This window comes from Crinia signifera, chromosome 2 (assembly GCF_055691185.1).
Source record: "Crinia signifera chromosome 2, ASM5569118v1, whole genome shotgun sequence".
NCBI lineage: Eukaryota > Metazoa > Chordata > Amphibia > Anura > Myobatrachidae > Crinia > Crinia signifera.
Window position 1 is genome coordinate 258,470,186 of NC_139218.1, and position 60,887 is coordinate 258,531,072.

General features: G+C 44.9%; 2 protein-coding genes across 3 annotated transcripts; both read left to right on the forward strand.

Annotated features, from left to right (window-relative positions):
- The first annotated feature begins 850 nt into the window (after positions 1 to 850).
- Positions 851 to 25,942, forward strand: LANCL3 (LanC like family member 3). The gene is made up of 5 exons (XM_083174358.1): positions 851 to 1,615; positions 15,707 to 15,830; positions 17,566 to 17,763; positions 18,451 to 18,658; positions 22,900 to 25,942. Exons 1-5 carry the CDS (start codon positions 902 to 904, stop codon positions 23,057 to 23,059), a joined length of 1,404 nt encoding a protein of 467 aa, XP_083030484.1. The 5' UTR covers positions 851 to 901; the 3' UTR covers positions 23,060 to 25,942.
- An 8,909-nt stretch (positions 25,943 to 34,851) lies between these two features.
- Positions 34,852 to 45,383, forward strand: XK (X-linked Kx blood group antigen, Kell and VPS13A binding protein). Of its 2 annotated transcripts, none has more exons than XM_083174359.1 (3): positions 34,852 to 35,219; positions 41,559 to 41,821; positions 43,447 to 45,383. In XM_083174359.1, exons 1-3 carry the CDS (start codon positions 34,975 to 34,977, stop codon positions 44,274 to 44,276), a joined length of 1,338 nt encoding a protein of 445 aa, XP_083030485.1. In that variant the 5' UTR covers positions 34,852 to 34,974; the 3' UTR covers positions 44,277 to 45,383. The 2 variants fall into 2 exon arrangements, with proteins under 2 accessions (XP_083030485.1, XP_083030486.1); XM_083174360.1 differs by lacking the exon at positions 34,852 to 35,219 and adding an exon at positions 37,151 to 39,109.
- Positions 45,384 to 60,887: the final 15,504 nt, after the last annotated feature.

Here is a 60,887-nt window from a genome sequence, read left to right on the forward strand (position 1 = left end):
CTGGGGAAATGGGGACCCCCCAATAAAGGGGTCCCCCGTCCAGGTTACCCCCTGTCCTAAAGTTTAACATGGCCGTCTATGGGTGGTTCCCATCATAGATGACCATGTTAAATTTTTTAAATGGTGGTCTATGATGGGAACTGCCCATAGACACCCATGTTAAACTTTAAAATGGGTTTGTATGGAGCTGTGAAGAGCCAATTAGCTGTGGAGCTCCCCCTGAGCCCGCTGCTAATTGGCTGAGGGAGAAACCAGTGTCTGACGTCACTGGCAAATCCCCCAGTTCGGGGGGAGGAGCCCCAAGTCTAAACACACTTAGGCCTCCTCCAGTTCATTATGGTATGAGGCTGTCGGTTTGTTTTTTTAACCCTTGGATGCCTACATAGACCGAAGAGGACGCGATCTACGCTGGGTTGGATGGGGAGTATAATTTATTTCCACAGCTAAGCAGGCTGTCCCCGGCGCCTCCTCCTCCTCCCCCCTGCAGCTGGAAGGACTTCCGGCTTCGTCGATAGGTGGAGGAGAGGTTTACCTTCCAGGGTCCAGGAGGACCCTTCAGGAAGGTAAGCCAGAGGGGGGGTCGGCGAGGCGGCGGGTTTGCGTCGGCGGCGAAAAGAAGCCCATAGGCTTCAATAGGGTATCGCCACCCAAAGGTGGCAATACCTGCGGTATCATTTTACCGGGGGTTTACCGCATTTTCCATTTGATACATCTCACCCCTGGTTTGTGAGCAGTATCCCTTGGTAGAGGCTGCATACATTCGCTTGGTTGCGCTCTGCATGTGGTTAGTACATAAGGCATGTGATCAAAATGCTAATAACGCCTGATTGCAATGTGGATGATGATTATTCCTAAGCGTCCCTGAAACCTGCTGGATCCCCCTCCCCGCCGCTTCCCCCATATGTTACATGCTGTGCTAGGCAGCAGCGCTCCTCCCCGCGGTAACACGCAGCCAGCAGCAGCCGCACTGACAGCAGCAGCAGCAGCGCTTAGCGCTCCCCGGCCGGCACCCGGTACCCGCGGTCACCGCTACACACCACCAGCCGCTCTCCTCCTCCGGAGCTCAGGCGCCGCGGAGACCATGGAGAACAAGCGCTGCTTCCCGAACCGCTTCTCCGACTACCGGGGCTGCCTGGTGTCCGGCCAGAGCAGCGGCGAGCTCGGGGCTCCGCTCATCCTCAGCACCCTGGACAGCATCATGCAGCAGCTGCCGGCTCAGGGCGGCCAGGAGGGCGGGCTGTACGGAGGTCTGGCTGGGGTGGCGTACATGCTCTACCACGTCTCCCAGTGCCCAGCGCTCGGCTCCGGACGGGACACCCACCTGCGCCGGGCCGCCGCGCTCATCGACTCCTGCGTGCGCTACTACGACCAGGAGCAGGACCGGGAGACCCGGGCGTCCTTCCTGCTGGGCGGCGCAGGAGTCTACGCCGTGGCCGCTCTGATTTACGCGGCGCTGGGACGGGCGGACAGCGCCGGGATGCTGGAGCGGTTCCGGGAGCTGGCTGACATCTGCGTGCCGCTGGGCTTCCTGGAGTGCGGCTCGGACGAGCTGTTTGTGGGCAGGAGCGGTTACCTGTGCGCCGCGCTGGTGCTGAAGCAGAGGCTGGGCAAGGAGGTAAGAGCCGGGCGCTGAGCGCAGGGGGCAGCACATTGCTCCAGGTCATTTACACTCATGGATGGGGAAGCCCAGCACACCTGCCCCATGTCTAACACACTGCTTGCATGATGTTATGTCCATTCTCCTGTCATCTGTAATGCTCTCCATACATAACACAGACAGCACATATACTCCTTGCACCTGTAACACGTACACACTCCTGCTGCTGCCATACATAGGAAGCTTGTCCATGGAGGTCTGCCATTATTTTATGTAGTATAATGTTGGTTGACAACAGATTCAGGTAAAATGCAGTGGGCAATGTCAGTGTATGGTAGATTATTTGAAATTAAGCAAATCTAGTGCAAAGCTACCATAGCTACATGCAGTTATTACACTCCCTGTAACTCCCTTATTATGTGCTTGTTGAATTCTCGTTCCAAAACCATGGGCATCAATAGAGAGTTGATTCAGCTTTTTATTATATAACAGCCTGCAGCAAAGACTTTCCACTAGATTTAAGGACATGGCTGTGGGCATTAACATCCATTCAGCATTAAGAATTAGTAGGTCATTAATGTTCAAGCACTAGTAAGGCCGGTCACTGATGTTAGTCATTAGAGGCTCTTCTTTCCCAATATCATAGCATGCTCCTTATGAGTCACTAAACCCAATCACTCTTACATACTGTATACCTCTTTGGTTGAAATGATTCTAAATCACAGAAATTTTACATCATAGCAATTGTACATTTTATGGTATGTGCTATTGCTTAGATCAGTGATGGCCGAACCAGTCTTTGAGATCTGCTGTACCAACAGTTCATGTTTTCCAGACTACCTGTGGATCTGTAGAATGTGTCAGTTAGGAATGAACACTCCACATATTTGAAAATGTTTGTAATGTCTACACCTGTGCACCAGCTTGGTGGTCTGTTAAACATGAGCTGTTAGTAGATCTCGATAATTGGTTTGGACACCCCTGGCTTAGAATATACTGTACACTCCCAAAATACAAAATACACTTTGGCCCAGTAATAATTCCTTATATCATTATATAAATACATAAAAATTGTATAATATACCATATATTATACAATATTTTTCTCTTTTTTTCTATTTTCCTTAAATCTCATATTGCAACATATGTGATCCCTCAGTCTTTCAATGCATTTATGTGTGGGTCCCAGCAGTCCCAATTATAGTTCACAGCTGTCCCATTGGTCCCAATTAGAGTTCCTTGCATGCTACAGTACACAGGTGAACTCGCAGTTTGGCCGTGTTTACTATTCCTAAGTATCACACCTTTATACAATCTGTCACATAACCTTATTACCTTACCTATAGTGTATTTTACATAGTAAACACTCCACCTTTCTTACTTACCACAAATGGTACGCAATGCCATACATATAGAGCACATTAGAACAGTACAGGGTACACAGAACTAGACATAACACAATTAAAGCACAATTCCTAGCTGAGATATAGGGAAGTGAGAAGAGATGCAGGTTTAGATTGTTTTTTTTTTTTATTTTGTTTTTATTTTACTTTTTCAGTACCAAAAACATACATGACAATACACCAATAAAAAAAGTCACAAAAAAACACAAAAAGTCACAGCAACAAAGCAGATGTATGTACATATATTTACAATCCTCAACCTATTTATTTTATCATAGTCTTTTATATCCAAACATGATTACATTAACCAGCTTGTTGAACGGCTCGCTGTTCCCTGGCCCTCTAGCCCCCGAAATATCCCCCTTTCTCCCACTCTGTTCCACTGTTTTTCTCCTGGCCCCATCCCTTTCTTTTTCCCTAACCGAACATACTGTCTCTTGCTTGCCCAACACTCTATTGACTTAGAATATACTGAAGTGTTGTTGCCCTTATTCCTCACTTCTCTAGCTCCTTTTTCCTCGTTCACTTTCCCTCCTTCTCCCTTCGCCTCCCTCTCCTTCTTTCCTTGCCATCCGTAGGTTGCCCCGGCGGATCTATCACATGCATTTACCCCCTTAGCCCCCCCTTTTTTTTTTGGTGATCCCACCTCTCTGGAAATATACGCCCACTTTGTAAGGCAGGAGGCATGAAGGAGCGGGGGGAGAGAAGGAGAGAGAGAGAGGACAAAACAAAACAAAAACAAAAAATTCCCATTTGAGCCACATGTGCTCTCTATATAGAGGGTGTCTTGTGTGTCCCCATTACTGATACCTCTCCATCGAGTATGGGAAATAGTGTCCATTGACCATAAAGTTTAAATTAAGTGACGCCCTCCCCCTTTCTATGTAAACCCCCCCCCCCCTATCTACCAGGATTAATCCTATTACTAACCCTTTACATTGGCATACTCTGTGCCCCCCTTTTCAGTGTCTCCATACTGTGCCTACAAACTAGTCCTACGAGTCTTATTGCCATCAGGCCAAGCGTTCTATCTCATCCTTCTAGGGCTCGTTTCCCAGCTGCGATACCACTTATGTACCCGTGCACCCTATGTGTAAACGTGCTTGTCTATGCAATTAATTTATATTGGGGCAGGACCTCAGAACTCTATACTGATCTGGAGGTCCCCCCGTGCCCTCTACCTACCCACTGCGGAACTGGCCGCCTAACCAGAAAAGAAAAAAAAAAAACCCCGAAGTATTTTCCTCCCTTCCCCCCCCCCCTACAGATTAGCCCCCTCCGTGTTACAGGCTTTGTAGAATCCTGACCTATTCCAGGGACCCCAATTTCCCTGATACTTAGCGAGCGTACCTCTCGAGGCATGTAGGTATTTTTCATGTTCGCTAGTCTGATTTACCAGGTTAACCCATTCTCCGTAGTGCGGAGCCAGTGGGGACATCCATCGTCGGGCTATTATCACCTTGGCAAGGGCCACTAGGCTTCTAACCAATTGCCTCATCTCACCGTTAATTGCGGCTTCCTTCCATATCCCTAAAACCATATTTATTTTACTTAACGCAGCTCTCGGAACCCCTATTTGAACAAGGGTTTCCGTTATCTCCCCCCAGAACCTACTGATATCCCTACAACTCCATAGTAAATGATCAAACGTAGCCGGCCTACCCCTACATTTGGGACATCCATCTGATGCAGACCCCGAGAATTTTTTCATTTTGACCGGGGTAATATAGATCCTGTGAAGAATATTGAATTGGACCTGTTGTGTTCGCATTAAGTTAGTCGAGTGCCGGGGACTTGCCAGGGCCACCCTCCACCCATTCTCATCCAGCTGGGGAATATCCTCAATCCATTTAGCCCGGAGGGCCCCCAATTCCTCGGATTGAGAAAAGGACTGGAGGTACCGGTACATCTTGGACATTCGCTTCCCTTTAGTAAGTTGTTTTATAAAGACTTTACAAGGGGCCTCCTCCACCACCCAGGTATCAGGCCTACCCCCCTGTGTCAACGCACTTCTTATTTGCAGGTATCTAAAGAATACTTCCTTAGGTATGCTAAACTCTGATTGCAACTGGGAAAAGGACTTTACTGTCCCATCTTGACACCATTGTCCCACATTCGTAATTCCATATAACCTCCAAACTGTCCCACCTTGTTGTTCTTTAAGTTCCCTCATTCCTGGCAGGTAAAAGATTGGGGTGTCCGGGTCAATACCCACAGTTTTCGTTAATTTACCGGTCCATCTCCATACCTTAACCGACTGGCTGATTAATGGAGGGAGATCCCGGCGAAGCCCTCTCACAAACAATCTTTGTAGAGGCGAAAAGTCTGGATCCACCCGCTCCACCAGACTACGTAATTCATCAGGGACTTCCTCTGACTTGACCCATGCACAAATTTGTACCATCTGTGCGGCCATATAATATAGTTTAAAATCTGGGAGGGCCAAACCACCCCTTTCCGTATCTCGGCACATGATTTCCATTCTAACTCTTGGGAGTTTGTCCCTCCATATAAATGAGGAGACAATACTCTTTATCTTCCTAAAATGTTCATCCTTAAAAAAGACGGGGGAGTGTTGGGCAATATACAAGAACTTGGGCAATATGGCCATCTTGACCAGGTTAACCCGGCCAATTTGTGAAATCTGGAGCCTTGCCCAGCTTCTACACTTCGACCTGAGATCATTGATAAACGGGATGAGATTATCGGGGATATATTCAGCTGAGTTTCTCGCAACCCAAATACCGAAATTTCTCCACAAGTTTTAGCTGTACTTCTAACACTGGAATTATCCCTTCTTTTTTCCCTAACCGTATGTAATTAGATTTACCCCAATTCATTGAGAGCCCAGAGTATCCCCCATAGTCCTGAATCAATTTTATCACCCCTGGCAGGTCTCCAGGTACCGCAAGACCAACCAGGAGGTCATCCGCGTACAGCGAGACTAGATTTCTACAGGGCCCCCCTCCCCCGTACGCACGCCAGAGGCTCCACCACCACTGCAAACAGCAGGGGGGATAGAGGTCACCCCTGGCGCGTACCTCTGGAGAGAGAGAAGGGGGGAGACGTATACCCATTAATGGTCACTCTAGCTTTAGGGTCCCGATAGAGCAAAGATATCCGTTTAATAAACCTTTCCCCAAACCCAAGTGCCCGCAACACCCTCCACAGAAATGGCCATTCGACCGAGTCAAACGCCTTGTTCGCATCAAAGGATGCGAGCAAGGCGTCCGACCCCCCCAGCTCTATGCCCTGAAGGTAAGTATATGCCCTTCTAAGATTGATCATAGTGGATTTCCCCACCATAAACCCAGTCTGATCAGGGTGAACCACTTGATGTATTACTGTCTGGAGTCTGGTTGCCAAAATTTTGGCATATATCTTTGCATCTGCCGTTATTAAAGATATAGGCCTGTATGAGTCTACTCGGTTAGGGTTTTTTCCACTTTTGGGAATCATTATTATAGCAGCCTCAGTCATTGACTGAGGAATACTTTCCTCGGCCTCCATATGCTGGAAAACTTTCAGCAGCCGCGGGCCTAGATTGTTTATAAATTTCTGATACACCTCCCCGGGAAGACCATCCAGGCCGGGGGCTTTACCCCCTGGAAAGTAGTTAACCGCCACCTTCACTTCCTCTACTGACAAGGGGGCCTCCAAAATATCTCTTGATGTGGGCAGCAAGCTGGGAAGATCTATCCGTGCCAGGTATTCGTCAATTTCTCCATTACTCCGATAAAGTTTAGATCTATAAACTTCTTCCAAATGTGTGGAAAAAAGCTCTGTGATCTCAGGGGTCTTTGTCACCACTTCGCCATTTTCTAACTTAATCATAGGGATAATATTAGGGGGGTTCTCCTGCTTCATTAAATGGGCCAAGAATTTCCCAGTACGATCAGAGTTTGCATACCACTTATGTGCCCCAAAACCCAACCTGCGACACGTCACCTCTTGAAGGTACTCTACCCACTCTTTCTGGGCAGTCAGCCAAGCAGACCTAGCTAGATCTGTCTTATTCAACAGAAAAACATTCTCCAAGTTAGTCATTTTTATTTCTAATTCCTTTGCCTTTTTACGATTTGAAGTCTTCAAAAAAGCTATCCTTTTAATAAGCACCCCTCTCAGATAGGCCTTAAAGGCATCCCAGACGCTGTTATTTGGGGCGGACCCTTCATTGCCCTCAAAGTACTCCTCGATCATAGCCTCCATCCCCACCTGATCTCCCATTTGCTCAAGCCAATAGGCCTGTAGTTTCCAATATCTAAACCCTATCGGGGTCTCTAAATCCATTTCCATTATAACCGGGGAGTGGTCGGAGATCCCTCGAGCTTTATAATCTACATGTCTAATCTTAGTAAGGGTTTTATCTGAAACAAGAATCAAATCGATCCTGGAGAACGTTTTATGGGAGGGGGAGTAGCAGGAAAACTGATGTACCTCGGGATTCCTCAATCGCCAAGGATCCTTCCACCCTATTTCCTCGATGAACTCAAAAAACCTATTACCTTCCCTACAAATTTCCCTCTCTGACCTGTTCCATCTATCCAGCCGCGGCTGGAGGACCTTGTTAAAATCCCCCAGACAAATTACCAAATTATCCGGAAAGGAAGCTGAAAATTCCACCGCCAATCTTACCACATCATAGGAGAATGGGGGTGGAATGTACACTGTAAGAATACAAAACCGCACATGATCAATAGCACATTCCAGAAATATAAATCTTCCCCCCTGGTCAATCTTTACACATCCTACTTCAAATACCACAGTTTTTTTTATGAGGATCGCAACCCCACGGGAAGAGGAGGAGAAGGGGGCTTGGAAGATATGTCCAATCCACGGACGTTTTAAGGAGCCCACCCGATCCTTCGTCAAATGGGTCTCTTGTAAGCAGATAATATCGGAGTCTTGGCTCCTACACTGCTTCAGGACAAGAGCTCTTTTGACCCTACAATTCAGGCCTCTAACGTTCCAGGTCATGAATCTAACCATCTATGAGGCAAAACAAAAAAAAATCAAACCACAATTTACATTTATCACGTCCTTTCCGACTGGTGCCCGATACCCCTCTTGACCCAGCCCGGACTTCCTGGCCCCTTAGGACCAAACTAAAGGAGGATTTTATCTTAAAGTTGCTGTGACCAAAAACAAACACATACATGAACACAAGAACAACCCCCCCAACCCCCCACCCCCTCCCTGTATACCCAACCCCCCTGGTATACCTGAGTCCCTACCCCCCATCCACACAATATCCCACACCTAACACTAATGCATACAACCCAGGAGCAATTTACTAATGACCACCAAAGAAACCCCCCCCCAATCCCCCCCCCCGCCCGTACACCCCACACCACACCTCTCAGGATCTATATATGGTGGTGAGAGAGAGCTAAAAGGGAAAAAAAAAAAACAACAAACCAACAGTAATAATGATAGCTCTCTTCCCCACACCAAATTCCCTGTTTTTATATCACAGGAGCCGCCCCCCCAACAGTTAGTAGGAGCAAAATTTTATGCAGACATACGACCTGTACTCAGGACCTTATATTCTCTAACATAGAACCGCATCCGCAAACTGCAAAACCTGGTCAAATGACATTCACTCAGTAAGCAGATAAAAATAAAAAAAATAAAAAGAGAAAGAAGAAAAAGAAAACAGAAGACACATTATCATTTTGCCAGGACCTGTTTCCTTCCGGGATAGGTGGCATCAAGCCACCTTGCCGCCTCCGCGGGAGTGAAAAAAAATTTCGTAGCCCCATCCGCCACTACTCTCAGTTTGGACGGGTAGAGCATAGAATATTTCAATTCCAACTCCCTCAGGCGGATTTTTATTTCCCTAAATTTAGCACGGTCCTTCTGGATCTCTAAGGGAAAATCCGGGAAGGCAGCAATCCTACTGCCATTATAGACAAAGTCCACCTTGTCCCTGGCCAGTCTTAGGACCGTGTCCCGATCTTTAAAGTTTAAAAACTTCGCAATCAAAGTCTGATGTGGACCTCCCGGAGGGGGAGCCCGCCCAGGAACCCGATGGGCTCTCTCTATTGCAAACTGGGCTGAGAAGACCTTGTCGCCAAATATCTGAGTCAACCAGTCTGTCAGGAATTTTTCCGGGGCATCTCCCTCTATCCTCTCTTCGAAACCTATGAAACGGATATTATTCCGTCTAAGACGACCTTCCATGTCCGACATTTTATAACGTATTTCGGTTATTTGGCCGCTCATGGTTTTGACCTGGGACTGCAATGGGCCAACCAGGTCCTCTACAGCTGAGATTCTGGTCTCGGCCTCAGTTACTCTCTCACGCAGTACTTGAGCATCGTTCCTGAGCAGGGAAATATCAGACTGCACCTTGCTAATCTGCTCACACAGGCGGGTCTCGCATGTGTTAATTGCCTCAAGCACTTGTTGCAACGTGACTTCAGGAGACACCGGATTTTTGCTCTCTTTAGTAGGGGTAGATAGTGGAGTACTAGACTGTGAACTATTTCCCGCCTGTGATCGAGCGTATTTCTCCAACCTCGCTGCTGCGGCTGTCTGGCCGGTTTTTCCCATGGTTGCAATCAAATCAGCCACCTGACGTTATCTCACTCAGGCCGTGGACCCCCCCTGGTTCAGACTGAACAGATTTTTATACACTTTAGTACTGGCACAAAGTAGAGTCCCAGGCTATGGAGTGAGTGTGCCCCCTGTTTGCGCAAGCTGATAAAGTGGGTTTGGACTGGATGCAGCGCTTCACTTTTTCCCCTTTCTCACAAAGTATTTGCATCTGAGGGTAGTCTAAAACGAGCGGCCCCTCTGTATGGTCCGGCCGTGAACCTTTTCAGGGCCTCCGGCCAAGGCCACCAACAAACAGTTCCACCCACAGACCACAATATGCTCCAACCCGGCTCCCTGCCTCACACCCAGGGGCCGGGTGGGGGTCCACGTGTGGGAAAGCCTATTCAGAACCGGCCTTGCCAGTTTTCTCAGCTGGCAGTGTAAGGCCTTGTACAAGTCTGTATGCCAGAGTACCTCAATATAATGCTGGTCCGGTCACCGCTGCTCCTTATCTCTGAGAGAGCTCTCCTCACCGCCAATACTCTCCTCCGGTCCTCCTGGATTGATGCGGCCAAACGGAGGTCACTTGCCGTTGTATGTAGACCCAGGTATCTGCGGCTCTCACCCGCAGTCTCCCGGCATCTAAAGGCAGTCAGAGCAGGCTGTCCTCGGTCGCTGCGTCTCACACCCGCAGGCAGCCGACGGGCAGCACTCACTCGCAGCGCTGTCTCCGGCCTCCGCAGTTCTCCCAGACGGGCAGAGCTTCAGACGCGCTTTCAAGGACCCCTCGCCACGCGTCACCACGCCGGGCGCCCTCTCTCACCAGGCGCCTCAGCACTTCCGTCCGACTTCCACCAAGCAAGGGAACACAGAAGCACGGATCCCCGTGCCGGCTGCTCACAGATGGTAAAAGGCGGCAGTTTAGTGTGGGTTAAGACTTTTTCACGCTGGGGCTTCCATCTCTACAGAGGAGCAGTCTCCATTCGCGTGGCGTGGTGTGCACGGGGGAGGACAGACGCGCACTCTCACTCACGTCCTGCCGTGGTCACGCCCCCTCCTTCCCTCTTCCTTATGCAGGTTTAGATTGTAATTGAAATGCAAGAAGAGTGCTGTGAGAACAGAAGGGAAGAGGACCCTGCTCTAATCCATATAATTGGTTCAAAATATTACACACCACTAAAGGTGTGATTATAAATTACGTAAATACATAGTTCAAAGTAGAAGTACTTTTGGCTGTGAGTCAGAGTTGGATTAGCTGACAAGTCTCGTAAGCCCTGTATTAGGGATGGCCATTGTTGCCTTTGCCAAAAGTGCAACTGGCTATCGATAGTGTATAACTAGGCAATGGATGACCATCAATGTTTTTGCATATCGATGGTCATCTATTTTCTTTGATTGGTTGACCTGTGGGTCAATCAAAATACGGGGGCAGGGCTTCATGGGTGTCAGGGGCGGAGCTTTGCTCCGTGTCCCAGACCCTTGGGGGAAAAAACAATACAAAACTATTTGTTGAAGCTAGATATCAATGGTGGGAAACCATCTGGTTCTCCCCCATCATGTCAAATCTATTGGACATCGACCATAAACCATTGATGATTGCTAACCATCTATGGTTGATGGCCATCCCTACCCTGTATGAAGAAGACCCAGCAGTAAAGTGGTTTCACTTTGGGGCTTGGCTGTGAATCAGACTTACTCATGCCTACGCGCATTTCTGCTTCACCAACACATACAGGGGCAAACACAGGATTTCTAGACGGGTGTTTGAACTGTTTGATCCTAGAGTACATGTCTATGAAGAGAACATAATTAGCACTACACCAACTACAATATACATCATACAAAGTGCAACGTACAGTATGTCATTATTCTGACATATACTGAACGAGCAATCACAGTGAGCTACAGTATTATAATTGGCAGTATGGCGATCCTGCCTGAATGTTTTTATTTCAGATGTGGATAAAAATCCAGAGCACTGGAACATGTCTGGGAGTCTTGGTGAAAGGCAGAAGAACCTGTTTTACCCAGGACATAGTGTATATGTACACATTGCAGTATTAATTATTAACCATATAGGTGGTCTATAGCAATACACCCCTAACAATGCATGTTTTACATATCTCCTCATTGATGCACAGGTGTATTGATTATTTGGTGACACGTTTGAAAAGATCCACAGGTGATGCTAATTATTTTATTTGTAATACTGAGGGCATCTGTAAAACATGTCGTAACATTGTATTATACATACACATACACATATATACATATATATTATTGCTATAGTGGTCATGGCATGGGCATTTGCCTATGACCTATTTACAATATGATGAACATGTTAAGAAAAATTAACAAATTGGTTTTCTTTTCTAGTGGGTTGGTAAATACAATTCAATTTATACATTGCTCTTCTTACTAATGTTTTATACAGATAAACAAATGCAGGAAGCAAGATGTGATTAAGCTCAACTTAGCAGCTAAAACTGGAGAGAAGATATTTCCAAATGTCAATACAAGATGTAAATAGTAACCTCAGGATCAAACTCAGGAAACCCAAGTAATTGGATGATCACAGCTATGACAGTGCTATGCTTATAGGTTTAACATTGATTAAGCTAGTTTTATAATGTTTGCTTCTTTGAAACAAAATATCATATTCCTACCAATTTTAAAGTTTTTGGAATCAATGTGCTTCATCAAATGTATACCAGAATGGATAGGATTGCCAATTATTTACTGTATTGTACTTGAAAAGTATTATATATATATATATAGTAAATCTTTTCTTTTCAATGTGTGACGAGTTTAAAATTATTAATGATTTGCTAATAAGTCAATAAATGGACATATTAGGAATCCTGTTCTTCATCAAGCAAATATGATAACGGAGTCCATAATAACATTAATGTAAATTAATTGCCCATTTGTACTTGCGCCAGATTGTAATGTGTTAGAATATTATCAAAATAAATTGGAGGAGTGGATAAAGTTCGACAGATTTGCCATAAAAACAACTGTACTCAGAGCATGTACCCTGTTCTACCAGCTAATTGTAGCTGAAAAGCAGGTTGTCAGTTATCACTCAAAAATAAATATCAAAGTGAAAAAAACACTGAAAAAGAATAGTGGCGGCTCTTATCTCAGTGGAGGAGGGGGGCTGCCGCAATATACCCCACCCCCCCTCCCACCCCCACCCCTCTGCTGGTGCCCGCTGGTCCCCGCTGCCAGTCCCAACCCCCATTGTGGTCGCTGGGTTTGGCGCATGCACAGTAGCATCTCTGGTGCTGCACATGTATTGGCCCCCAGCCTCTATGGGCTGCTTCAGCAGCAGTCCATAGAAGCATATTCATGGTCATGCACATGCGCAGTATCGTCCCCAGTACTGCACATGCGCAGCCCATGAAAGCATCGAGGAGGGAGGGAACATCTTCCAATGGGACTGCCTTGGGTGTCACTGCCAGTCACAGAGAAGCCAGTGCAGTCACTTGGACTCACATCCAGTTAAACAACAATGGTTTATTTAACCCCTTATCGACGCAGCATGTTTTTGCCTTCCTGACAGAGGCCTTTTTTTCAAATCTGACAGGTATCACTTAAGTGGGGATAACTTTTTTTTGCTTTTACTTATCCCAGTGATTTTGAGATTGTTTTCCCGTGACACATTGTACTTTAAGTTAGTGATAAATTTTGGTCGATACAGTTTTTTTTTTTTTGTGAAAAATACCAAAATGTCGTAAAAAAATTGAACATTTTGCAATTTGCAAAATGTTACATTTTCTGCTTGTGAGACAAATAATCATACCACTCAAAATAGTTAATAACTAACAAAGACCATATCTAAACTTTATTATTACATCATTATTTCAACCTGCTTTTAATTTTTTTGGACACTAGGGGGCAGCAGAGTCAAAATTATGCACATCACACAGTAAACGCTGCTTTTGGCTGTTCACGTTTGAACAGCCAATCGCAGCGATCGCCCATGGCGGGGGGCATCGCTGCCCCCCCTGGGCAATGAGGGAAGATGTCTGCTGTCAGGGACAGCAGACATCGTCCCTCTGTCATCGCGTCTCTAGACGCGGTGACACTTTGAAGTCATGACGTACATTTACGTCATGTGTCGGGAAGTACATCCCGACCATGACGTAAATGTACGTCAAATGTCGGGAAGGGGTTAAGTCAGCTGGGTAAATTTACTAAAGCTTCTAAAAATGAAAAGAGATTCAGCTTATCATTTCTTTATTGCATCCTAGAAAATGGTAGAGAGTATCTGATTGGTTGCTATGGACAACATCATCTCTTATCATTTTTAGTAGCTTTAGCAATTTTACTCCAATGTTTCATTTGCTCATTAGGTCCTGACTGTGGGACCCACACTGAGAAGAATACACAGCTGGAAATGTGTTTCCTTTACAGTAAAAGGGTGAAAAGTGTGTAACTCAGATGTGGAGTACATTGCAACAAACTGTTTTTGTATGAAATATATTCTGTAATATTTTGTCATTATGCGGAATCATATATTTTAATAAATTGTACATTTTAACATTTTAATTTTAGTTTGATTTTATAAGTATCAGGGATTGTAGTCAGATGTGTCATCAACATACTGTATATGTGATCAGTGGCAAACGCAGGATTTTCAGAAGGGGGTTTCCAGAGGGGCGGAGCAAAGCACGGAGATGGACACTTAGGTGACCCAGTATATGCCGGGTCAGTTAAAGTATTATAGATAGACCAAATGTATATTAATAACACACACACATATATATATATATATACATACATACATACATACATACATATACAGGGGCGTCAACAGCCATGTAGACCCCTGGGCATAGCAATGTATTGGGGCACCTACCGATCCTCCGGCGGTAGGGGTGGGGGAAGCTTTGATGTCCCGCGGGTGGTAGGGGGTATTATATCAACTGCTCAGCATGTAGGGCTTGGATCAGTAATTTCCACTAATTACCCCTTTACTGCACAGATGGTGGGAGATGGGGTGGGAGAAGGGGGCATTGGGCTGAATGAAGGGGCCCTGATACATAACTTCCAGGGTGGTAGAGGATGTTTAATACACAGAGGAGGGGTGTATAGTGGAGTGGGCTTATTATTCATAATTTTCTGGTGGGAGGACAGCTTGCTTGACTGCAGATATCTCCAGTTTCCAGAAATAGATTTCTTAGATTTTAATGGAATTAAAAACTAGAGAATCCCACCTACCAAATTGCTTTAGGGACTAGGGGATCAGATTTCAGGAAGCAGAGCAAATCTGCCAACGAATATATAAAACTACATACCAGGTGTGTGGAGCTGGAGCAGTAACCAGCTGCTCGAAGGCTGATATCTCTGGTTCTGGGAAAAGTAGAGACAAGCTACTCATGTCCTTCAAAGAGGGAGAGTCCCAGCTTTTGGAATATACCCTCAGAAAAACTGTACGTCAGACAGAACCTGAAATATCTGACTGGGAAGAGCAATTAACAGGCTTGGATGGGGACCACTGCTTTGAAGTCAGATATCTCCGGTTCCCAAGGGCCGATTTTTAAAATTCTTGTACCCATGGAAAGAGGGGACACTCAGCTTTCAGTCTAGACTCCTGGGGGGGTTTCTGGGTACTCAGAAACCCCCCCTGCGTGCGCTACTGGTGATTAAGGGTTAGATGTATGAAGCAGTGATAAGGGAGGTGAAGTGATAATGTGCCTGGTACTTTATCAGTGGCCAATCAGCTCCTGACTGTTAAGTTACAGGCTGAGTTTCATAAGGGACAGTCAGGAGCTGATTGGCCGGTGATAATGTACCAGGCACTTTATCAGTTCTCCGCACTTGTCACTGCTTCATACATCTGCCCCTCTATTACTAACACCTTCTGGTACACCGCCCTCTTCCATTTAGCCAGAATAATGAATTAATGATGATATATATAAATATATTTTGTAGCTGGGATAGTAACTAGCCTTCTTGTTTCCTCTAGGTGCCTCCTTTGTGGTGTATAATTAGCTCAATAGATGATGTTCCTACTTTTGTAAAATACTTATTTAATTGAAATCAAGATATATATATATTATATTATATTCAAATGTCAATGATATATAAACAGCAATAACAATAACACAAATCTATTTGCTTTTGCTATGAATAATAAAACATACATTTTTCTTCACAGGTGTTAACTCCAGAACAGATTAGGACAATCTGCCATGCTATCCTGGAATCTGGAAAGAAATATTCTAGGAAGAAAAGGAAACCATTCCCACTTATGTACTCATACTATGGGACAGAATACCTGGGTGAGAAATACATCAGGGTTTCCGCATCATATCTCTAAAACGTCATAGAAGGGTAATTCACCAAAATGGGCACATCCATGCCACAGCCTCTGTAAGGATTGACATTTTTTTAACACTAATACATAACTTTGCATGGTGCGTGGGTAGGGTTGCCACCTTTCCAGGATTTCCGGGATTCTCCCGATTTTGGTGGCAACCCTTCAGGGGGCTTTTCCACACCCAGAATCCGGGTGTCTAAAAAGCCTCCAGCCCTCTGTGCCGCTGCTGTGGAGCTGCCTGTATGACAGATGAGCTTGCCAGATGATGATGTCATCATCTCACAAGTCTTTGTCTGCAAACCTGCCACCCGCCCACCACTGGTGTGTCTGGTGATCGGGGGTGGTCACACGGGTGCGATGCCAGCGCCGCGTGATTTATGACTGTCTGAGCATCCGGTTGCTGCGGCGCGGCCTCCTGTCCGGTTTGCCCTGTGTGAGCAGCTGACAGCTTGGTCTCCATTATTCTTTGTGACTACGGCTGATACTGCCCCGACATCGGCACTGAGAGAGTCTGCACCCAGGTGAGCGCTGCATACAGTACATGCTACACAGCTTCCCTGCAGGACAAGGCAATGCATAAGTATGGCTGACTTGGGGGGAGGGGAGGGTCTGGCTGCGCAGTGCTGACTATGGGGGGGGGGGGGGCATTGTTTGGGCATTGTGGTCCTGTCTATGGGGAGGGGGCTGCCTCTCTGTGCGGTGCTGACTATAGGGGGGGTGGGGGGGTGGCAGTGCAATGTGGTCCTGTCTATGGGGAGGGGGCTGCCTGTCTGTGCAGTGCTGACTATGGGGGAGGGGGGGGGGGGGGGCTGACAGTGCAATGTGGTCCTGTTTATGGGGAGGGGGCTGCCTGTCTGTGCAGTGCTGACTATGGGGGGGCTGGCAGTGCAATGTGGTGCTGACTAAGGAAGGGCAATACTGGGGCATTTTGTGAGGGCCACTACTGGTGGCATTTTGCGAGGGACACTACTGGTGGCATTTTATGAAGGACACTACTGGTGGCATTTTGTGAAAGGCACTGCTCGGGGCATCATATGTATAAGCAGGAGTATTGGGGGCCTTATAGTGCAATGGGCATCATGGTGTGTGGCATAATGTGCAATCGGAATCATGGTGTGTGTCATAATGTGTAATGGGCATCATGGTGTAATGGGCCCTCATGTTTATATGTCACTGTGCGGCAATAACAATTCCTGCGGTAACCAATGTCTGGTCATGCAGATTGCAAAAGTGAGGTGTCAGCTAATTGCTTCCTGCTAGTTCACACTCTCTTATAATTAGACCACGCCCTTATAATTAGACCACACCCTTTTTGGGAGCAAATTCATTAATACCACATTATGTATGGGGGGGGGGGGGGGGGGCATTTTTATTCAGTTTGCACTTTGACCCTTATTGTTTAGAAATAGCCCTGGTGCAGACTATATATTGGGGGCAGGGTTTATGTGTATGGGAAGCTTTGCCAACTATCTATGCGGGGGCTGTGCTGTCTATCTATTAAGAGCTGTACTAAATACCACAGTAGAGCTTAGTGGCCCTCGGGCTTTGTTGAATATTTTAATGTGGCCCACACTGTCTTAAAGGTTGAAGACCCCTGATATAATACTAGCAATGTGTCACAATATAATACTAGCAATGTGTCACAATATAGGAGTGTATTATACATTTCCTAATTGAGCAATTGCTTGATGTTACAGGAGCAGCACATGGTCTATCTTCTATACTACAAATGCTTCTGTCCTACCAAGACTACCTTCAACCAGATGACCGTGACCTTGTTTGGCAAAGTGTCGACTTCCTTGTAAACCAGGAACAGAACTGCAATTGGCCACCGGAACTTGGGGAAGTGATTGAGCGTGAAAATGAACTTGTTCACTGGTGTCATGGAGCCCCTGGTTAGTCACAGCTTCTTTATATTACAATACAGTACCTGTAACCTGGTAAATTAGCCCATTTTCAGTTCCCATTGAGAGTAGTAAGCATTGTAGTATGCGGCTCTAGGATATTTCTCTGTTGTTTCCTCACAATTGTCCAGAACAGAAAGCTTAATAAATAGGCACATACAGATTTTAAAAGAATAGGATCCTTATAGAATTATGGGATTCATAATCTGATTGATAAATTGGTGAATGTTGATAAATACTGGAGTCTTGTGTCTTTGACATTCATGATCCTTAATGCTCTTTTAATGTAGTTTTATTTTTATGTGGGAGCACTTGTCTGAAAATACCAGTACTGGAATATTCTGCATGTGCAGCTCAATAAACAGTAACATGTACACCTGGCATTGCTAACGCCCGCATTTAAAGTCTGTATTATTGCATACCTCTGTACTGTCTCCAAATGACCCCTATGGTGATACAGCTCACACTCTATTGACACATGTGGCGATTTTCAGATTTTAAGAATCTGTAAAGACTGGTTATTAAGAGCTTTTGTAGCTCTGCCAAGCTAAGTGCCTGAGGTAATTCTCCCCATTAGCCGTTATCTCTCTGATGTATCACCATGTGGCATATTTCCATCTGCTTAATCACGCTTCTAAAGCTCCTTCTTAAATAAATATCATTTATTTGCATTTGCAGGTATTGCCTATCTTTTTGCAAAAGCCTATTTACTCTCCAAGAAGCCGTGCTATCTGGACAGCTGTATCCGCTGTGGGGAACTGACCTGGCAGAAGGGCCTGCTGAAGAAAGGACCTGGCATCTGTCATGGAGTGGCAGGCAGTGCCTACGTATTTCTATTACTGTACAGAATTACTGGCAACTCCAAGTACATCTACAGAGCACAGCGGTTAGTGTCATGGCGCTCTCTGTGGTGCTCGCTCCCCGGCAGCCTGCGATATTTTGTTTTTTAAGGCAACAGTCAATGAAATGACATTTTAGAAGGTTCCGTATAGAAAACAATTTAGGCTCTGATTTAGACCGGCTCGCTAGGCTACGTATATTTGCTGCCTAGCAAGCAGGTAAACGACCCCCGGCTAGGCAAATCCCTGACCAGGCATGCGAGCAGATCTGTAACACTTACACATCCACTTGCATGTGGCCGCACAGAGGAAAAATCATTCGATGGTCGCTCACATCAAATGATTTTTCCAGCCTTCACTCTGAAAATGAAGTCTATACCGCTATCCACCATATTGGGGGCGGGCGCCGAGATCATGTGACATCAACCGCCCGCCCCGAGAATGCATGGGCACACCTGCATTCATAGGGTTATGCCCAGCGTTTCTATGGGTGCGCCCACTGTTTTTGTGGGCAAAACCTCCTGCCCACCCATCAGTGAGCGAACATCCCGGCGAGTGTGAAGCTTGACAAAGCATTCACACATGCGCATATTCATGCATGCACAAACCACCATCATCGGCTGGGGTAGCGAATTCGGATATGAGTGATCAGGTTTGAATTGCCCACTAGTTCAGATATCATTTTACGGAATAAAAAAATCTTAAAAATGTTGATTAGCAAAATAAAAAGAGAGATCTCATCTGAAAAATCTGTGTGAAAAAAGAAGTGAGTTGCTGACTTTACATTAGAGCAGGGTCCCAGAAACCGGGAGGCGTGGCCATGAAGACATATTCGCACCGGCCATGCCCCCAAACTGTGACATATCGCCTTAGCTCTGCCCAGTTCTGCCCTTTCCACTACCCTGTCAGCGGCCCTGCCCCCTGCCTTAATGACTTTAATAGGAAGAAAGAAAACGGGTTGTCTTATGGTGGTGCACCATTTATAGAGAATGGAGTCATAAAATATACCTTTTATTATTTTTATTTAAAATGAAGAACACGAAATATGACATACAACATATAACATAGACACAAGTGAAAACAGTGTGTTTCTTTAAAAAGCACGTGCGAGTTCCAGAAGCAATTCCCTCTATTTTATTATTTCAATGACACTTTATATTTTTTCCTTCAGGTTTTTACAAAAATAATTGAGGAATAATATGTGTCAATTTTAGAATAGTTTTTTGTGTTTTTAATGCGTTCTTTTTTCAGCAGCCCAAGTACAGCTACCTAGATGCGATAGTGAGCACTTGTTAGCTTGCAACGGACTACAACTCAATTAGCAGGATATCTGTATTTTACAGCTTATTGTATAACTTTATAGTGGATACAATTGTGCTACATTGAGATCTCAGTAGTTGGGTGTTGTCACTTGTAGATTCCGTCTGGAGTCACTACCTGTGGTAAGTGCTGCAGAACGGGTAGGTGAGTAGTCACCTCTCAAAGTATTATTGATATATTGATTAGAATAGAAGTGTGGACAACACCACACGCGTTGTGCTGTATTCTAAGCCAATCAGTCTGTGGTCCCTCTCTGCGCCGTATAGGTATGTTAGCGGTCGCAGGGGGATACTAGAACAGACGCGGCTTTAGGTGCCCTCTATGGTGGGCATACAATTCCCCAGGAAGGGCAGCGTGATAGCGTGAAGCTGTCAGAAGTGGTCAGTGAGCCCCCGTGCTGCAGACCCAGAACGCTGGTCGTTTAGCAGCTAACGGGGAGACCGTGTCTGCTCCGTCGGAGTGCAGCTAACAGCGTACACTCCCTGTCCAGGGACAAGTGCCGCAGTGAAGGTGCCTTGCGTCTGACAGTCCAACCCTGTGCCACTACCAGCTGATGCTGCTGCTGGGGTGGTCTTAGGGTGACTGCTGCAGGGCCCTGAGGAAGACCTACGAAGCGTACGCCGGCCGACCCAGCCGTGCGCACGTTCCTCCTGCAATACCCCATCCCTTTTTTTGTGTTTATGCGAATGTATTTATCAGTCCTTTTTAGGACTCTAATGTACTAGTAGCCGCTCGCCTGCAGTCACCCTAAGACCACCCCAGCAGCAGCATCAGCTGGTAGTGGCACAGGGTTGGACTGTCAGACGCAAGGCACCTTCACTGCGGCACTTGTCCCTGGACAGGGAGTGTACGCTGTTAGCTGCACTCCGACGGAGCAGACACGGTCTCCCCGTTAGCTGCTAAACGACCAGCGTTCTGGGTCTGCAGCACGGGGGCTCACTGACCACTTCTGACAGCTTCACGCTATCACGCTGCCCTTCCTGGGGAATTGTATGCCCACCATAGAGGGCACCTAAAGCCGCGTCTGTTCTAGTATCCCCCTGCGACCGCTAACATACCTATACGGCGCAGAGAGGGACCACAGACTGATTGGCTTAGAATACAGCACAACGCGTGTGGTGTTGTCCACACTTCTATTCTAATCAATATATCAATAATACTTTGAGAGGTGACTACTCACCTACCCGTTCTGCAGCACTTACCACAGGTAGTGACTCCAGACGGAATCTACAAGTGACAACACCCAACTACTGAGATCTCAATGTAGCACAATTGTATCCACTATAAAGTTATACAATAAGCTGTAAAATACAGATATCCTGCTAATTGAGTTGTAGTCCGTTGCAAGCTACCAAGTGCTCACTATCGCATCTAGGTAGCTGTACTTGGGCTGCTGAAAAAAGAACGCATTAAAAACACAAAAAACTATTCTAAAATTGACACATATTATTCCTCAATTATTTTTGTAAAAACCTGAAGGAGAAAATATAAAGTGTCATTGAAATAATAAAATAGAGGGAATTGCTTCTGGAACTCGCACGTGCTTTTTAAAGAAACACACTGTTTTCACTTGTGTCTATGTTATATGTTGTATGTCATATTTCGTGTTCTTCATTTTAAATAAAAATAATAAAAGGTATATTTTATGACTCCATTCTCTATAAATGGTGCACCACCATAAGACAACCCGTTTTCTTTCTTCCTATTAAAGTCTTAATTACAGTAAGTTGTCGGTGGTAGCACACCCCTAGATATATCTCCAACAAAAGTTTGTACTAGAGGGGGCCGTGTCTCATATCCACTTACAATCTATCTCCCCTCCTGTGCAACAGGTCAAACCAACCCTTAAAATCCCTGCCTTAATGAACCCGGAGAGGGCGGGGCAAAAATAGGCAACCGTGCATTATAGCTATGTTAGTAACTACAAATGCCAATGTTATATTTCTGTGTATATTGTTATTATTATTTAGCATGGATGTAACTGTGGGCATTCTGAGTTATCACCATCCCTCTGCTCTGATTCTCCTTCCATGATGACTGATGTCACAGAAAATGTGGGTTCTTACTACTGTCAGATTATCAACATTAAAGGAACAAGAGGATACTGCTGCTAACATAGCACACACTCTGACAGTCACCATGGGCCTTATTCTAGTTCACTCTTTCTGACAAAATTGTTCTTAGATGGACAAAACCATGTGCATTGCAGGTGGGGCAGATGTTACTTGTGCAGAGAGAGAATTAGATTTGGGTGTGGTTTTACTTCAAAGTGAGATCTATGTTGCAGTGTAAATATAAAGCAGTCAGTATTTACCCTGCACAGGAACACAATAACTCACAAAAAGCTAATGAGGTAGGGTGAGTACATGAGGAAGGAGGACCCTACTCATAAGAGTTAACATACTAAAAATAGGTGGGTGGACGAACGAAATACAATAGGATAAGTAGGAACGGAGGCAGGATAGGAGGTGGGGGAACTCATTTCTCTATGCCACCTAATTACCCTACCTCCTCTCCCCCATTAGGTAGAGACAGGGCCAGTGGTAGGGTTTTTGGAATCCCCCTGCAAACTAGAATGCTTTTGTGTGAGAATTACTGTGCATTGCCAATGGGGAGATTATAATGTTTCAACTCACCATTAGAGGTAGTGGAACTCAGTTCCACCCCGTTCCCCCTAACTTTAACCCCTGCCCACTGGTTAACAAAAGGTAACTAGCCTCTTTGATAAACGTTGACCAGACTGTCCAATCCATTATTAGATGTTAGGATGTTTGGACCCCATGAGCTTGTGGTTTAGCTTTGTGGATAAATATGGCCTCTGATTGATTTGTTATAACCTTGTAGAGAACTTTTACCCTCCCCTAAAGCATATTAGAAATACAGTATGTTTTTTATTTTTATTTTTTTCATCTTGTTTAATAGTATTTTCAAGTTACTAAATAGTAAATACACATCTGTTCTTTCCTAGGTTTGCAGAATTTCTGTCTTCGGATGAATTCAGAGTTGGCTCATGTACTGTGGAAAGCATTTACAGTCTCTATGAAGGCCTGTCAGGGACTGTCTGCTTTCTGGTTGATTTACTTCAGCCTAACCAGGCAGAGTTTCCACTTTTCAGTGTCTTTGTGTAAATGATCTTTGTGATATGATCAATCAGACCAGAGATTTTCTTCAGGTTTTTCAAAATTCAGCATTAAGGTTTCTGTGGGATAGCTGTGTGTAATTAATAGAGGGATGGCTTTTGTCTTAGTTTACAATACAATTTCCTAACCCTTCTGCTACAAAACACAGACTGATCCTTGAATACACTGTTTCCCCCATTTGTAGCAAAGTGTGGTTACCCAGGGCGACTACAACATCTCTCAACCATCTTCTACTTTGTCTCTTACAGAATTTTTAACAAATAATTTTAACTTTTATGGGGAAGTTAGTGTACTGGGTATGGAAATATATATATACAGGTTGAGTCTCCCTTATCCGTGTATTGCAGAAAACCGTGATTTTTCAGAATATTTCATTTTTTTATGTCTGTCCTACTTAGCCATATTTGCTTCACAAATAGCTCTCTTTTATTTGTGACCAACACAAGTTAGAGACAGAACAAATTCTTCAATCCCACCCTACCATTCATGCTTAAAGCTACTGCTTGATCAATGGTTGTTAGCCTGAAACACAACACTGGGATTCCTACTCAGGATCTCACAGCAAGGTCTGTTTCAAACTTATTTAATAGCATTGAACTCATAAAGCTCTCTCTCCGCATTCTAGATATAGCTATTGCTGCGTAGGGTAAGGAACTTGGGGATCTTACCTTACCTGTTATATGTTATAGGACAAACCACAGAAAGGTCCACTTTGCAAACATTACATACTGTTCAAAAACATGGGAGACATTCCACTGTAGCGACTATTGGACACATAACATATAAATCAATTAACTATGTACTGTATGACTGTAGCCATTTAGAAACAGAAATACACAACGCTGTACACAGTAGAAGGTAGCATACTTACAGTATTTGTAGACATTGTGTAATGGATAAGTCCGTGAAACTCCATTACAATGAATAAATTTTTTTTCTTCCAACTTGATTCTACAAAACATTCTGAAAGCTAAAAGAAAACATTAAATGAAGGATTATATATTCGGGTTGGGATAATTTGGTCTACAGCATAATGGTTGACTGTCATTAGGTCGACATGGGAAAAGGTCGACATGGGTCTAGGTGGAAAGGTCATTAGTTCGGCAGTGTCTAGGTCAATAGTCAAAAGGTCGACATGGGGTTTTTCACAGTTTTTTTACCCGAATGTCAACACAGTCGACATGGTAACAGTTTAAAGTGCACGCATCCCCTCGCATCGCTTGCTGTGCTCGCGATGCTTTGGGCACGGTGCTTTGCTGCGCTTGGCACACCATTTTCTTCTTCCGCCAGGCCCTAGTGGATGGTAGCGCATGAAATACCGGCTGTCGGAACATGTCGGTTCAAAAAAGCTGAAAAACCCCATTTCGACCTTTTGACTGTCGACCTAGAACACTGTCGAACTAATGACCTGTCGAACTAATGACCTTTTCGACCTAGAACCAGTTCGACCTAGACCCATGTCGACTTTTTCCCATGTCAACCTAATGGTGTCCACCTAATGACTGTCGACCATCATGCTGTAGACCAAATGACCGCATCCCATATTTTCTCCTGCGCACTGTCACTCAATATACAGTACTGCTTAGCAGTAATGGGGTACATGTTCTATGAGACCAAGTACTATTATTATTGTGTAACTTTTATATGGATACAAAGGATAAATAAAGTTGTTTCAAACATAGCGGGCACATAGCAACATGATCTAACCAAAGATAGCTTTCAACCAAAACAGAACCATAATCTAAAAGGAATCCAGTTTGCCGATATATATATTAAGACTGTCGGCATCTTTGTAGGCAGCAGCTACTTTATGCTAAAATATACTAATGCCGCATGAGATGTCTTGTATAAATACATGGCTCCTGTGATCACTCATTCATCCAAGAACACAGCATTGGATTATCTGCATGAACATGTTTGCACCAATTTGCACATTATTTGGAGCTGTGATTACAGACACTGAGCTGAATTCATGTTTGTGCGCAGCTCTAAATTTTCAGGCAATAGAACTTGGAAACGGTACACATACTCTAGCAAGTGAAGCTGCGCCCCAGAAAAGTATATATAGACACCCACCAGAGCAATTTACAAAGTTCTCAGCAACTGCTCATGTATAGGCAGCATCAACGGAACAAGGAGAAACATCAATTCCCCAAGTTTACATACTGTATGGCTACAGAAATAGACAATCCCACATTAACTGCCCCAAACATTCCCTTATGCCAATCACAAAAAAGTGTGTGCAAGCAAGATCATAAAGGTAGCTTGGTGCATGGGCTGTGTGATCATGCGAGCATTGGTTGCAAACATGAATTAGGCCCCGTCTCAACACTATTCATTTGGTCAGCATCAATAGACATATCGCTGTAGTTTATAAGTGGTTTTACAGAGGCTTTTTGTACATTTATAGTGTGTGATATACAGTAGGCATCTTGTGGACACACTCGTGTTTATATTGCTGCTTAATATGATTGCACCATTTATTTTCACATTTCTGTGAATAGAATTGTATGTTTTGACTTCCGTTTTGTACTATATGTGGGTAGTGAGGTTTTCTACTGTAAGTGATAAATGTATCAATATTGAATAAATAATTTGATTCTACTTTTATACATCCCTTTGCTGTTTGCATCGATTTGTTGAGCTGCCAATACTAATATCTTGATTCCCTGGGGTAAATTTACTAAGATGGGAGTTGTATTGGAACTGGGATGTTGCCCATAAATAAATAAATAAATAGACTGTGGTTGCTATGAGCAACATCTCATCTTCAATAGATGCTTGATTATGACAATGAATCTATATTATTGGTGTTCTGCATTAGCCCTGTGTCATAATACAGTTCTATTTTTATTCTGTTATTGGTCACTGCTGAATCCCATTATAAGGGATTAGGGATATTATAAGTATAGCAAGTAAAACAAGCATCCAAGAGTTCAGCTTAGGTGGGAATTTCTAATATAAGTGCTTTTGCTGGGAGGATATAAACTGTGCATCTTCGCATAGCGGCGAAAGCCTTTGTAATTGCCTACTACTCCCATGGGGCCAGATGCACTAAGCTTCTAAAGTGATAAAATAGAGAGTGAAAAATGTCAGGCAGGAGCTGATTGGCTGGCTGTTTATCAAACACAGTCTGTGACATGGCAGGTAGGGGCTGATTGGTTGGCTGTTTATCAAACACCGTCTGTGACATGGCAGGTAGGGGCTGATTGGCTGGCTTTTTATCACTCTCCATTTTATCACTTTTGAAGCTTAGAGCCTCTGGCCCATAATCTCAGTTTAATCATCCATCCAACAACATTCTCATTTCTGCATCAAAGTGCAAGTCAGTGTGGTTCTGTGCTCTACTGCATGTAACAATAAATACCCCATCTGCCCTATTCTGCCCATCAGATATGTAGCCCAGCAGATACACATACATGGTCGCACAGTTCCGAATTCGACCACCAGATGATTATCGGAACAATGCGCTTGGCTTCAATGCACGAGCGTGAGGCTAGGCTGTGTTCGGCTTCTGCAAAAAAAACTGTTTGCAAGCCGAAGGCAGGATGACTGACAGGGAGAGGGATTGGTTCCTGACCGGTTCTTGGGTGTTCTGAAAAATGTGGAGAGCATGCCGAAAGAAAGGCTGGGAGTGTCAGTGGGAATGCAGGAGTGCTTAAGCCTGTTAAGGGAGGGAGGATGACGTCAGGATGACATCATTAGCCGCCCAGAAGTGTCTGTATTACATCCGATGAGTAAGTCCTGGGCTACACGGCAGCTACGGATTTGATGGAGTTCCCAGAGTCCCCCGCTGGTCCCCCGAAGCCCAAGTGCACATTAAAGGGCATTAGGCCCTATTGGCTTAAGTGACCCCCATCCAGGTGAATAAAGTGGGTACTAGGCTCAGGTCACTTAAATGTGCGCACAAGGAGACAGGACAAAAGCAGTTTGAGAATCATATTAAATAAGTTGACCTAGGTACTAGGCCGAGATCACTGAAAGTAATCAGGTAAGCAGGCAATAGCCTGAACCAGGGCTTAAAATGGTCTTGGAGAAGTGCTTAAACTTATTCCCCTCTGCCACCTACTCCCTCCCCTCTCCCCCATTAGGAAGAGCCAAGGCCAGTGGTAGAATTTTTGGCATCCCACCTATGAATTGTTGCCGCATCCCCAGTACTCGCCCAACTTGGCTCGCTGTGACTTCTTTCTGTTCCCTAACCTGAAAACGTGGCTCACGTGGGAAAAAAAAATTAATAGCGCAATTCATGCAAAAAAAAGGGCGTGGTAAAGAGAGGGGTGTGACCAATGGGAGGGGGTGTGGCCACACCCCTGTAAAACAAATTGCAGGTGGTGTGGGCTCCCCAGCTCTTCACACGGCACTGAGCAGTGCGTGCTGAGCGGGAGAGAGAGGCTGTGCTGTTGTTGCTCTACTCCCACTGCTTGGTCTCTGCAGCGGGGGGGGGGGGGGGGTTTCCAATAGACCCAGGCCTTGGTAAAAAGTAACCCCATCCTCCCCCCTCTCGAAAGCACTGAATATAACACAATAAACAGACTTCCTTAAGTGGACTAGAAATGGGTTGATCGCGAACGAAGCAGGTCTTTTGAACGGATCCCATAAAAGACTGAGGGAGCCACCGATCCCAAAAAGGTGATCTGTCGTTCTTTTACTTTCAGTTTCGTTTTTCATTACAATGCATTTTGCCTGATCTCAGCACTGCCACCTGTAGCAGCTGAGATGTACTAACTCCGGAGACTGAGTACAGTGCTGCGACTGCAAGTAAAAGAAAGAATAATAAGGCTGCTGATGCTAGGGATGGCCATCGGTGCAGACGCCATTGATGGTTGCCATCGATGATGATTCTGCACCCAGCCATTGATCAGTTTTACTCAGTCATGTTGTTCTTATTTGTTCAGCTCACTGTTTAAAAAAATAAAAATAAAAAAAAATGGCAAAAAATTATTGTAAAACAAATTATGCTTCGTTATTATCAAATTACCCCTTCTTTCAAAGTGAACCTATGATCCGTGAAAAAGATCTGGATCTTTTCACGGACTGATCTGCTGGATCCCAGCTCTCGCTAGTGACCCGTTTTGCCCATCTCTAAAGTGGACCCTTAACCCCTTGAGTGGTGGGTCTTTCTGAGGCAGGATAAACCCACCAGGGCAGGTTTGTCCTTCCCCAGAAATACTCACCACAGAAGGGGCAGCCACTACCTTCTGCAGCAGCTGATGCCTACTTCTGCTGTTTGCGGCCGCTGGGAGAAACTTGTGGATGCTTGGGGGGCTTTGGTGTTCGGCACCTTAGTCGTCCTTTTCGGGCATTCTTGTGTTTGGACGCCTGAACAAACGAACGATCAAGCGTGGTCCAACCTTCCTGAGCAGCCCCAATCATTCTTTAGCGGCCCTGATCTTCCCCGAGTGGCCCTGATCCTCCAGGAGCGGTAACAGGGAGGATCGGCAATGAGGGAGGGGGGGATCAGTGACGGATGGATGGTGGTGTGCCAATGGTTCATTCCTCATGTAGAGGGGCTGTCAGACTCCTACTTAAATATCCAGTTCCTCAGCAGAAGTGACCAGCCATATGTAGATTGAGGTTCACCAAACAATACTATATAGGCAGGAATTTGAAGAGATACAGTAGGACTGTTATTTATTCTTGTATTTTTGTGGTGCTATGGCAAAATTGTTAGGGCTGTTTTCGTGAAGTTCATGTCATGCTACACACACATAGAAAGGTTCAGGACAATGTTGCAATGTTGTAGCAAGTGTAGAGATGTGTCATATTAAGTTAGGTTTAGGCCCTGTAAGCTGTGGTGTTTGTCTCGAGGGATATATAAGTGAAAAAATTATTAACGTCCTGTACACACAGAGCAATTTAACCAGTATCACTGGTGAAATGGTCGCTGAGCGACCATATCGCCCATGTTTTATGTGTGTTGTGGGCTATAAATCGTTAGGAGCCCGCTCCCACAGCAAGCCCTTAATGGGCGATGGTTACAGGAGCATGCTCCACCTCTTATGGCTTAAAATCTCCAGCAACCAACGATTTCAATAGGTCAAAATCTGTGTCCTTCACCTCGGTTTGGTAAAATGTGTACATCTGCTCTCCAAAAGGATGGCTATCACATAATTTCCTTTCTCCTATAGCCTTGTGTCGGTATCCAGTCTGCATATCAGGACCATCTGCTACCCATACGGCCTGAAGGTGAGCAAGACTACACCTGCCTGGCAGCAGACACTGCACCCCTCTCACACTTTAGTAGGAATCAGACCAGGTTGAAATATTGGAACAATTCATTGATTGGTGGACATTCTTTCTGTTAAATTACTTCATTCTTTTTTTATACATAGTAAAGATACATACTGTAATCATCATCAACATCATAAGCCACATCGGATCATATGCGAGACCACTGAGCATCTGAGTAATCTTGAGGATACTCAGATTGGCTCTCGCAGCTCTGTAAGCTAATGCCAGAATGTCTGCGGCGGAAGATGCACTGTGATCGGGTGTTAATATACATCTCTGAATATGGTCCATTGTGTGGTGGCTTTTGTGTGTTGACTGCATAAATACTTGGTAAACTTCATGGAAGCCAGGTGTGGAGTTAGCATAGGACTTTTCCCAGAAGCCTCATTCTAGAAAAGAAGACCATCCCTCATCTCTAATGATTACTGGCCCTCACATTATTCCACTCTGCGTGTGAGCGCTGTGAAAACTTGTATCATTAACAGGTAAGCATGGCTGGAGGGAGGAATGGGTATCATTATGAGAAGGTAGTATTAAGCATGGTACTTGTTTCCTAGCACGGCGCCCAGATATTCTACATACGGCACCGTAGGGAAATCATGTATTTTTTTCCCCTAATTTGACACCACTATATCGCATCGCATGTCCCGCACAATCGCATGCAATTTTATAGGGTGTGCAATGCCATGACAATAGGTATACATTAATATGATTGTATGTCCCAAAAATAGATGTAACGCACCCCCCCCCCCCCCACGCGAGGGGCGGCGGAACGCGTCCTCCGACTTCCGACACATATAGGGCATTCTGTTTGGTACGGTGGGACCGTATACGGGCGGATCAGGTTTTTTTTTAATCTGCGCATGCGTATCTTTCGCAATGCGCATGTGCTGCGACCTCACACTGTTCACGGATGGGTCTCTCCATGCGAAAAAACCTGTCCGCAAGAGCACTGTCATTGTGGGCGTCATGTGGGCATTTTTATGGGAGCGGCCGGAATAATGAGGTAAACTGGGCGTAAACATGGGCGTACACGGGGGTGTGCACACAAAATGCACGGTGCCACAACCGCCTCGATCGACAAACGTACCGTGCATTTTGGCCCAAAAACAGGCGGACGCCAAAGATAGCTCCAGACCACCCCTAGAGATACCGTATGAGAGCGGACACCTGGGTCTGCTAATTAACGCTGATTACTAGTCAAACACATACAGTACACCAGAATGTAATAAGCAATGCTGCAGGCTATTAAGTGAAAACCATGATTTCACTACCTGCAATCCACACACAGCCCTCAAACACATTGGAAGCTTATCTTTCTACACTTCTCAACATGTAAAGGTTGGTTTAATTTTAGGTAATATTCATTCTAAAGGCCCCCATACACTATAATCGGGTGAAATCGGCCCAAAATCGTGCGCATCGGACCGGATCAGGGAGGTCGGATGGTCAGTACATACGATCACGTCCGACCTCCCTGTATGCATATGCCTGCCCACCTGACAGGCATATGCATGCAGACACCGGGGGAGCAGTGGGGCGGGCAGCGGGTCCCTGAGTGCTAAGCTGGCGGCGCCGGGGAGTGCTGACCTGGCCGGGCGGTGATCATAGATATCAGCACTCAGCAGCGCTGTGGGAGTCGGGACGGGACGCGCAGTGGCGGGTATTAGATTTTTAAATTCATGAGCTCTCAGCCAGCCAATCAGAGAATGGCCAGTCATTTGACAGGTATTTTAAAATCTAATACCCGCCACTGCGCGTCCCGTCCCGACTCCAGCAGCGCTGCTGAGTGCTGATATATGATCATCACCGCCCGGCCAGGTCAGCACTCCCCGGCGCCGCCAGCTTAGCACTCAGGGACCCGCTGCCCGTCCCACTGCTCCCCCTGATGAGAGCACCGCCGCTCCCTGACCCTCACCGCCCACCCCCTGCGCCCCAACATGTGATAAATCGCAAGCGATTTATCACATGTCAAATTTGGCTCATCAAGTGCCAAATTGTGTGTGAGCCTCCCGGGGAGCTCCCGGGCGGCTCACAGGAGAATTGGGTCCGACTTGTCCTAAGGACAAGTCGGTCTAATGTATGGGGGCCTTAAGACCTGATTATATATGTCCAGCTAGTTATTTTATAACCATCTACACCCATTCAGAAAGTGTTTTTTTCTACTTTAAAAAGCAGGACACTCAATTCACAGGAGTCGACATGTGTCAACTTTTTCACTGTAACACAAACATACCAGTTTTTTATTATGAAAAAGAGACATAAACCACGTCTAAGAGCAACAATGATGTTTTTGGACTCAATTTCTACTTGCAATGGTGGAGCAATGTCCTAAGGCCATGGCCACTATTTTGCACACAATCAGTTTTTTTTTCCCCAAGAACATACATTATGCACTTTCATATCTGCTATGAACTTTATGTAGCACACTCTGTATGTAAGATGCCACCAAGCACATTATTGCAATCACATATCTCTAACAAAGGATCCCAACATCTGCCTATCACACTCTAAAGTCTTCTTTTGAACAATAGTAGAACATGTTTGCATGTGGTGTACGCTCAGATATATGGAAGGTGTCGTGGGAAAACGGACCAGATCCGTCCGTGCACTGTGGCGTACGCTCTGATGTACGCCAGGTATCGGTGGCTAAGAGGGAGATCTGTCTGTACACGGTGGCGTACGCTCAAGTGAACGCCACTCCCCATTGTCGATGTTTGTGACCGTCCGTGTGCGGCTGTTCTGTGGGCAGACTTACGCTCACCGTGAGCGTACGGAAAACGTATGGTGTGACGGACCGTACGTACGTTTCACCGTACCAAACAGAATAACCCCCAAAGTGTGGTGAGCGCAGCGAGCCACGAGCCCGAAGCGCGGCCGCGGATTACTTTACATGTATCCCGCATGTATTCCGCATTTCGCTGCGCTCGCCACGCTTTGGGCCATTATATAAGATCAACTCCACGCCGACGTGGGTAGTGGGGTAATGAAACAGTCGTAGGACGCGTTCCACCGCCCCTCGCGGGGATCGCTGCACTCGCCACGCTTCGTGGCGTGGATAGTGGGGGGGGTGTTAAACCTATTTTTGGGACATACAGTCATATTATTGTATACCTAATGTCATGGCATCACACACCCTATAAAATCACATGCGATCGGATGTGATTTTGCGGCATATGCGATGCGCTGGCCTGGGGCAAAGAGAGCAGTGAATAAATTACATGGGAAAATCGCATCGCACATCGCATGGCCCATGCGATGCGATTTCACTACGCTGAATAGCCCACTAAGCAAATTGCTTAGTGGGTGCCGTGCTAGGAAACAAGTACCTTAAGCATAAAGGGGATGATTGGATTTAATTATGAGCAACCAATGTCCAGGTCTGGGAGGAGATCCCTCAGGAGACCATCTGCCACCTCATCAGGAGCATGCCCAGGCATTGAAGGGAGGTCATACAGGCACGTGGAGGCCACACACACTACTGAGCCTCATTTTGACTTGTTTTAAGGACATTACATCAAAGTTGGATCAGCCTGTGGTGTGTTTTTCCATAATTGTTGTGTGATTTTGTTGTCAGCACACTCAACTATGTAAAGGACAAAATATTTAATAAGAATATTTCATTCATTCAGATCTAGGATGTGTTATGCAAATCTAAAAAGAAGCAGCATTCAGGAGGCACTTCTTTTTGGATTTGCATGCAGTTTATTTCCAGGGCTACTGTATTAATTTTAGGAGTGCCAGCTGATTTGGACTTCTATATAAATATATATATCACTACAGGTCGAGTATCCCGTATCCGGGCATCCATTATCCAAATTATTCCAAAAACCGTGGTTTTTGGAATCATTCGAATAATTTTTTATTCCCCCCCCAACCCTCTTTTCATACTTACCAAGTCCCAGGGCGTCCACAGCAGGCCTCCGGCATCTTCTCCAGGGTCTCAAGCGGTCCCAGGAATGCATTGCGCGAGTGTGCGCGCGCGCCGGTGACGTCACCGGTGCGCGCGCACACCTACGCAATGCATTCCTGGGACCGCTGGAGACCCAGAGAAGATGCCGGAGGCCTGCTGTGGACGCCCGGGGGCTGCGTGGACGCCGAGGGACCACCGCACACCATCAGGGGACAGGTAAGTATGGAAAAAAAATGTATTCCAAAAACCGAAAAATTCCCCTATCCGGAATGCTCGTGGTCCCGAGCATTTCGGATAGGGGATACGGTACTTGTGTATTTTGGCGGCGCCCATCGCATACCATAACGCATACGATGGTATGCGATGCGACGCAATATCGTACGATAGTGCACGATGGCATACAATTTTGAAATTGTATGCCATTGTACATGGCATACCATGCCATACGATGCGATGCGATTAAACATTGTATAAGCACCCTAATGGGTGCTTATACAATGTTAAGCACCCAAATGGGTGCTTACAATGTTAAATGCACCCCCACGCCACCCCCCCACTATAAAAGTGGCGGCACGCGTCCTACGACCTTTTCATACCCCCACTATCCACGTCGGCGTGGAGTTGAGAATAGAATAGTGTGGCGAGCGCAGCGAGCCCCACGAGGGGACGCGGATACCTGTGAAGCCCGCGACGGGACGCGTTTACCTGTGAAGGTATCCGCGTCCCCCCGCAGGGCTCGCTGCGCTCGCCACGCTTCGGGCTCGGTGGCTCGCTGCGCTCGCCACACTATTCTATTCTCAACTCCACGCCGACGTGGATAGTGGGGGTATGAAAAGGTCGTAGGACGCGTACCGCCGCCCCTCGCGGGCTCGCTGCGCTCGCCACGCTTCGGGTTCACGTTTATAGTGGGGGGGTGGCGTGGGGGTGCATTTAACATTGTAAGCACTCTTTAGGGTGCTTATACGATTTTTGATCGTATAGGGGTCAAAATCGCGTTGCATCGCATCGTATGCCATCGGGTGCATGGCATGCGATGCGATCCGTTCATCGTACGACGGACATCGGGGGCGCCGCCAAAATACACAAGTACCGGGGATACTCAACCTGTACTACATTCATCAAAATATTCCTGAATATACTGTATGTCACAATGTCAATATAATTTGGACTAGGAAATGTGATTATATCCTGTGTAAGGTATGAATCTGAACAAGCAGCAACTACATTTTCTAGTCTTAATTGAATTGACATGGGATACCGCTGGTGACACACATGTCCAGGTTAAATTCTGATTACTAAAGTAATCACAGCATCAATTTTTATTTTATTTTTGCTGAATTTTTAAGATGTTTTAAGAATTTGACCCCTATCCCTAATCTCATATTCATAAAACAGTTTGGTGATTTTTTTTAACATTCATTAAATGGACTATGGTACTACTGTCACAATCTTCCTGATATAATTTATCAGAAGTGGACAAGTACGAGTGACCAGTATAATGATGTATAGCTGAGGGTATTCTCCACTATCTCTTTCACTTGTCACAATCAAAACAGCCAGCAGCAGTACCAGCAGCAGCAGCAGCAGCATCACTGCAGCCAGCCAGTGTGAGTCTGAGGGGACAAAGATGTTGGATGGATGGTGGGGGAGGGCGGCAGGGATGGGTGGGTAAGCAGTGCAGCATGTTTCTCCCGTCAGCAGCTTGGTGATACAGCAGCTCAGTGATTCAGGCCAGCCGGTGTTGTTCTCATTAGTCAGCATGAAATTCCCAGGCTCGGTCCTGGTGTCAGTCTCCTTGTTTGTGGCAGAAACAATAACCGCCCTATATATAAGCAGCACATACAGCTCGGCTGGGGACAAGATTTGGCAGTCCCTGACTCTCCTCTTCTGCCTCCTACCCTGTGTTCTAGTGCAGATCAGCCTCATCTTCATCCACAGGGACCTGAGCAGGGACAGACCACTGGTGCTGCTGCTGCACCTACTGCAGCTGGGACCCATAGTCAGGTGAGGATGGGGCAAGTGGGTAATGTTCTTATAATATTTCTATAAGGTTGACTAAAGTATTTTACCACGCACTAGTGTGTGTAGTATTTTTGTGTTTATGTGTTTGTTTGTATGTATGTGTGTATACTGTATGTGCGTGTATATGTGTGATGAGACAGGAGACTTTGTTTACAGATCCATGTGGCACGGGATCTTTTGGGGATAATCATCTGTGGATCATCAGTTCAATAAAAAAGACGTATCAATTTAATTATTGTTGTGTGAAGTGTCACCAACTGTGTTTTCCTCTATATGGTCACCTCTTGAGTGCTTGTAAGTAGCTTTGTCATGTACTTTTCTCCTATGCCTTGTGAATGCTAATTGGATGTCATTCGATTACATGGGACTATGTAAAAACCAGACAAGATCCGGAACCGCTGGACATCAAAATCTGCAGTCCAGAGCTTGTAGTGTCCGGTGCGGGGGGGTGTCTTGTCCGGGGGGATGCCTGTGATAGCTTTCACCAGGGACATGGGGAAGGGGAGATTACAGCCTCCCCGTGTGGTCCAGACCATTCTGTTTTTTGCTACTTGCCCGAACCATACAGGGAGGCTTTATTCTCCTCCTCCTCTCCCTGGTGACAGCTGTCATGTGAAGCCCCCGGACAGGACACCCTCGGGACGGGACACCCGGACTGAAGGTTTTGTCTGGGTCATACCCGATTACATTGTTACTCTTAGCTGCACCTGAGGTCAGGGCTGAAACTAGGATTCCTGGTGCCCGGGTCAAGGCAGTAATTTGATGCCCCCCCCCACACAAATAAACGTCACCACAATAAAGTCAGTTTCCGTCTATTAGCATATGCAGTCTATATATTAACACAAGGCACCATAATAATTATATTAATTATATAAGGACCAGTAGCACTCAATTATCACACTCACTGGCTGTGGCAGCAGCCTAGCTGGTTTCTGCATGGCAGTGGCAGTGCACGATGCACCTTTCAGTATACACATCGTGGCATCCGCTCCCTGACCCTCTCCTCTCTGCACCTCCGCCCGCCGGCTCTTCCCCCTCCCACGCACGGCGTGACAGAGGGAAGAGAATGGCAAGTTCCGCCGCACCCGACTGGTACCTTGGGCAGCTGGCAGTCGGAGGTTAGCAGCTGGTGCCCAAATGCTTCCTAGTCCGGTGCCCGGGTCGCATGACTCCCTAGCCCCCCCCCCCTAGTTACGACCCTGTTGAAGTATATGCGCACTGTTCCTGATAAATTAGTCTGCTATAAAAGCAGTTAAAAACATGTAAATTTTGCGATACAAAAAACTAAGGTACTTGTGAGTTATCTGGGCTGCCGATTTTTTGATTGTATGCCTTAAGTTAAGGCATACAATCAGATGCGATGCGATGCGATATCGCATCGCATCGCATCGCATGCGATCATCGGATGCGATGACCCGATTTTTCCATAGGAATCAATGTTAAAATGGACTGAGTCCATTTTAACATGGAATTCAATGGGAAAAAGGGGTCCTTTTCATACCCCTACTATCCAAGTGGGCATGGAGTTGGATATAAACCTGTGGCGAGCGTAGCGAGCCACCGAGCCCGAAGCGTGGCGAGCGAAGCGAGCCCCGCGAGGGGACGGTATTCTGTGTCCCCTTGCGGGGCTCGCTACGCTCGCCACGCTTCGGGCTCGGTGGCTCGCTACGCTCGCCACAGGTTTATATCCAACTCCATGCCCACTTGGATAGTAGGGGTATGAAAAGGACCCCTTTTTCCCATTGAATTCCATGTTAAAATGGACTCAGTCCATTTTAACATTGATTCCTATGGAAAAATCAGGTCATCGCATCGCATCGCATCCGATGGTCGCATGCGATGCGATGCGATGTGCCCGATCCGACCCGATTTAGAAATCGGCAGCCCGGATAACTCACAAGTACCAAAACTAAATTTGTCGTTAAAATCGGAATTCCGAACCGCAGGAAGACCACACCAGGACCAGTCTCAGAGTTGATCGCTAACTTATAAAGTTGCAGATGATTATGAGGCAATAGCTGCCGACCAGACAGAAAGAAAACCCGCCCCGGGTAAATTTGAAAATTAATTGCTAATGTATCGCAGATCGCTATCCGCCCACAAATCCATGCCCATTTTATGAACCATCAAATGATTTTTCCAGTCTGTACAAATGTGAGTAACTCTGACCCTTCCACAACTCAACAACAGAGACAGGCTGACCGAGGCCGTCGCAGACGTCTGCGGTTTTTTTAGACACTTCCTGAAAATGCCAGAAGTTCACCCCTAAGGCCGGCTTCCTGTTAGTCAACAGGTTTGTCCTTGTCATTTACCGAATATCGCCCTAGCATACATGGGGGAGAAGCGGTGTTGTGCGCTGATACCACTACTCCCTCATAACGATGCATCATACATCTCCCCTACTGTGTGGCATATAAGCTAGATGTATTAGGAGACAGCTGTAGTTACCTGGGGCCCCAGCCCCGGAATGACAATAAAGCTGCACTCATAGTAAACTTTTTTTGCAAGATTAAATGGAAATCAGTATCGTATTCAGCACTACATTTGGGGAAATTTTATATTTGCAGATACCCCAGGAAATACACCAAATATATATTTTTGTGGAATATATTTGTATTGTAATAGACACAGGATACAAGACATGAAGGAAAAATACAATTATCACTTGAAAATTTGTCAGATATTCATAAATACCCCCCCCCCCCCCCTCCATACACACACAAACACACATATTAATTGATAAAAAAAGGCCCTCCTTAATCTTTATAGAAATGTAAAATGTAAAAACTCCATGTGGATTAAACCCATGTCCCACCGCTTACTAGTGTCACGGAGGAATTGTGTTTTCACCAGCTTGTCTAAACAGACATAAGTTAAAGTACGGTTTGAAGGACTAAAGTGTCCAAATTAATTGCAATAATTGTATTGGGGGTTATCCAATTAACCCTGATAAGCTAGCACTGGTTTATCAGGGATTTTGTTTCACCTCCCTCCCTCCATTTTTGAGCAACAAAACTGCAGCCGCAAAAAATTCACAGCTTTCACTGAACCCGTGTGTTTTCATAAGAAAATTTATTTTTTTCTCAGGTGACCTAATTGCCTGAAAAAAAAATATCAGTGAAACATTGGGAAGAAATCAAACCCAATATTTTACTGCGAGTAAATGGATACCATCTGTTTATCTTGACTCGTATATGTTGTGTTATGTGGTGCAGTGTATCTTAAGCACACAAAACTCAGTGCTCGAATATCAGTGCTGATAGACTGTTGGCATGCCATTTGAGGGCATGGGGGGATGTAAGACTGAGAAAGCAGAGTTTGTGGGGGAGTTTCAGAGCCTATCTCTAAAACTCCTAGAGGCAATGGAGATTACTGCTTCTGGGCTCCAAGCCCTAAAGGGGCACCTGCTGTTTCACAGTGGGATCCAACCAAGTGTGACTGTCACTCTTCCACTGGAGCTTTGATGGACATCCTCTACTTCTGCACAGTTACAGTATTAGGAACTGTCCCAGGAGCCCTGCTAACACCTGCAATAGGGGAAAGGACGGCTTCTGTCTGCGCTGCAGAAAGCATCAGTGCACCCACCGCTGCTGCTGGACTATAAGATGAGACCCACCAATAATTACCGATTTATGATACAGACGTCTGAATCTTGTCAGTCTGACTCTGATCCACCACCGTGACCCATTGTCACACTTTTCTAAGGGGAGAGCACCAAATTTGCCTCCGGGTGACTGTGATGAACTTATGCCTCTGCCTGCACATCATGTGCTGTATAAGCCTTGTTGCTATCATGATCCACGACATTGTGCAGAGTTTGAGGAGTTGCTGGTCATTGATGACAGTTTCAGGACTCTAACCAAGTGCAAGGGGTAAGCACCAGGCTGCTTCTTGTGGCTGATGGAGAACATCTTAATACTGTATTAGGAATCCTTACTTCTGTTTAAGGATATCCCTGCTGTGTAATGTAGCTGTGATGTCAGTGTGTAGCCCTGCTGTGTAATGTAGCTGTGATGTCAGTGTGTAGCCCTGCTGTGTAATGTAGCTGTGATGTCAGTGTGTAGCCCTGCTGTGTAATGTAACTGTGGGGACAGTGTGTAGCCCTGCTGTGTAATGTAGCTGTGATGTCAGTGTGTAGCCCTGCTGTGTAATGTAGCTGTGATGTCAGTGTGTAGCCCTGCTGTGTAATGTAGCTGTGATGTCAGTGTGTAGCCCTGCTGTGTAATGTAACTGTGATGTCAGTGTGTAGCCCTGCTATGTAATGTAGCTGTGATGTCAGTGTGTAGCCCTGCTGTGTAATGTAGCTGTGATGTCAGTGTGTAGCCCTGCTGTGAAATGTAACTGTGAGGTCAGTGTGTAGCCCTGCTGTGTAATGTAGCTGTGATGTCAGTGTGTAGCCCTGCTGTGTAATGTAGCTGTGATGTCAGTGTGTAGCCCTGCTGTGTAATGTAACTGTGATGTCAGTTTGTAGCCCTGCTGTGTAATGTAGCTGTGATGTCAGTGTGTAGCCCTGCTGTGTAATGTAGCTGTGATGTCAGTGTGTAGCCCTGCTGTGTAATGTAACTGTGAGGTCAGTGTGTAGCCCTGCTGTGCAATGTAGCTGTGATGTCAGTGTGTAGCCCTGCTGTGTAATGTAGCTGTGATGTCAGTGTGTAGCCCTGCTGTGTAATGTAACTGTGATGTCAGTGTGCAGCCCTGCTGTGCAATGTAGCTGTGATGTCAGTGTGTAGCCCTGCTGTGCAATGTAGCTGTGATGTCAGTGTGTAGCCCTGCTGTGTAATGTAGCTGTGATGTCAGTGTGTAGCCCTGCTGTGTAATGTAACTGTGATGTCAGTGTGTAGCCCTGCTGTGTAATGTAACTGTGATGTCAGTGTGTAGCCCTGCTGTGTAATGTAGCTGTGATGTCAGTGTGTAGCCCTGCTGTCTAATGTAGATATGATGTGATGTACTATGAAGTGTATTTTGCAGATATTGGTTACCTTTTATATCTAACAAGGAAAAGTCCTTTCTTCTGCCCCGTACACAGAGGTGCAATTAAGGGGTAAGTGGTATGGTGTACCATTAAGAAATATTTTGCTGGTACGCCGTACCACCCCGCATCCCCTGCTGTGCTTCTCCCACCCCTCCGGCGGCTGCTGCCACTGAGAGGTGAAGGAGAGCGTAGAGCAGATTCACAGGCTTCCCCCACCCCTCCAGCAGCATTTCAAATACAGGGCAGCTCCTGAGTCAATCAGAGCTTGCATAAAAGCAGGCACAGTGATTAGATGCCTGGCCATAAGCTCCGATTGGCTCACGAATCTGTGCCATATTTGAAATGGCCAACAGATGCCGGAGGGGTGAGGGAAACATGCAGCACTGGGCATCCTGGGGTTGGGGCCCCGGGAGTCACTGCCAGTAAGACCTGCACATGACAGTGCTGCTGTGCGGGGAGAGGGGCATGAGCCGGCATGGTTGGAGGGAGCCCCCTGGGCAATGAGCATGTAATCTCCCTAGGGCAACAAGCATGTAAACCCTTCCCATCCCCTGGGCAATGAGCGTGTACTCACCCCATGGAAACAAGCATGGAACCCCCCCCCATGGAAACAAGCATGTAATCCTCCCATTGCAACAAGCATGAAACCCACTGTGCCAAAAGAAAACAAAACTCCTGGCATCGAGCACGCAGCTCCTGGCAACTAGCATGTAGGTAAATGCACTTATATGATATAATAGGCATTACGGTGTGCGACATAATATGTAATGGGCATTATGGCATGTGGTATAATAAGTAATGGGCATTATGATGTGGGCATAATGTAAAGTGGGCATTATGGTGTGGGACATAATGTGTAATGGGCATTACGGCGTGTGGTATAATGTGCAACATTAATTACAGTGCGTGGCATAAAGTGCCCATGCCCCTATCTAGTCAGATCACTTAGAAATGGGGCTTTAATTGACCAATGGGTATGCCCCAATCTATTGATATTAAATAAAAAAAATGTATGTTTATACTGTTTAAGAGTACTGCTTACACTTTCCCACACGCTGACTAGAAATGCATGTGTTGCACTTTATATTTATTGTACTTATGGAGTCATTCTGATTACTCTTGTTTTTTTTTTTTTTTTATTTACTGTTAATTGTATACTGCACATTTGTTATATATTTAATAAAAACAGTCCTGCCTATGCAGTGTGTGGAAATACAATACAGAATACAGGACTCAAGGCGCTTAGAAAAACTCAGAACATCACTATATGTATGGCTTTTTTCTCTGTATGTTTGAATAATTGGCAAATATATGCATGCTTACATGTCCTCGGATTTTTATTTCTGCAGATGTATTGAGGTCCTTTTCATTTACTTCAATGCTGGTAAAGTGGAAGAACCGTATGTCAGCATCACCAGGAAGAGGCAGTTGCCCAAAGGAGGTTGCAGTGATGAAGTTGAGAAGGAAGTGGGACAAGTGGAAAGAAAACTCTTTATTCACAGATCTGCATTCAGTCGGGCCTCTGTAATCCAAGCTTTCCTTGGCTCAGCACCTCAACTTACCCTTCAGCTATACATATCTGTATTGCAGCAAAATGTGCCAGTGTCATTGTGTAAGTAAATGTGTGTTAGTAAAAGCTCATAGCAAATGAAGATTTACCCTAAGCATATTACACACATTCTCAGGCATGGATCGTATTATGGACCACACTTAGGTCGACAATCATTAGGTCGACACCATTGAGTCGACAGGCAGCAAGGTTGACAGAGTTCTAGGTCAACATGGATAAAGGTCGACAGGTGTCTAGGTCGACATGGGTTTAGGTCGACAAATGCGTTTGGTCGACATGGGTTAGGTTGACAGGTCGCGAGGTCGACATGGGGTTTTTCACTGTGTTTTTACCTGAATGCCGACACCGTCGACATGGACACAGTTGAAAGTCAAACGCAGCCCCTCGCATCGTTTGCGATGCTTCTGGCAACATTTTAATCTCCCACCATGCCATAGTGGATGGTAGGGCATGAAATACCGCCTGTCGGCACATATCGGCTGAAAAAACAGTAAAAAAACCATGTCGACCTCGCAACCTGATGACCTAACCTATGTCAACCTAACGCATTTGTCAACCTAAAACCATGTCGACCTTGTCCCATGTCGACCTAGACACATGTCGACCTTCATCCATGTCGACCTAGAACCCTGTCGACCTAGTTGCCTGTCGACCCAACGGTGTTGACCTAAGTGTGGTCGATAATACGACCGTATCCCACATTCTCTATCCCCGTTAATAGTACTTCCATAGCTAACAGTAGATGACAGTATTTTCAGACAGTATTTTTTTTTTACTTAAAAATGGACCCATCACAGCCATGGTGAGTGCACAGTAGTTGAGGTATAGTCTGTTACATATTCATAATGTCCACATGCAGCATGTCAACATCTACTTTCATTATGTCAACACAGATAAAATGTCACTATGATTAGAAGGTTGACAAATCATCCCTGGACTCCCCCCATTCCGGGTCAGTCTGTGGTGTCTTCATGTCTCATAGCTCATGATGTAACACTTTCATCAGTGAGGATATCGCTAGGCCCTAACCCTCTCCCAAATATCCAATCCCACCCTCACTGCAATAGCTTAGTCCTATCCCACTCCCCAGTACCCTAACCATCATCTCCACTCCTGTAGCCTAATCTTTAACCTCCTTCTATTGCCTAACCTCCTCCCCATATCCTAAACCTATACGTCCTTCTAGTGCCTAACCCTAACTTCCACTCCCGCAGCCTAACTCTACTCTGTTGACAAAACAAAAACATTTATTATACAAATGTTTTCTGGGTGGCATTTGATTGATAGTGCTGTCACTGTGAGTGTCACATCAAAGTAAATTTTGGCTTCAGCTTGGTTATTTGTAAGCAAAGTAAATAACAGGCAAATACTGGCAAATCATCATTTTCCAAATAATACCAGGGTGCTTGACATTGGTTTGATCTTGGTTCCCAATATTTTTTTTTTTTAAAGGGTTGCTCAAAATAAGTGATCACTATTAGGTTTTGTTAAGAACACAATACATTTGGGTTTTGGGCATATAATACTGTATACTCATATCTTGCTGTTCTCCTTTGTATTATATATTAGTCCCAGTCTGGCCTTGAGACTACTACTAAGTAAATGAGAATGTGCTGTTTAATATATACATAAGTAATTTAAACTTTTAAATTATCTCATCATTTCAGGCATCTTTATGAGCATTTCCTTGCTGTCCATTGTGTATGGGGCTTTACGGTGCAACATCCTGGCCATAAAGATCAAGTATGATGACTACGATATAAGTGTTAGACCTGCTGCCTATGTCTGCATATTCTTATGGCGGAGCTTCGAGATTGCCACCAGAGTTACTGTACTGGTCCTTTTCAGCTCCGTCCTTCAAATATGGACTCTGCCGGTGGTGCTGTTGAACTTCATTGTGTTCTTCTTTTACCCCTGGATTCTTTTCTGGCAGAGTAAGTCTCCCTTTCCTGAAAACATTGAGAAGGCATTGACAAGAGTTGGCACCACCATGGTGCTCTGCTTCCTTACCTTTCTATATGCAGGCATCAACATTTTCTGTTGGTCTGCTGTACAACTCAAGCTCAATGACTCAGACTTAATCAACAAGTCTCAAAACTGGTACCGTATGGCTGTGTACTATATGTTGAGATTTATTGAAAATGCTGTCCTGTTGCTGCTGTGGTACACATACAGAACAGATGTGTACATGTATGTATGTGCCCCACTACTAGTGCTGCAGTTGCTGATTGTCTACTGTATGGCGGTTCTGTTCATGCTCATCTTCTATCAATTCTGCCATCCTTGCAAGAAATTATTTTCCTCAAGCATCTCACAAGGGTTGCTGTCATGCTTCAAGTTCATCTGCTACTTCTGTATACCATCAAAAGATCCAAGCAATAGGGACGCATTTAGGGCCAAACTATCAGATAGTTCTGATATCAATGAGCACATTAGTTCTAAGGCTGTGGATGCTCAGAATGGAAATACACATATGGATGCGTCCTCCAACCCATAACATTGAACATATTGGGTGTTAGGCTTTGGAAGCTCAGAATGGAAATACTGTACATATCTGGTTGTGTCCTCCAGCCCTTAATATTGGACATATTGGGTGTAAGGCTTTGGTATCTCAGAATGGAAATACACATATGGATGCGTCCTCCAACCCATAACATTGAACATATTGGGTGTTAGGCTTTGGAAGCTCAGAATGGAAATACACATCTGGATGTGTCCTCCAGCCCTTAATATTGGACATATTGGGTGTAAGGCTTTGGTATCTCAGAATGGAAATACACAACTGGATGCGTTCTCCATGGCATAATACTAGACTTACTGGGCCTGATTATGGTTTACTCGCAAAAGCAAACTCCTTCTTTAATGAACAAAACAATACTAACTGCTTTATTTTGCAGTATAGATATCAGTTTGAAGTACAAACCCCACCCAAATCTAACTCTCTCTAAACATGTTACATCTGCCCCACCTGCAGTGCACATGGCTTTGTCCATTAAAGAAGGAGTTTGCTTTTGCAAGTAAACCAGAATAATGCCTATTGGGTGTAAGGCTGTGAATGCTCAGGATGGAAATACACCCCTGGATGTGTTCTCCAGCCCATAACATTGGACAGATTGGTTGTAAGGCTTTGGAAGCTCAGAATGGAAATACACAACTGGATGCGTCCTCCACGTCATACTACTAGACTTATTGGGTGTGTGGCTTTGGAATCTCAGACTGGAAATACACATATGGATGCGTCCTCCAACCCATAACATTGAACATATTGGGTGTTAGGCTTTGGAAGCTCAGAATGGAAATACACAACTGGAAGTGTCCTCCACGGCATTATACTAGACTTATTGGGTGTAAGGCTGTGATGGGATGCTCAGAATGGAAACACACATCTGGATTCTCCCTCCCGTGCATAATTGGAGGCAGACTTTGTTGTCCCTGTATCTCCCCACCTATAGGAACCATATGTGTCCTGCAGACTTTAATGCATGTATAGTAGTACAGCTCTACATTCAGAGAATTAGATATTTCTATGGGGGTGTAGGGGAGATATCTGTTGCCTTAATGAAGCAGATTTGTCTAACTATATTTGCACCAAGAATGAAGAACACCCCCCCCCCCAAAAAAAAAAAAACAGTAGCCACGCATTAACTGATATTCACAATAGTATTGGACTCTTCACAGAAAGAGGAGCAACAGAGCATGAGGACATGCACTAATACTAGAGGGGGTAAGAATCAGGGGATATTTGAGGAATAATCACTTCATTGAAAATGTAGTGGATAAGTGGAATAGCCACCCATCAGAGGTGGTAGAGGCAAATACAGTAGAGCAATTTAAACATGCTTGGGATAGGAATATTTATATCCTTGCAAACAAATAAGGATCAAATATGGTTTCAGGTAACATGTTTAAAAAAGGGGCAGACTAGATGGGCCATGTGGTTCTTATCTGCCGTCAAATTCTAAGTTTCAAATTCTATGTTTCTGTATAATGTATTCAATATATTGGAATGCCAATGGTATTATGAAGGTATGTATGTGGCATATAGGCTAAAACCAAACTGTGCTGAAACCCTGTAGACTCCAAATGTTGCACATATATGTCCAGTTTGTCAATTCACACATATGTACTGTAAATGTTTTTTTTTGGTGCTATAATATTACGTCATGATTATATAAACGAAAAAAGGGAAGTATAGCGTCTGTAATATATAATGGTACGTCGTCAAAATAAAGTCTAGTTTTGGGATTATAACACATTTAGGAATATTACTACATTTTTCAGCTAACACCTAGTACAGTATATGACCAACTTGGTGCAAATATTTTGGGAGGTTTTAATTTATTTCCATTTTTTAAAGTTCTGCCACTGTACAGTGTTTGTATCCGTCCAATACAGTATATTTCGTCTGTATATTGGAGGTCACCAGAATCTACACTATTCCTAGGAGAGTGCCACTGGAATCTGCAGCTTTTGTGTGTGGGTGTGTCAGTATATAATAAGCTCAATATAACTATTCCATTTTAAAATACAGTATAGAAATTTATTTATTAAATAACAAAATAGTGGTTCATTATATATGTTAGATATCCGGGTACTTATGTATTATCTGGGCTGCCGATTTTTTGATTGTATGCCTTAACTTAAGGCATACAATCAGATGCGATGCGATGACCCGATTTTTCCTTAGGATTCAATGTTAAAATGGACTGAGTCCATTTTAACATGGAATTCAATAGGAAAAAGGGGTCCTTTTCATACCCCTACTATCCAAGTGGGCATGGAGTTGGATATAAAGCTGTGGCGAGCGTAGCGAGCCACCGAGCCTGAAGCGTGGCGAGCGAAGCGAGCCCCGCGAGGGGACGGTATTCTGTGTCCGCTCGCCACGCTTCAGGCTCAGTGGCTCGCAACGCTCGCCACAGGTTTATATCCAACTCCATGCCCACTTGGATAGTAGGGGTATGAAAAGGACCCCTTTTCCCATTGAATTCCATGTTAAAATGGACTCAGTCCATTTTAACATTGAATCCTATGGAAAAATCGGGTCCATCGCATCGCATGCGATTTGGTCAAAATCGGCAGCCCAGTTAGTACATAGGTACCGATATCCGTTATGTGGAAAAGAGAGTCACAACATGGTTGCAATGTCAACATTTAGCATATTTACACCTCTGTTTTGTTGGCATACTGTTCCATTCTGTCACTAGCTAACCTTTCCAATCCTAACTCTAAATAATGAGTGACACATTTAATATACAGTTGCAATTTAGCACACAAAAAGAAGATTTTCCTGTTAAATGCCATAAAGAACCTACTATACTATTGGATCTATTTTCTAATCCTTGAATGGAGAAACCTCTTCCTCATCCCTGGACTCAAAAAATAACATATTCTGTCATTTAGAGGTTAATGTTTGATCATAACTAAAAATTCAATATACACAATAGATTTTACTGATGATAATTATTATTAAGTGTATATATATGTGTACATGTAAGAGAGCGCCACACAATTGGAACTACCAAAAATAATTTTTTATTTTATTAAAAATAATCAATAAGATATTAGATAAAAATGACAATAATGCAGTAAAGAATAAACGTAATACTTTTATATATTCACAATATAAACAATCAGAAAAAGGAAATTTCCTTTTATATAAAACTACCATAGCATTCAAATATGCCCAACTCTGGAAAGTTAGTAGAAACTTTTGAAAGAGCCACTCTCACTTTAGAATCCGTTTAGAATCAGTTTTAATCAGAACTAGTTTGAAATATGATTCTACATTGAGGACTTCCTCATCCCCATAGCTGCCATTTTGGTGAAGATGTAAGGAGTTCAGAGCAGATAACTTTCATCTGTTACTATTAAAAACTCTTACATCTCATTGACTTATTGCATCTAACAGTCATCGTTTACTTTGAAGATGTCAAGAAATATGTTACCAGACGATATAGGTTGCCATACACTACTGCGAGAAGTCACAGCTGTGTATGGCCATCCAATCCCCCTTGAGCCAGGATCGCATGTGGTCCTTCTGCATGTGACGTATCGCATGCAATCCTGTTCCCTGACACCAGGAGGGGGATTCAGTCCGAGGCCGGATTGGTGGGCCGCAGGTCCGACCTTTAACTCCAATCCAATGCGCATGGGACTGTACATCAGATTGGTTGTCACATACATGCAATTTGGTCCGATTTCATCCTAATTTAATTGATTGGAATCGGGTAAAATCTCATAGTGTATATAGGCCTTAAGTGGTAAATAAAGTGGTAAATAAAGTAATAATAAGAAATACATTTTAAAAGTTCAGTGATAACAAACAATCCAAAACATATCTTTTCATTATGACAGAATATGATATCGCTGAATATCACATCAGAACTCTGTATAATCTTAACCACATGTATAAAATAAATTAATTTACAAAAGAAAAATGTGTTGTTTATGAAAAAACGCAAAATCAGGAGTGCAAAAAATAAAAAAAATTTGTCTACAAATTCAAATACTGTATTATGTTTAAAAAAATGTGTCTAAGAATGTTATTCATGAAAATGGTTTGCAAACCACTTTTTTGTCAATATAATGGGATGTTTTGTATTAAAATTGGTAAATTAAATGATCAACATTCCTAAACACTTACTTGCAATGTACATGTTACCTTCCAGTATTTCAATTGGGCTGGGATTATAGGTAAGGAGTTTATTTACAAAGCATGGGGTTGTAAAATCACTGCAGTGTTTACGAACAATATTTATAAGGACAATGGTGTTATATGCTGTTTTGTGGAATATAGGACATATACACTATCAGAAGCTCTTTGTAAATAATCCCCAGGGCGGAATGTAATGCCGTCGGAGTTCAGCGGCAGTGCAGGATGCCAGCCGAACTTGGACATTTTTTAAAGGGGCAATCACTTACAAGGTATGATTGTGCCTTGTAAGTGATTGCCCCTTTAAAAAAAGTCTTGGTTCGGCCGGCATACTGCACTGCTGCCGAACTCAGGCAGCATTACATTCTGCCCCCTATATAGATGGAGCCGCACTCATTGTTTCCGCCAGCTCGCCATGGCGGAGGTTTTGGCAATCCACTTTTCTTGTGTGCTTAGGTGCACCGTGTTGCATGGATGCACGTCATACAATATTCATGCAATACATATCACCACAAAATGCTCCACCAATCTAGCGGCGACTGTGTGCCTCATTCCCGTGAACTGTATGCATACTCTACTATACGTACTGTATGAGATGCTTGTGGGCCTCATTCCTGTGAACATCGGTGCAGTTCCAACTGTACTGTACAAGCTTGGGCAAATGGGTCGTGTAGTGCCCCGGTTCCCTAGGCAAATAATAACTGTGTCTTGCAGTTCACGTGGCTGATGCTGAATATTGTGAACACCAAACCCTGGACCGTCTCATTCTTGGTGAACGGCATTGCGGCCCCGTCTGCATGGGATCACTCTTTACATAGACTCATGAGCAGTGGCTGCCATCACCAGGTGGCGTAGGCTAGTGGATTGTAGGACAGGGTGTTGGGAAACTGCTGTGGACTAAAGTGGTTCCGCTGCAAAGTGTATGAGGTATACTACAAAATGCCTGTGCAGGAAATAGAGCTAGAGGGTTACAACTTGCGGTGTCTCCTTGCGCTTGAACATACTAAGATAAACGTTTATGAAAATAAGCGGTACTTGTTTAGTTTCACGGCGGCCGATATATCGGATGCGATATTGGCCGATCCGATGCGATTTTTTAGCTGTTCATAACTCCACTATCCACTACGCATGGAGTTGATTTTATATAGTGTGGTGAGCGCAGCGAGCCACCGAGCCCGAAGCGCGGCGAGCGTATCGCGCCCCCGCGAGGGGACGCGGTTTACTGCGCTCGCCACACTATATAAAATCAACTCCATGCGTAGTGGATAGTGGGGTTATGAACAGGTAAAAAATCGCATCGGATCGGCTGATATATCGGCCGCCGTGAAACTAAACAAGTACCAAATAAGCACCTGCACTTTATTTCACAGATAAAAAAATTATTTTAGGTTTTCTCATATACAAATTCCCAGTAGGGGGTTAAAATTTTGTTGTCCTAAATTAGGATAATGACAATAAAGTTGTATCTAATCTAATCTAAAAAGATACATGCAAAAGTACTATACTTTTTTGGAAATGGCAATATATTAAATGAATGAATAACTACATGGATAAGATATTTCACATATAAATGCTTAAAATCGCTGTAGACTATCTAATACCGGTATACATATACATGAGGGTGGGTGGAGGGGAGGGATCACAAACTTAGACTGACAGTGGGATTGGATCCACAAGTTCGTTGCACAAATTGGATGAAGATAAAAAGGTTGCTACAGGGCTTAGTTTCAATTTCCGTGTAAAGTCCAAAGTATATTGTGGCCCCAATGGGCGAGATACCTTTTCCAAGGGTGAGGTAAGGTGGTATCTGCCGGCAGACTCCCATCGTTACCGCTTGTCTGTGGTGCTGTGTCTGGCAGGTCCAATAACTTATATGGATTTATATGGGGTCGTCAATCAGTAGTCAACATTAGAAAAGTAATCACGGTCATGGACTGGATTAAACATCATCCAACGGATAAATCCAATTTAGTAATATCATTAAACGCTGAAAAAGCGTTCGATATGGTAAGCTGGGAACACCTTTTAATTTAAACAGCAATCCATTTGACACTGAAATGCACAGCATGCACCATATACCCCAGAGGGTACCATATCGAACGCTTTTTCAGCGTCTAATGCAGTGGTAGCCAACCCTAGCCCTCGAAAGCTACCAAAAGTTCACATTTTCCAGACAACCTAACTGCTGCACAGCTGCACTCATTACTTATTAACACATTGTAAAATGCTCACTTGTGATTCTGTGAGGAGACCTGCAAAACATGCACTGTTGGTAGCTCTCGAGGACTAGGGTTGGCTACCCCAGGTCTAATGATATGACTACATTGGATTTATCCATTGGCTGATGCTCATTTTAGACGTGATGCAATAAATTATAGGGAACAAAAAATCTCATTCAGAAGATCTCAAGTTCCCAACAAATAGAAAAGCCTGTCATCTGACCCCCAACTTTCTTGGGGGTCAGATGCTGCTGTCATCTGACCCCTTTCCCCTTCTGTCGGAGGTCAGACCTGCATAAAGGTCCAACTTCCCAATCCCATCTGATGCACACGGGATATCAGGATGGATCGGGTCAAATCGACCCAAATCAGACTAGTGTATGGGGGCCTTTAGATTTGAGAGGGGCTTGTCCAAACCAAACCCAACATCTATGATGTAGCCATCTTTGTTGTCTCCATAGAAACATTTTGAAGTGGCCCCTGCCCCAATGCTTCCGGAGAGACAGCATTCTGCAAAACCAGTTTAATTTTGCAGTGTAAATGATTGCCGCTTTAAAAAACTGTAGATTTCTTACCAAATATCTTACTTTCTGAATCTCTCATCCCTTTAAATTTCCCCCATAGGGTCAAATACTTCAAATATATTGCAGCATATTTATCAAAGTTTTGTTTGCTCTATTATGTAACATTAATTATTGCAGGTACTTAAACTGTATAAGAGCTGAAAACAGAAATAAAGTTGAAATCCTTATTCTATTTACTATATTATAGGTGTAATACAAAGGTTCCTTATACAAAATCACAGTAGAAATTGATTTGCAAAATTCAGAAACAAAATCCAACAGATAAAATAATAGAAGTGTGAAAATTTTACAGATATTCTTTTAATGGGTATGGATCATTAGGTCACCAGCATTTTGGTAGACAGTCAGTAGATCGACACCAATAGGTCAGCATGAGTTAGGTCGACAGAGTCATTAGGTCGACATGGGGGTAGGTCGATAGTCAAAAGGTCGACATTGGGGGTTTTCACATTTTTTTGTCTCCCGAATGTCGACACAGTTGACATGGACACTGCCATGCCACACTATTTTATTCTCCCACCACGCCCTAGTGGATGGTAGGGCATGAAATCCCGCCTGTCGGCACATGCCGGCTCATAAAATAAAAAAATAAAAAAACATGTTGACCTTTTGACTGTCGACCTAATGACCCTGTCTACCTAGACTCATGTCTACCTAAATGCATGTCGCTCTAATGGTGTCGACCTAATGACTGTTGACCAACATGCTGGTGACCCAATGACCGTATCCCCTTTTAATTTACATTTAGAAAATAATAATACCAATGGAAACCACAAGATGGTGCAAAAGGAGAATACATGTAAGAGTAAAAGCATAAAGCTATATTAGGAAATATATGATAACTGATTTAAATGGAATAAAGTCAACGGTACTTATGTAGTAACTGGGCTGCCGATTTTGAAATCGGGTCCATCGCATCGCACCCGACCATATCGCATGCGATGCGATGCGATGCGATGGACCCGATTTTTCCATAGGATTCAATGTTAAAATGGACTGAGTCCATTTTAACATAGAATTCAATGGGAAAAGGGGTCCTTTTCATACCCCTACTATCCAAGTGGGCATGGAGTTGGATATAAACCTGTGGCGAGCGTAGCGAGCCACCGAGCCCGAAGCGTGGCGAGCGTAGCGAGCCCCGCGAGGGGACACAGAATACCGTCCCCTCGCGGGGCTCGCTTCGCTCGCCACGCTTCGGGCTCGGTGGCTCGCTACGCTCGCCACAGGTTTATATCCAACTCCATGCCCACTTGGATAGTAGGGGTATGAAAAGGACCCCTTTTTCCCATTGAATTCCATGTTAAAATGGACTCAGTCCATTTTAACATTGAATCCTATGGAAAAATCGGGTCATCGCATCGCATCGCATGGTCGTATGCGATGCGATATCGCATCGCATCGCATCTGATTGTATGCCTTAACTTAAGGCATACAATCAAAAAATCGGCAGCCCAGATACTACATAAGTACCAAGTCAACAAGTCAATTGTGATATCCACATTCATAATGTCAATACCAAAAGGAGGACAAACATGATGTTGCTATGGTTAAATCATTAATGTTGACACCTGGAAAATGTCAACAAATTTTTTTTACATTGTCAAAATGGTTATCTGGATGGCTGACAATGTCTAGATCGACGCCAAAAGGTCAACACGCACAAGGTTGACATTGACAAAAGGTTGGCACAAGCAGGGCCGGATTAAGTTCTGCGGGGACCCTGGACAACAAATTTTCAGGGAAACACTTCCCACTAGGCACGTGCCTATGGGCGTCACCAGGAGGAGGGGGGTGGCTAATCGCGGGAGGGGGGTTGTGGGGGTCCACAAAATGCGGGGGGGGGGCGCGAATCGTGGGAGGGGGGTCACGGGAGTCCGCGAAATGCGGCCTGTTACTTAAATCCGGCCCTGCAAACTTGTCGGGGGGCCTTTATAAATAAAAGTGATACAATGGTGGTCAGCTGCTCTGGGAAAAAACTTTCGGTACTTGTTTCCTAGAACGGCCACAACGATTTAGATCGTTGTGGTCGTAAGATAAAAAATCGGATCGATCGCATCGCATGCGATTTGGTCGCATGCGATGCGACCGATCCGACCGACCGATTTTTCACCCGATTTTTTTTTTTTTTCACATGATTATTTTCAATTGCCCCCCCAAATGTTACTAAGTGGGCTAGACCCCACGATAGACGCCAACCCGAAGCGTGGCGAGCGCAGCGAGCCCGCGAGGGGCGGCGGTGCGCGTCCTCCGACCTTTTCATTCCCCTACTATCCACTAGGGCGTGGAGTGAGAATAGAATAGTGTGGCGAGCGCAGCGAGCCACCGAGCCCGAAGCGTGGCGAGCGCAGCGAGCCCCGCGAGGGGACGCGTATAACTTCACAGGTATACGCGTCCGCTCGCCACGCTTCGGGCTCGGTGGCTCGCTGTGCTCGCCACACTATTCTATTCTCACTCCACGCCCTAGTGGATAGTAGGGGAATGAAAAGGTCGGAGGACGCGCACCGCCGCCCCTCGCGGGCTCGCTGCGCTCGCCACGCTTCGGGTTGACGTCTATCGTGGGGTCATGGCGGGCACATAAAAAATGTGAAATGGGTCATATTGGCCCATTTCACCTTTTTTATCATTTTTCCCTATGTGAGATGGACTTAATCAAGCCCATCTCATCTTGTGCCATTATAATGGCACAAGACCGACCGATTTCAATGTTAAAAGATTTTTTAACATTGAAGTCTATGGAAAAATCGGGTCAATCGGTCGGTCGCATCGCGGCCGATTTTAATTGGTCGCGACCGACCGATTGACCCGATTTCTGTCAATCAAAGGGAAAAAATTGTAAAAAATCGGCCACATCGTGAGGATCGTGTCCCTTAATTAAGAGCCACGATCACTCACGATTGTGGCCGTTCTAGGAAACAAGTACCAAACTTTCTGCTATTAGCCCTGGGAGAGGGGCCGGTGACTGGTTATTCCTCCACATTGGGAAAAATAGGATGACACGTCCCTCTTGCCAAAAGGCAGATTATTTTTGAAGCAAATTGCTCCTAGATCTGCGTCACATGAATGTGCCTCTAGAAACCATACAGCAGCCTGGGAGAACAAGGCAAGTTGCAGAAGCTTCTATTTAAAATTACTTATTTGATTTTTCTGTATTATTGGATTTGGATTTTACACAGTGTATATCTACATAAGTATAATTGAATGTTTGTGTGTGTGTGTGTGTTTAATCGGACGAGCCCTTAAGGGTGCTGTCATAAGGATCCATGCTATTTTTTGATACGTTCACTGGGTCACCAAGCATTAGGTCTACAAGCATTAGGTTGACACCACTAGGCCGACAAGCATTAAGGTTGACATGACTGAAGGTCAAAATGCAGGAAGGTCGACATGGGTTAGGTTGACAGGGTCATTAGGTCGGCATGATCACTGGTTTTTGAGCCGACATGTGCCGACAGGCGGTATTTCATGCCCTACTATCCACTAGGGCAGGGCTGGGCAATTGCGGCCCTCCAGATGTTGATGAACTACACATCCCAGCATGCCTTGCATCAGTTTCAGCATGGCCACATAGCAAAACTAATGCAAAGCATCCTGGGATGTGTAGTTCATCAACATCTGGAGGGCCGCAATTGCCCAGCCCTGCACTAGGGCATGGCGGGAGAATAAAATAGTGTGCCGAGCGTAGCGAGACACCGTGCCCGAAGCATGGCGAGCACAGCGAATCATACGAGCATTGCTACATTTCAGTGTCCATGTCGACTGTGTTGACATTCGGGTAAAAAAACAGTGAAAAACCCCATGTCGACCATACGACTCTGACAACCTAATGTTGACCTTCAATGATCCCATTGCGCTATTTCTGTTGATTTCATGCATTGTAATATGTCGTTATGACTTTCTGAATACAACACAATAAACAGACTCAAGTAGACCCTTCAAGGCATATAAGGGTCCATTAAATGAAAAACATTTCACCTTACAGAACATTGCTTTGAGAGATCCATAAAGAATCCACTAAAAACACCAGCATCGCTCACAGCGGCGCTGGCATTTGTAGCAGATATTTTGAAGATCTCTCACAGCAACGTTGGCACTCAAAGGGTTAAAGAAAGCCAGCACACATGCTTTACAAGACCATCCAATGTGATTATGAGCTCTGCCTAATATAATTACAGTATATTACAATGTTTTCAAACCATCCCCACCAAGGAACCAGAAAATGAATATTGATAAATGACTTCTAATGGCTTTTCAGTCAGTGTAATGATCACATGACTGTGCAAGAACTGGATTACATTGTAAATTCCCTTTGGAATAGGACCTGCCTGACAGATATTTGCTAATGCTGCTTAGCATTACCGCTGAAGAGATAGTTTGTAAGTAGGTAAGTATTGTAATAGCCAATTGAAACCACATTTTAGCCAAGTCCTACAGTATTTCTAATTTATGTTCACTCCAATAACAAAAATGGGTACTTGAGTAATATCTGGGCGCCCGATGCGATTGAATGTATGCCTTAACTTAAGACAGTGTTTTTCAACCACTGTGCCGTGGCACACTAGTGTGCCTTGAGCTGTTCTCAAGTGTGCCCCCAGATCTAGAGATGCCCAAACCCATTTACAGCCACCACCAGTTCAACTGTTATTTACTGGTCTCTTCTTTTCATGTAAAGGGCCAATGTATTTTATTTTTTTTACCTGTGGGGATCAGTGTGATTGTTTTAATGTGGGGGCCAATAGGTTTTGACCTGTGGGGATCACATGGTGTGCCTTGGAATTTGAAAATTTTATTTAGTGTGCCGCAAGGTAAAAAGGTTGAAAATCACTGACTTAAGACATACAATCAGATGCGGTGGACGCGATTTTCCGGTAAAATCACGTTGATCGCATCGCGACCAAATCGCATGCGATGCGATGGACGCGATTTTCCATAGGATTCAATGTTAAAATGGTCCTGTTCATTTCCCCACTATCCAAGTGGGCATAGAGTTGATTGTATATAGAGTGGCGAGCGCAGCGAGCCACTGAGCCAAAAGCGTGGTGAGCCCCGCAAGGGGACGGGAGCAAACCACTCAAAAGAATCTCAAAACCGGCAACTAAACTCGGTAGCCACATTTTCAATGCTAATAAGCTTTTAATATTGGATGCAACCTGCTGCTCTCCTTTTACCAGCATTAATGAGCAACAACAGCTCTCACTAATTTCTACATTTACCTCTCCTGACTCTGCTGTTTCCCACCTCTACCAGACTCTTGAAACAGCCCTTGATGACGTGGCTCCAGCTACCCATTACACCCCACGTAGGCTTAGATGCCAACCGTGGCACACCAAAACAACAAGACAACTACGAAATCAGTCACGTAAAGTAGAACGCCAATGGCGCAAATCTCGTAGTACGACTGATTTCCTCGCATATAAAACTAGCTACTACACCTACAGCAATGCTTTGGACACTGCCAAACAAACATACTACCAATCTCTCATCTCTTCTCATGCCACCAACCCTAAGTGACTTTTTAACACCTTTAAGTCTCTTCTGTACCCTCCCCCTCCTCCCCCACCGGCTACCACCAGTGCACAAGAACTTGCCTCCTACTTTAAGGACAAGATTGATAACATCCGAGATGAAATGGTATGCTCCACAATCTCTAACCCTCTTTCTGCCACACCTGAACCCTCTGGCACTTTCTCTTCATTTGAGCCCACAAATGAAAAGGAAGTATCCGCACTCTTCTTATCCTCTTACTCTACTACCTCTCCTCTCGATCCTATACCTGCGCAAGTAATTAAAAATCTATCTCCTGTGATTATTCCAACCTTAACTAAAATCTGCAATCTCTCTCTTACTACTGGTACTTTTCCTTCTCTGCTCAAACATGCAGTGATAACTCCTATTCTAAAACAACAGAATTCTGACCCTAACTCTCTCTCTAACTATCGTCCTACAGTATATCTCAGTTCCCATGCCTCTCCAAGCTACTGGAGAGACTTGTCTACTCTCACCTCACAAACTTTCTTAACTCTAACACCCTATTAGACCCACTTCAGTCAGGTTTTCGCTCTCAACACTCCACTGAGACAGCACTGACTAAAGTGGTGAATGATCTGGTAATGGCTAAGTCTAAAGGCCATTACTCACTACTTATTCTTCTTGATCTTTCTGCTGCATTTGACACAGTCGATCACTCTCTTCTCTTACAAACACTACACTCCCTAGGTCTTAATGATACAGCCCTTTCCTGGTTCACATCTTACCTATCTGATCGCTCTTTCAGTGTTCGCTTCTCTAACTCTACTTCCTCTTCATTACCTCTGTCAGTTGGAGTTCCGCAAGGTTCAGTCTTAGGTCCTCTGCTCTTCTCAATCTATACCTCCTCTCTTGGCAAACTAATCAGCTCTTTCGGATTTCAGTATCACTTGTATGCTGATGATACTCAAATCTATCAACCCCAGAGTTGTCACCAGTGGTTTTGGGTCGAGTTTCTGATTGTCTCTCTGCCATCTCATCTTGGATGTCTTGTCGCCAACTCAAACTCAATATTTCCAAAACGGAATTACTTATATTCCCGCCAACTAAGAACAGTTACCATCCTAACATCTCCATCGCTGTTGACAACTCGATAATCTACCCTACCCCACAAGCTCGTTGCTTAGGGGTCATCCTCGACTCTGAACTGTCCTTTCTTCCCCACATTCAATCTGTCTCCAAATCATGTTACATGCATCTAAAAAACATATCCAAAATATGACCCTATCTCACACAAGACACTACCAAATCTCTTATCCATGCACTCATTATATCCTGCATTGATTATTGCAATAGTCTCCTAACTGGTCTTCCCAAGAACAGACTCTCACCACTGCAATCAATTTTAAATGCTGCTGCTAGGCTGATCTTCCTTGCAAGACGCTCATCGTCTGCTGATCCGCTCTGCCAGTCCCTCCATTGGTTGCCTGTATATTACCATATTCAATATAAAACACTTCTACTTGCTTATAAAGCTATTAACCATACTGCACCAGCATATATCTCTGCACTTATCACAAAATATCTCCCATCTCGACCACTACGCTCTACACAAGATCTGCGTCTCTCTTCTGCACGGATCACTAGCTCCCATTCATTATTACAGGACTTTTATCGGGCTGCTCCCATCCTATGGAATGCCATTCCACGCACATTAAGACTCTCCACCAGTCTCCAAACTTTCAAGCGTTCCCTGAAAACTCACCTCTTCAGGCAAGCCTATCATATTTAAGTTCTACATGCATAACCCTCCGAGGCACTTATGTATTATATAGCTTCCGGTACTCTTTACCTAGAACGGCGCCCATCGCGGTGATCGCGACATCGCGGGCAGCACATAAACGGCCGCGACGCGATGCCCGCGATCACCGCGATTTTCCCATAGGGAACAATGTTAAAAAGTCAGATTGATCTCGATTTTGCATTCAATGCCTCAATGCCCGCGATTTTACCATAGGAATCAATGTTAAATGGGCTACAGAGCCCAAATAGGCTCAATTAACCCTTAAATGTCACCCCAATTTTTTTACGCCACCCCACGATCCACGCCAACCCGAAGCGTGGCGAGCGCAGCGAGCCCGCGAGGGGCGGCGGTACGCGTCCTCCGACCTTTTCATGCCCTACTATCCACGTCGGCGTGGAGTTGAGAATAGAATAGTGTGGCGAGCGCAGCGAGCCACCGAGCCCGAAGCGTGGCGAGCGCAGCGAGCCCCGCGAGGGGCCGCGGATACCTTCACAGGTAAACGCGTCCCTTCGCGGGCTTCACAGGTGTCCGCGTCGCCACGGACACCTGTGAAGTCCGCGAGGGGACGCGTATAACTGTGAAGGTATCCGCGTCCCCTCGCGGGGCTCACTGCGCTCGCCACGCTTCGGGCCTCGGTGGCTCGCTGCGCTCGCCACACTATTCTATTCTCGACTCCACGCCGACGTGGATAGTAGGGCATGAAAAGGTCGGAGGACGCGTACCGCCGCCCCTCGCGGGCTCGCTGCGCTCGCCACGCTTCGGGTTGGCGTGGATCGTGGGGTGGCGTAAAAAAATTGGGGGGACATTTAAGGGTTAATTGGGGCTATTTGGGCTCTGTAGCCCATTTAACATTGATTCCTATGGGAAAATCGCGGGCATTGAGGCATTTTACAGTAAAATCGCGGTCAATCAGGCTTTTTAACATTGTTCCCTATGGGAAAATCGCGGTAATCGCGGGTACCCGATTTTGATGTACCCGCGATTTACCAGCGATGCCCGCGATTACCGCGATTTTTTACCCCCGACGCCCGCGATTCTGATCGCGGGCGCCGTTCTAGGTAAAGAGTACCTAGCTTCCCTTCTGGACTTGTAACTGCTATTACTGGTGCCTGTCCTTATGTTCCCCCCCTATATCCCTATAGATTGTAAGCTTGCAGCAGGGCCCTCCTACCTCCAGTTTGTCTTATCACTGTCTACTATTGTAAAGCGCAACGGAATCTGCTGCGCTATATAAGAAACTGTAAATAAATAAATAAATATGGTTCACAGTTTCAATGTTATATATAACTGCTTTGCTCCATGACACTATAAATAAAATTCACGATAACCTGGGGTCCTTGGTATCTTTATTACCATAGACAAATCCCTGGTACACTATAATACTTTTGTAGAACCCATAATGGGGTTTAGGCTCCTTATACCTCTCCCTCTATCCCCACCAGCTTCCACCACATTTTTTCTTTTGTTTGCATTCCAAATGTAATATGTGATTAGCTATAGAAACAAAAAAACAAGACAAGTGGTTTGGGAAAAAAGCCCCTTGTGGGCTCAGTGGCTTGCTGCAGGTTCTTTTATCCCTCTATGGGAGTCATGGCCCCCCACGAGAGAGGATAGCGATAGCCTGTCAGTCAAGATTCCGACTGTCGGCATTTGAATGTTCGGGGATCCAATGTCGTTGTGCTGGCCGTCAGGGTCCCGACTGTCGGGCCGTCATCCGGCACCCCTTTACAACACAGCTTACAATATTTGTCTGTTTTATTTTCTTTATTGGTGTTGTATAATTTGGTGTTTGTGAAGATCTTCCATTTTTGTTCACCACTTTTACAAATAAAGAGATTAAAAAAAGCAGTAAAATAAGCATCACTTAAGAGAGATAAAACACTTCAAACAGGGGCACGTTTATTAATTATGTAAGATGTTTTAGTTCTGTTTAGATCTTATTTGTCCATTTGTAACCATAACTGCAGCATGAAATAAGTCTGTGAGTGTTTCTTCAGCACTAGAATCAAATCAAATCACGGTCTTCACAGAAAGGTTGGCATTAAAGACACAACAATTAGTTTAATTTTAGCCCCATCCCCTCCATAAGTACACACCAACTTCATCTGAGAAGATCCAGGTGCAGGTGTTGAGAAGCAGGACAGAACAGGAGAGCCTTGCATGCACGTGCTTAAATGGGTGCCATATGCCAACAGGAAGGGTTTGAGAGAAACCTAGCAATAGGACTGCCCTATCTCACACTGCAGGATCCAGGGGGGTTGGATTATCCTATTATCCCCATCATGGATGCAGCAATTTCCTAAACAACAGGAAGGGGGTGAGGGACAGGCCACGGAGACCCCCCCCCCCCCCTCCAAATTTGACTATGTCAACACACACACCTATT

What these genes read in the sequence shown, in the direction of transcription:
- LANCL3 (XM_083174358.1), top strand. Translation starts at nt 902, where the DNA reads ATGTTACATGCTGTGCTAGGCAGCAGCGCTCCTCCCCGCGGTAACACG. An exon ending in CTGGTGTCATGGAGCCCCTG is followed by an intron (nt 17,764 to 18,450) that starts GTTAGTCACAGC and finishes TTGCATTTGCAG; the next exon opens with GTATTGCCTATCTTTTTGCA. An exon ending in TACATCTACAGAGCACAGCG is followed by an intron (nt 18,659 to 22,899) that starts GTTAGTGTCATG and finishes GTTCTTTCCTAG; the next exon opens with GTTTGCAGAATTTCTGTCTT.
- XK (XM_083174359.1), top strand. Translation starts at nt 34,975, where the DNA reads ATGAAATTCCCAGGCTCGGTCCTGGTGTCAGTCTCCTTGTTTGTGGCA. An exon ending in CAGCTGGGACCCATAGTCAG is followed by an intron (nt 35,220 to 41,558) that starts GTGAGGATGGGG and finishes TTATTTCTGCAG; the next exon opens with ATGTATTGAGGTCCTTTTCA. An exon ending in AAATGTGCCAGTGTCATTGT is followed by an intron (nt 41,822 to 43,446) that starts GTAAGTAAATGT and finishes TCATCATTTCAG; the next exon opens with GCATCTTTATGAGCATTTCC.